Source organism: Hakea prostrata, chromosome 5, assembly GCF_041222555.1.
Source record: "Hakea prostrata isolate BN-2017 chromosome 5, UWA_Hpros_2, whole genome shotgun sequence".
In the NCBI taxonomy this organism is placed as follows: domain Eukaryota; kingdom Viridiplantae; phylum Streptophyta; class Magnoliopsida; order Proteales; family Proteaceae; genus Hakea; species Hakea prostrata.
The window spans coordinates 18,566,705-18,638,793 of NC_142604.1; the positions used below are offsets into that span (position 1 = coordinate 18,566,705).

A 72,089-nucleotide genomic window follows, 5' to 3' on the forward strand; every position below is an offset into this window, starting at 1 on the left:
GATCACACACTCGGGTATGCCAGATAGGGTATCGGCTGGGTGGATGTGACAGTTATTCTAGGGTTTATTTGCTAACTTTGGATTCATCCTCTTGTCCATCCGGAATATATTCGAATCTATTTAAGGTAAGGAAAGTTGTTACCATATTAACATAGATTGCATAGATTTAGTTTCTAATTTGGGAACTACTTAGATTTGCTACTGTTATGTTAGTTTCTATTATGATATGAATGTTGTAAGTACAATAGGATCTTATTTCCTTATTTAATTTATGTACTTGATCATGTATGAATATTTATTCATGTATGTTGCTCATTATTTCGATATTGTCTTATTATACTCTTTTATATGATGAGATATCTGTCATGGATGATATGATTGAATTATGATTGTGATTATCTAGGTATGATTTGAGATTGGGGAATGTCCTTTTGACATTTCTGTCCTTGGACATTATTGGGGATAGTATGAGATATTTCCAATGTTGCCCTTTGACACTTTCCCGGATTTTTGGTTGTCATACCTAGGACTTGTCTAGCAATGTTTGGCTAGGATATTCCCTGTTATATTAGACCCGATTCAGTAGGGTATTGAGACCGAACGACCCGTGGTAGCAATGTGGATTTATGGGCACTCAAGACCAGTAACCAACCCGTGAGGGGACATGAATCACATTGTGGGGGCCATTTATGGGTAGAGTTGCATATGGATAGACTTGGGCTCATGGGCGTTCAAGACCGGTAACCAACTCGTGAGAGGACATGAGAGCTTCCCGTTTACTATATGTGGATAACCTATAGGGTTGATGAGTCCGTATTTGAGAGAGTCGAATACGCTGACTCTAGTGTGAAGGATACCGGAAAGAATCCCAAGAGGGGAGGAATGGACGTATCTGGATTTGAGTTGATGTAACTAAGTAAATGACTTGCATTGGGCTAGGCTTTACCCTGACATGCGCCAGTACTTAGACCAAATGGTGATGTGAGAGAGAGGTGACTTAACCCCCAGCCATGGATTGTCCGAGAGGGATGAAGGACCCTTTGCCAACCGAGAATGAGTGAAATGAGACCTACCCAAAGAAGTATGGTGCTATGACTTAAAGCATGTCTACCTATAGAGACCATCATACATAGAGTTAGATTCATACATGCATTGTCTATCTCATATCATATCACATTATGCTTTGCTTATGTTATCATGTTATTTATGCTACTATGGAATTACTTGCCTTATCGGAGGTTTCTTTTGAAACTCACTCCTTTTGTACAACATCTTTTGTTAGACTATTCTACAGGCATTGATGACTATGAAGGCCAATATGAAGAAGCGCAAGATGAAGAAGCATACCATACGCAAGGTGTTGGCAACTATGAAGATTACGTTGAGGATTCCTCAAGTGGTCTTACTTGTTACCAAGATTAGCCCTAGTGTGGAGTGGGAGCATCTGAGCGTGATTGATGAAGTCTATGTCTATGAAGACGTTCTTTATAAAGTAGAATAGACTCTAGCTTAGTTAGATTATATCTTTCTTTCTTGTCTTTAGAACCAATTGTAATTTCCTTTGACTTTTGATCTACATTCCGTTGTACTCGTGGAGTGAGATTCCGCCTCACTCTACATTTTTGATTATATATATCTGTTGGTATCATTTCCACACTCTGATGATTATCTCGTTACTTTACTTTGATTCATTTGAATAATATTGTTAACCTTGATTTAGTCCTGTTCTTGATTATATTATTGTGAATGTGGGAGGTTGATTTACTCGATACTGGATCTTGTGGACTATGGATCACACACTCGGGAGTATGCCAGATAGGGTACCGGCTGGGTGGATGTGACACCTAGACCCAATCAAACTCGGAGGGATGATGATGATGACGATGATGGTCTTGATGGTGGTGGAGGAGTACATGAGTGATTACGTGTTCCATTATCAAAGACACAACATCCCCCTGAGAGATGCACTAGAGAGACTTAGCACAAGCATGCCAACCAGGATGACGATCATGGTGGTGAACTTCATTGTGGTTGTCTTATGAGCTACACTCGGCCAGGAAGGGGGGGGGGGAAGGGCCATGAAGGGAGCAACAACACATGCATGGCTATGGTTATAATGATGATACTTGATCGCATGGCTCATACGTCCATTTCGATTTGACAAACAACTTGTCAGGAGCGATGGGGTCCATGAGTATGGAGGAGTCCATAGGCTCCACATCTGCTTATGAGTATGGGGCTTATGATTATGGTGTCCCTCCCGCTCATGGACATACCCGTCATCTAGGAGTTCGCACTACTATGGGTACAATGATGGATCATCCATGAGCTTGGATGACTGTAGAGGCTCCTTATCAACTTATGGGGGTTATGATGGTTGGGGTCATTATCATCATAGTGTCCTAATTATCCCTCTCAGTGGCTTGGGGACAACTGGTATGTTGGAGGCAATATACCAATATGGTATGAAAGTAAACCTACCATCATATGAACCAACACCAACACCACCACATCCAGCAGGGTCTCTTGACTCTCTTCATATCTCTATTCACATTACCCTCCTAATATGATAATTATAGAGCTCTAGTTTCTCTATACCTCAATAACCATCAACATGAAATGTCTTGGAGTGATTTAAAAAAAAATAATGGAGGACAAGCTCAAAACTGTAGCATTTGGGCCTTGTAGCATGAGATCACAGGACTCACAACAGATGGATCCATCGAGGCATAATACTTGGTATTCACATGATATAGGTGGTGCTAGCACATGTATATACTTAGTTGTATTTGTATACTAGTATTTTATAATGATGTTTATTGTCCTTGTGCATATTTATTTTAGTTTAATTGTTTAAAATAATGTTATAGAATTTTAGTTTTGCTCGTATATAGTTTGGTATGTGTTGATCAAGAACACCAATTTATGAGGTTTTAGGCAAAATCAGAAATTTCATTGTGTTTTTCGTCATTAAATTAGGATAGACACCAAATTTGGATCCAAATAACAACAACAAAATAAGCCTTGTCCCAACTAAATGGGGTCGGCTACATAGATTCTTGCCCTCCAATCAATTCTGTTCGAGGCCATGCTAGATACAAGGCCTAAGCTATACATATCCTTTCTCACCACTTCTCCTAAGGTTATCTTAGGTCTACCCCTAGCTCTTCTAGTTCCTTCAATATGGATTATATCACTTCTCCGTACAGGGGCATTTATAGGTCTCCATTGAACGTGGTCGTGCCACCTCAATGACTTTCTCGAAGCTTATCACTTATGGGAGCAACTCCCAAACCAACTCTAATATGATCATTTCTTATCTTATCCAATTTAGTTTTGCCACTCATCCATCTCAGCATCCTCATTTCTGCTACACTGAGTTTAACTATATGATTCTTTTTAACAACCCAACACTCTATACCGTACATCATAGTTGGTCGAACAACGGTCCTATTAAATTTTCCTTTAATCTTTAATGGAATATGCCGATCGCATAAGACCTTGAATGCACCTCTCCACTTCATCCACCCTATTTTAATTCTTTAGGAAACCTCATCCTCTAAATCACCTCTTTTACTTATGATTGAACATATGTACCTAAAACAATCACTCTGAGGAATCTCTTTATCATCAAGTATCACCATCTCATCATCTGCCCGATCATGACTAAAGTTACAAACTAGATATTCTGTCTTCGATCTACTAAGTTTAAAGCCTTTTGATTCCAAAGCTACTCTCCATGATTCTAATTTGGTATTAATCCCCGCTTGGGTCTCATCAATCAACACAATATCATCCGTAAAAAGCATACATCGGGGGACCTTATCTTGAATGTCTTTGGTTAATTCATCCATTACCACTGCAAATAGATATGGGCTTAAATTGACCCTTGATGTAGCCCAATTGTAATTGGGAATTCATTACTTTGTCCCCTACTGTTCTAACACTAGTCACCGAACCATTATACATATCCTTAACTATATATGCATATTTACTTGCAACACTTATTTTCTCTAGTACTTGCCAAATTAACGCTCTAGGGACTCTATCATAAGCTTTTTCTAGGTCAATAAATACCATATGAAGGTCTTTCCTACAATCTCTATACCTTTCCATAAGTCTCCTAATTAGGTAAATAGCCTCCGTTGTAGATCTTCCCGGCACAAACTCAAATTGGCTCTCCATAATTGTAGTTAAGTGTCTCAAACGGGTTTCAATTATTCTCTCCCATAATTTCATCGTATGGCTCATCAATTTAATGCCCCTATAGTTATTACAACTTTGAATATCTCATTTATTTTTGTAAATTGGAACCACGACGCTTCTCCTCCATTCATCTGGCATTTTCCCTGTGCTCATGATCTTATTAAACAACTTAGTCAACTAAACTAGTCCATGGGTTCCTAAGCTCTTCCATACTTCAATTGGGATTTCATCAGGACCTTGTGTCTTGCCGAGTTTCATCATCCTTAAAGCTTCTTTTACTTCGGACATCGAAATTCTACGTATATAAGTTTGGACATTGGTGCCTTGGTGAAAGGTGTATCGTCCAAATCATAAGTGCTTGAAGAATGCTCATTTAGTAAACTAGAGAAATAGGTTTCCCATCTTTTCTTAATGTCCTCCTCACAAACTAATACTTTACCATCTCCATTTTTAATACATCTAACATGATCAAGATCTCTACTCTTCCTATCCCTCATCTTAGCTATCTTATAAATATATTTTCCCCCTTTCTTCGTGTCCAACTTATTGTATAACTCTTCGTATTTCTTTTCCCTTGGTTTTCCGGCAATTTTCTTAGCTTCATTTCTATCCAACCTATACCTTTGAAGATCCTCAACATCTTTAGTTCTTTGCCATGTCTTAAAACTAGCTTTTTTATTCCTAATGGCAGCTTGAACCTCAATATCCCACCACCACGTTTCTCTATAAGAATGGAGCTTTCCTTTTGATTCACCTAGGACATCTTTAGCCACCTTCTTAATACACATAGCCATCTCATTCCACATTGCATTGGTATCCCCTTTTAAAATCCAATTTTCCTTGTTTGACTACTTCATTAATGAAGGATTTTGAGCACTCTCCTTTCAAATTCCACCATCTTATTCTGGGATAATTTACCTTGGACCTTTTATGTGTTCTTGGGACTAAGCACATATCCAAGACAACAAGTCTATGTTGTGCAGTTACGCTTTCCTCCAATATCACCTTGCAATCCTTGCACAACAATCTATTAGTCCTTCTAGTTAGGAAGAAATCTATTTGGCTTTTATGCTGTCCACTTTTGAAGGTAATTAAATGCTCATATCTATTTTTTAAGTAAGTATTTATAATAGATAGATCAAAAGCAATAGAAAAATCTAAAATTGAAATCCCCTCCTCATTCCTTTCTCCAAAACCATATCCTCCATGTACACTCTCATATTCTCTTTGATATTTTTCAATATGTCCATTTAAATCACCTCCTATGATAATCTTTTCTCCTTGACGAATTTCTTGCATTAATCCATCCATATTTTCCCAAAATTCTAGCTTTAGACTTTCATCTAATCCTACTTGAGGTGCACATGCACAAATTATATTTATGAATTTTTTCTCCATTACAAGCTTGATAGCAATAATCCTATCACCCACTCTTTTAACATCCACCACATCATTTTTTATATCTTTATCCACTATTATATCCACTCCATTTTTATTTGTTTGATCCCGAGTATACCAAAGTTTAAAGTCATCCAATTCTATGACTTTTTTACCCTTTCATCTAGTCTCTTGAATGCAAGCTATATTAATCTTTCTTCTCCTCATAACATCTATCAATTCTAAGTTCCTACTAGTTAAAGATCCTATGTTCCAAGATGCCAATCTAATCCTACGTTTATGGACTAGCTTCTTTATTTGCACTTGTCCATGGTGCGGGAACCCTTGCTTACTTATCACCGCATCCGGGCACCGATGCGACGCGTCGCTTACAGGGGACACCCTAGTTAACCTTGCCCACTTGGCACTACACCGGGTCATAGTGTAGTGCGTTGCTCTTTTTGTCGTGGAATGCCCCTAGCATAAGCTTTTATCATATAAGATTGAATCCATGAAAAAAAGGTTTGGCCACATTTTTTCCGGTGCCGGTTGCCTACCTAACGCACCAGCCCTCCTCCTTTACCGGGCTTGGGACCGGCAGAAAATATTGGCGGAATTACCAAATTTGGATCCAAAATGACCTAAAATACCCTCGAATAAGAGTCAAAATCTGGCCGAAACATGACCGTTTATCGCTGAAATCGGGTTCGCTGGCGAACCCGCGAATTGAATAATATTGTATTTCCATATCAATTTCACTCAATTAGGATACTTTTATAGTTTTATATCTATTTAATTTAAATTTAAATGATATTATCAGGAATTCAGCACGGTGATAATGTATAATTGGATATCTCTGACACTCTGACACCGACTAAATTATCCTAAGGAAAGCAAGGGTAATTTTGTCATTTCAGAAGAATATAAATTTTCGACCCACTCCTTGTTACAGTAAACTCGGTTTCTCAATTGAGCGAGGATGCATCTCATGATCTCCGCCGATGCGTGTCTAAAACAAGCTCTGTTCTGTCATTTCTATACCCAATTTGTCAATTTCTCTGAGAAAATCTCAATTCCGCCATTAGCTCACTCTCTGCCGTCCTCGATCCGAGTCATCCGACCATTGAAATCTCGTTAATCAATCGATCTCACGAGTAAATCCCCTTAATTTCGCTCTGTTAGTTGTCCCTCAACTGCTGAGATCTTCTAAACCCTTCTTATCATCCTCTGTGCAGACCATTTAGCTCTAGGGTTTTCAGTCCTTTTTATTCTCTGATTCAGGTTATGAGCTGTGTATTGAATGTATTGATGAGTCGGCAGTGGCTTTTGGTTGACTTCATGTTCTAATCTGTGAATCGTGGTGAATTTTAATCGGTTCTGTGGTGTTTTAGAATGGCGGGGCAAAACGTGGATCTTTTCGATTTGTATTTCAGGAAAGCAGATTTGGATCAGGATGGAAGGATTAGTGGAACTGAAGCGGTTGCTTTCTTTCAAGGTTCAAATTTGACGAAACAAGTCCTTGCGCAGGTACTTATCCCCTGATTTCCTTCCTTCTTAACACTCTGTCTCTCTCGTCACTGCTTCTTGTTGATTAGGTATGCGGTCCTTCAAATGAGACTAATTCCTCTTAGTGCTCTTGGTTGTTGTTCTTGTTTAAATTCAAATTTGATGCATATTAGAATAAGTCTCTTGGCTGATGTAGTTTGGGTTATAAAAACCGACTTAGAATACATGCATGTTAGAAAATCAAAACCAAAGCTGTGAAGTGGAAGATATTACTTGGATTACTTCTTTCTTAGCTGATGTTGGATCATGAACTGGTGCCTTATATCCCGGGATCATTCCATAAAATTTATGTAATATGGTTTAGTTCTTCTTTCAACCCATCGGAATTACATTGCAACCTCCTCTTTAACGACATCAGTAAAAAAAGAGGGAGAAAATGGAAAACACATGTTTGGGTTTGAAATGATGTTAACAATCAATTATCACTTCTGTTTTCTACTGTTCTTGTTGATGATGTTATCAAAGTTATATTTCTTGATAACAAAGAGCTTCCCTGAACTGGCTCGCTGTGTCCCATTTTAATTCCTACATGCTAGTTGTCTATGGTACTGTAGGAACCAAGGTTTCTTTCAAGATCATAGTCTATGCTGCCTTTCACTTTGATAAAACACATTCTGTTGGCATACAATGTCATATGGCTAGAGAACATAGATTGGTGATGCCCTCCTCTAGGTTTTGGAAAACCACATATCATAATGATTGAAGAGTTGAGAACACCTGACTTAGAGAATGGCTTGTCTGAGTGCTTGGCAGCCAGATTGAAAGCTTTGGTCCATACAAGCATATACTGATATGGTAATCAATGACTGTTCTGGGTGGATTGGTTAGAAGACCCATATAAGTTCTTTATAGAAAATCTAGAGTATCAATTCAGTGACAGAGAATGGGATTCAATAGTCTTTTAATACATGTACATTACGTTTTCCTTCATTGGAGTCTTTTGATTCATTCTATCATTTTTGACTACTCTTAGGATCCTTTTGAATCGAAGGGTTTTGATTGGTGGGATTTAGGAGATGTTAAATGAAGTGTGAGTGTGTGACCACCTTATCGATAAATAGTTAATTAAGGTTATGTATGGGAATTGAGTTGGGAAAATGTAGACTTGTTGTGATAAGAACCTTCAATTCACTATGAAATTCAACAGCAAAATGGAAGAAATTTACAAGATTCACTGGTTTTAATAATGCTAGTCACCCCCAACACCTCACAATGCCCCTCAGCCTACGGCTGCCCAAACATAACACATATAGCCTCACTCTATTCCTAACATCTTTCCCCTATTTATAACCCCTAATCAACCCTAATCCCCTCTCTCTCTCCTCAATGTAGCTGAATACCGTGATCCCGGGGTCTTATCATTACCGGCCCCTTGAAAATCACCTTGTCCTCAAAAGTGATCGAAATTTTGAAGTTTAGTCTTCACATGTTTTCCGCACAACCAAGCCATCTCGGCAACATTCTCCAAGACCCAACAGCAGACCCATCTCCAAAGATGCAACTTCTGGCCAATGCCACGCTTACAATATGGATCTCCATCTTTGTGACCTGAAAGATTGGTGTCTTGCCATTGCCAGCAAGTTGTGTAAGCCCAAAAAAACGTCAAAATGAATTTTGTCGAATGGTAAATGCTGATAATCGTGGAACCATTGAAGAGTAACCCTTCCCAAAATCATCATTCTTCGCATTTGCTAGCATTACCAAGTTGGCCCCATGATTGCCTTTCTTTGCGATGGTTTGAAGAATATAATCTGAAGAGGACGATGAGAGAATAGCACGATCACTCTAGCATCAACAACAGTTCCAAAGTTTTCTAGATTAGACCCTTCGTGGGAGAGAAATTCCAAAGTTTTTGGTCCAAAAGCGCCTTTTGTGAATCTCATGGAAGTTGCTCGAGAATAGTCGAGGATTGCACTGTCGAGCGTCGCAGTCTTGGTATCCTGTCCCTTTGTGAACGAAATCAACCCTGTGAGAAACATTGGGTCCTTGCGCTTTCACCCGCGAGCAACCTCCTTGGTACTACCGCGCTAAACTTGCAATTAGTCCTCTGTGTGAGAGCCCCAAAACAAATTTGCGAAAAGACTGGGGAAATAGCATCAAAGCTTGGAGCAATACACTTGGTCTTGAAATTTCTATCGCTGGCAACCAAACCAACACCCATCGCAACGCTGCAAGTCCATTCTTGCTGCCTGCTTTCCATCTCGATTTTGCGAGGTTGAAGATGATGACTTCCCACTTTTGTGGCTTGGTTAGACCCTGGTTCGGTAAGTGCTTGGTTCGGACTGGTTTGTTGATTGTTTGAAATTATTTAGGCCCAAAATGGTAATGAGAGGAAATGGGTTTTGGTGTAACGAAATGGGCCAGGCACATGATAGATGTTTTTAATGGGTGGGGTCCAAATATTTAAACCCATGGGTTAAAAGAGATTGGCTGGGTATGGGGTAAAAGAAATGGGCTGGGCTTATGGTTAATAGAGTGGACCATGTCCATAGTGTTGCTTTTAAATTGGTGAAGCCTAACCACTTAAAACTATGGGCTAAGAAAAATGGATCGGAGATTGGGCTAATGAAATCGGATGGGCTTGGGATAATGGAATGGGTTGGGCACAAGGGGGTTTCTTAGGGAATTTGGCGATCTAGTCTTTGTATTTGGTTCACCTAGGTTTAAGTGGTCCTTGGTATTTAGAGCTCGAACCAAACCAGTGAACTGGTTGAGAGGCCAAAACCCTCTTGCAAACTCTCTTCGCCTTGTTCAACGAGCTGCAACCCTCACCGCCGCCTGGAACTTTTTGCTGATTGCTATTGACCTTCTTCTATGCCTCTTCTCTTCACCGCATCTCAATTTAACAGCAGGATACTGCACTTCCACTCTAGTCCAGTCGGTACCCTCACTCGAACCTCTCTTCTTCTTTCTCCTCCATGTTCGGTGAAGCGCAACTTCCGTCGCTGGCAGCACTCCTCCCTTTGATTGGTGCTTTCTTTTGGCCTTGTTTGTGGCTAATCCATGCCATTTTTCAACGTGCACTTTTGAATTGACTTAGGCTACGCTTGTCTCAACCACAACACTATGGTTGTCCAAAGCTGAGATGGATTTCTTGTCACTCCCATCTCCGAAATCAATTCTTAAGGCCTCTGTGAAGCTTGCCCAATCCAGTTTTGGCCAGCATCTCCGGTAGATTGAATCTAGCGCATCACCTTCCAAATGTTCGGAGAGCTACTACAAGGCAATGTTCTTGCTCAATCTGATGTTGCCAACAAAAGAGCTCGACTTCAATCAACCATTCATGTGCTCGTTCTTCACCGGAAAATAGTGACAATACCATTTCACCTATTTGAGATTGAGACTGCTCTGATACCAATTGATAGGAACCTTCTATTCACTATGAAATGCAACAGCAAAATGGAAGAAATTTACAAGATTCACTAGTTTTAATGATGCCAGTCACCCCCAACACCTCACAGTGCCCCTCAGCCTATGGCTGCCCAAACATAAGACATATAGCCTCCCTCTATTCCTAACATCTTTCCCTTATTTATAACCCCTAATTAACCCTAAAACCCTGTCTCTCTCCTTAGTGTAGCTTAATACCGTGATCCCGGGGTCCTATCATGTTGCATCATCAAGTTTTCTGGTTGGACATTTTCTCCCTCCCATCCATTTCTAAGTCTAATGTAGATCCAAAATTAATGTTCAGTTGGCCCCAAAATACCCAGAAAACTAAATTAGAAACTAAGAACAAATATTAGAAAGCATATATAATCAAACCTTAAAATTTATCAGGCAGTGTAAGTATGTTACCAGTAGGTAGGTAGAAGTACTGCTGCAAATTTGATTTAATTCCAATGGTTGGATTGCAAAGTTTATAACCAAGTACCAAGATAGTAACTAAGTTGCTCCAGATCATATTGGCCAATAGAATGATTCCAAATTAGGGTTGACTTGAGCCCTATTGACGTTGAATGGATGCTGCAAGTTTGGTTGAATTTTGGTGGTTGAGGTTCACGTTATGAAGGTGGACTGAAATTAGAAGGTATCTATTTATGGAGGAAATAAGTGAAGGATCGATTTAGGGTATTGATTGAATGAAGTGGAGGTGGGGTGGAATGGAAGTCTATCAGTCCAGCAGAGTTTGGTGAATGAAAGAAAAGAAAGGAAGGTGATGATGATGCAGCAGTCACCAAGCTTATGGCAGCAACAGACCTGCTCAAATGGAGGACCAGCAGCACCAACACGAATCAATCCAAAACTACTCTTCTTAAGACATCTTGCTCTCCCTACCATCTCCATTCAGGTCCTTGATAGTACTTCCACCTACTTTGGCTTGAATCCTTGGCATCCTTCAGGTGTCCTCTACAACCTTCTAGGCCCCCGTTAGGTGTATGTAACCTGAATCCTGAAATTGACCTTGCTTTCTGAATTCACCTGTAACAACTCTAGGGTTATTCCCTCCCTCTCCCTGTTGAGTCTCACTCAGGTCTGGTCCAACTTTCCCCCTCTGATCCCCATATATAATCACACTACCTGGCACCTTCTCCTCATCCTCTACTACAAACGTTGATTGAACACGCAATTAACCGTCACTTAGTACCCTCTAGTTTGGTTCAATGGCCAGGTTACTTGCCACACCTTCACTTTCTGGAGGTTTCAATCTATCTCTCCCTACCCAATCCTTCCTCATTCATAGACATCTCTCCATCAACCCCAACTGCATCCTTTGTTGGAATGGCCTTGAAGATGTTAACCACCTTTGCTTTGCTTGCCCTTCTCCCGTTCCTTATAGGGGAAAGCCATTGCTTCCATATGGCCCTACTTTAGATGCTCCTTCAAGAATTGTTCATGGCTTTTGAGATCCTACTTTGACACATCTATTTGTGATCTGGGTGGCAAGTTGGTGTGTTGGAAGAGTTAGGGAAATCCTGACTTGTGTCTGAAGGGGACAACATGAGCTTTATTTATACTTGAAACTTACCAAATACAGAACAAAGTAAATCTTCCCAGCATAGTTTTCAAAGCGTCCGCCTAGGTGGTAAGGCGGTTTTTCAACCGCCTTATTTGCCATTGCTTTGTTGACATGCAATTTTTCAGCTGTTTTTTCACCTAATTGCTACCGCTCTGTCACTTTATGCATCTTATTGCTGCTAGACGCCAAAGTGATCGTTTTTTTGATATTTTGTACATAGTAATATATTTTTTTTCAATCAAATTGTATTCTACAAAGCCATATACGAATTTAATAGTTAGTCATTTCGGAATCGGGAATTAATGAATCATTAAATGGACAATGCACTTATATAGCATCACACTATCATAGAGGTAAGTGAAAATGTAAATTACTACTTTCATTTTCATACTTATAATTTGATACAGTTTATAGTCATATTCGATGATGCTTTGCTGAGATGAACTTATGTTTGTATTGTTTTTGGATAATCTTTCATAACTATGATTCTTGAATGCTTGTTTTATTTTGAATAAATGTGATTTTTGAATGTTTGTTTAGCTTATAATGGAAAATTTATCAGTTTAAAAGTAGTTGCATTGAAAAAATTTGACTCAACCGCTTTGCTTGCCTTAATACTGCCTAAGCGTTGCTTTGTCGCTTGATCGCTTAGGCAGAGCCCAACCTTTTTGGTTGCCTTGACTACCATGCTTCTCAGTGTGGGAATCTTACAAGAACAAGATCGTAGTAAATCTAATCCCTATGAGGAAAGAACAATAAAGGAAAATAAACTAACTCAATCTACCCAAATAACTAAATCATCCAAATTGATCCTATCTTTCAATACTCCCACTCAAGTTGGAGCATAGATATTTACATGCCCAACTTGCCTATGATACATTGAACACCTTGGTACTTTGTACTCGAGCTCTTTGTAAACACATCAACCTACTGATTGTTTGAAGTAGCAAAAGTGATACGAATCAAGCCAGCCCCAATTTCTCTTTTGATGAAATGCCTATCAATCTCCACATGTTTGGTCCTGTCGTGTTGTATTGGATTGTGAGTTATGATGATTTCTGACTTACTGTTTGAGTACAAATGTATAGGAGCCTCTGATTTTGAACCAATTTCTTGAAGCAACCCTTTTAGCCATAGTACCACACAAATGCCCTGAGCAATTGCCCTAAACTCGGCCTCGACATTGGACATTGAAACCATAGCCTATTTCTTGCTCCTCCAAGTCACCAAGTTACCTCCCACATACATACAATATCTAGATGTAGACCTCCTGTTATTTGGACATCCTGCCCATTCTGCATTTGTATAGGCCTCAATCTTCAAGTGTCCATGAGCTAGGATCAAAATCCCTTTTTTTGGAGTGGACCTCAAAGGCCTTAAGTTAACGTCCAAGTGAGAGGAGTCGGGATCATGCATATACTGGTTTACAAGGTTGACTGCAAATATGATGCTTGGCCTGTTATGAGATAGATATATCAACTTTCCCACCAACTTTTGATACTTTATCTTGTCAACCGATGTCCTTTTGCCGTCAAGTGTAAGTTAGGCTCAATAAGTGTGTTAGCAAGCTTACACTCTAGCACCCTAGTTTTCTTGAGAAGATCCAATGTATACTTTCTTTGAGAGGGAGACATGCCACTGGTGGAATATGCCAACTCCTGCCCTTGGAAATATCTAAGCTTCCTCATATCTTTGATCTCAAATTCAGTCCCTAAAAAGGTGTTCAATGTTGAAATCTCTTCCTTGCTGTTGCCTGTGAGGTTGTGATCACAATATCATCTTCATATACTAGAAGTACAATATTGTGGGAACTTGTCTCTTTTTATGAACAAAGTGTGGTTTGCATTGCTATGCTTATAGCCATTAGAGATAATAGCCTTATAGAACCTCCTAAACCATGCTATTGGAGATTGCTTCAGTCCATACAACACCCTCTTCAAGTTGCACACTTTCCCATGAGTTTTGGTAGTAGAATACCTAGGTGACACATCCATGTACACTTCCTCTTAGAGTTATCCATGTAGAAAAACATCATTCACATCTATTTGTTGTGGACTCCACCCTTTATTCATTGCACATGAAAAAAAAAGTTCGAACTGTGTTTATCTTGGCAATAGGGGCAAACATCTCTTGGCAATCAATGCCATAAGTTTGAGTGAAGCTTTTGGCCACCAACCTTGCCTTGTACCTCTTAATAGTCCCATTTACCTTGTGCTTGATCACGAGCACCCATTTGCACCCAACAGTCTGCTTTCTTGCAGGCAACGTCACCAATTTCCAAATTTTTTCCCTTCTTCAGATCTTGCATTTTCTCATCCATGGCTTCCTCCAGTTTGAGTGAGATAATGCTTCTTGGCAAATGTTAGGAACATAAGTAGAGGACAAGGAGAAATTGAAACTTTGAAATTCTTGGGATAAGGACTGGTATAAAACATAATTGGAAATAGGATGTTTGGTGCAAGTTTGCGGCTGCCCCTTCACGCTTATGCCCCTTTTGACCTTTTGTATAGGAGGATAACCCAAGAAAATGCACCGTAACCTAGGAGGATCCAACTTACCCTGAACATGTTGGTTTTGGACAAAGTGATGGAACCAAAAACCTTATTTGGTACTATAAAGGCTGCTTTCCCTAAAAGAACCTCAACGGGGCAGCACAGGTCTAAGACTCGAGAAGGCATTCGGTTAATTAGATACGTTGCAGTAAGACCAAGGAGGCACATACATAGTAAACATAAGGTAATGTGTTAACCTCAACAAGAAGTCTATTCTTGCGACAGAAAAAAAAAAAATAAAATCAGCAAAGGGTTCAATAGTTCTGGTTTCACATTTTGGCGGAAGAAATAAGGAGTTACAGATGGCGATGGCAATGGCAGCAGGTTGTTTCTGATCAATGAAGGTTTTCCTTCTCCTTCTCTTTTTGTGGTATCAACTGAGAGAGTGGATGGGGAAGGGACAAAGATGATGATGGAACTCATTGATGGATTAGAGTTGGCTCTGATAGCATGTTGGAAGAGTTGGAGAAATCCTGACTTGTGTTTGAAGGACATAGCAGGAGCTTTATTTATACGTGAAACTTACCAAATACAGAACAAAGTAAATCATCCCAGTGTGGGAATCTTACAAGAAAAAAAGATCCTAGTGAATCTAATCCCAATAAGGAAAGAACAATAAAGGGAAGTAAACTTACTCAATCTACCCAAATAAACTAGATCACCCAGATTGATCTTGTCTTTCAGCATGGTGTTTGGCGCTATAATCTCTCACTAATGGTGGGAACAAAATCGTAGGAGATGGATATCCAATTCCAAATTCCTGTGCTTGATTTGAAAAGGAATTTGCTTTGATGCCTCTCCTAGGATTCCGACGCTTCCTAACCCCCTAGATCTGGATACTCCAAGGAATAGGCTGATTGTTGTTACTTGGGGTCTAGACTCCCCCTTATTGCTGCTTAGCTGGTTGGAGCCCTCTTGCCCTTCATCTACATTCCTTATTTCATCCCCTTCGAGTTTTGGTAGTGAATTTATCCATTCATAAAAAACAAAAGAGAGAGATCTTCAGCAGCAGCAGCAATTCTTGAGTCCCAGCACAAGGTAATTCGAACAGGAAATATTGAAAGAGAGTAAGCAGAATAGGAAGTATGGGGATAGATGGATTTAGCACTGAACAGCAAGGCTCCTTTGGCAATAGGAGTTCAGTTCTCACAGCAGGGCCCCAACCCTACTTATCACTCAACTTGGACAAGAGATCAGTAGCAACAAATCAAAGCTTCTTCATCTAACATTTTAGCTTCGTAAATCTTTGGGTGGATTCTATAGCCTTCACAATTTAATGCTTGCTCTCCAAGTTACTTGAAAAAAGAAATTACTCCTTTTAAGAATAAACCAGCTTTGCTGAGTAATTACATTGATTCTCTCTACACTAAAATAGAAACTTTTAGTTGCAAACCTTCTAAGCGACTAAGCCTCCATCAAAAAGATAAACTGAGTAAACTCCTAGTCCCCCCAGCATAGACAAAATTAAGCGTTTGAAAAAATCTTTATGATCTGTTGTTGGGCTTGGGCCCCACAAGATCTTCTATTATAATTCACAGTTCACACGAAGGAAAAGATAAAGTCTTCCCTGTTATGATGTTCATGTTAACAGTGATGTGAACAGTATTTTAGGCCTTTGGCCTCATTTCTTTATGTTTGACCTACATTTAAGTTCCTTCGAAGTTGCGTGAGTTGGCACACTTGTTACAGAAAAATTGTTGCAAATCGTAAGTCGTTCTTTTTTCATCTTCTTAATCTTGTCATCATTATTTGGCTAGTATCTCACATTCTCACCCTAATTCCGTAAAGCCTGAGAGGTAACTGAAATGCCTCTGGGCATGGAGGTTTCATTGTTTCTGGACAGAGTGACTGAAACACCCGTCTTCTTCATTCATCTCATCATTGTTGTTCTGGAGTCTCTAACTCTTTGGATTTGAAGGCCTTCAACAACTAAACATAGAAGATTAGGGTGAGAGTGCAGAATTCATAGTTGAGATCTGCTTCATTTCAACTGTCTCTGTTCTATGGCACCCACTGCTTCCTCTCTTCCTTTCCTGAACACCCCCCGCGGGTGGACTAGAAAAGTGAACCCAAGTTGACAAGTATCCGATCCCATTCTCCTCTTTCTAAACAGACTCATAGGGAATATGATGCTTATCTCAGTAAACATTTGCTATTCATATCCTGGGAAATCCTGGGGAAATCAGAACATTTGGGAGAAGAAAGGAACAAATTATAAGAGAGAAATTATGAATTGATCAACTGACATGATGAAAGTCTGAAGATTGCAAAAGTTTCCTATTGTTGAGCTTCCATGCTTATGCCACCACTGTTCTGATTGTTGTCTCACAGTTTCGGAGGCACGGGGGGATTTTCTGGAGTGTCTGAGATATTACTAGTTGATATAAGGACGGAGTTATCAAGTAAACTAATCCTAAAGTTCCCAAACTTGGACAATTGACCAACAATCAATAGAGCCTTTTGAACTGTGGCCATTGTCTGGAACAGAGGATTAATAACAGAGACTTGATAACCCCAAAGCTAACAGTTCCTGACTCCATTGGATTTGATATTCTTATGAAGTTAAGGTCTGATAGAATGGGTCATGGGTGTAACTTTAGGAATTTCAGCATGGTTAAAGTTAGAGATATAATCAGAACACTAAATTAGAAAGTAGAATTAGAATTAAAAGGTTGTAGGAACCAAATTAGCCAGCAGAACTTCACCAGATTGAGATCTAGTGAAGGAGGTCTAGATTAGATTGTGTGCTACAAATTTCACCCAATCCTAATGGCTGGTTGTTAAGTTATGATCTCTCCAAGTTACAGAAGGACCGAAACTGCTTGTCAAGGCAACCAGAATGGGGTGGTTTATGATATTTCTCAGACCTGCAGGCAGTGGGCCTTTTGAGGGCTTGAATTAATCCTCCAAATATTGCTACTTAAGGAGGCTCAAGTGCTGAGATCAAGTCTTTTAATTTTGGGAGCAAACAAAAGAAAGAAATGCAGCCACAGGTGTAGAGATGGGCTTCCATGTCTCTGATCAGCAACAGCAACTTCAGCAATTCGTTAGGTCTTCACAGATGTAGCAGCACCAGTCTATTGTATTCACAAAGCAACAGCTAAGGCAAGGGGTTGGGATTTGGGAGTGGAGGATACAATAAAAGAAGAAAGTAAAAGATTGGAGAGAGGCTAATGCAACCCAGGGTTTTGGGTTAGGTTTAGGATCTTCCAGAGATACGAACTAGCACAAAACTAGGTTTCTGGATGCTTTGGCTTGAGGTTTTAGGATCTCTAAACCTACTAGGTGTGGTAAATCAAATCTGAAATCTATTGGATTTCAAAATTCAGATTTGAAATTTGAATTCTAGGGCAGGTTGGGTTTCGGCTAGGGTTGGGAAGGGCTCAATCCTACTTGTTCTTTAATGGCAGAATTATGCCTTGTCTTATTCTGTCTATCAGAGTATGAACTGATGAAAGATCCTTGCAATTCAAAAATTCTGCAACTTCAAATTTTCTGCAACTTCTCAATGTTGAAGATCAAGTGCAGAATTTTTAAAGTCAATGAAAGAAAACAGATGTGCAGAAAAATAAGGTTACTAATTGACTCTAAGGCCTCCTCCAATTCTAAGGGAAGGGAAAGGGGTGGCAAAGGGGTTGGGAATCAAGGTTTCCTAAAGGGGTTGGGATTAGGCTGCCGTGGGAGGGAAAAAGGGGAAGGGAGGCTTGCAGGTGGTAGATGGGCTGCTGGTTTGGTGTGGCAGCTAGGATGTGGGCTGGGAATGGTTGCAATGGAGAGGTAAGAGGTGGGGGAAGGCCTGTACGTACTTGTATGTTGAGAAGGCTTGCTGGAACTGCTGCTTGAGTGCTTGAAGAGGGGAAAAAAAAACCTCGAACTCGCCTCTGTTAGTGACTAATTCTTCCGGTCAAACGCACAAGCGGGGGAACCTCCACTTTTCATCAAGAATTTTCGACCCTCGGGGGATTCGCTTCCGATTGAAGACCTTGGCTTGGCTCTGGCTCCCTATCCTCGCTCAATATCCATCATCTTAAATAGTGTGGTTATGTATGCGGCGGGCCCAATCTTCCTATCAAACTAATCATATATGCCAAGCTCCTCTTAGCCCTATTGTCTTTCTCCTTCCCAAATTTTGCCAAATGATTCAAGACCTGAACTGAAAGAGACTCTACAAACAAAGCTTTCCGACTCGGCCTTAAGATGTATCCTTTGGATTATTGGGACCTAATGAGCCAGAACAGCCTATACCGAAGGATCAAAATGCATACCCTGCCGATTTCTAGGGCTTGCTCGGATCTTGAAAGTTGCAGACACTAGCTGAAAAGCAGCCGAGATCACCCATAGGGCTCCCATGACTCTCACAGTCAATTCTTCAACCAATTTTCATTCATAAACTCAAGCTGAAAATTACAATGCAAGAAGAAGCTATTTATAGCCTAAACTAAGACTCTGACTAGGTTGGGGAATCCTTAATAGATGAGGATCCCTACACAAGACTTACTATCCCAAAAAAGGAATCAAATTACTACAAGTCCACTACCCTTAGATTGGAATCTCGTTAGGACACTTAAGTAAACAACTTCCAAATGAAAACAAACTCTAAAAGATAAAATCCTCTCTAGATAAGGAATCTTATCCACACTGAACTAAATTAATGCAACTTTAAAAGGACCATAACTCTCAAACCACCTCAAACAGAAAACCAAAAGTAGATCCATGACCCTTGGATCAAAGGAATTCAGTTAAGACCATATTGAGCCCCAAAAGGGGGCTTGAAAAATGACCAAAATTCCCCTGGGGTATTTGGCCAGCTTCTAAGTGCCTTCTATGGATCTGGTTTTTGGGCCCAATTTTAGGGGGCCCAACCTTGGTAGGGTTTTGCTCTTTCAGGCTCTGCCATTCATCCTCTCACTAGGATACAAGCTTGAATACACATTATTCTCATTCATCCATTTAAGATTATGGGGGAGTTCCTGCAGGCTTATATATATAGGCAGCAGTATGTTGCCTTTCATCAAGTTACAAAATTAGGAAATGTAACTTTGGTAAGAAGTGCAGCAGCATCTCTCTTTGTTAACCCCACTTTGGATACCTTATCAGGTATTGCAGCCTTGTAGTCCCACCTTATAATGTTAACCTGTCCATCCCATTGGCTGGTTTGAGATCTTAAAGAAGACCGCAAAAATAGACTAGCATATCCCCCATGTTTTTGGGTTCGAGAGGCCCAAAAAAGAAAATAGGAATAACCAAAATAGCCCCTATGATTTTGGGTTCATTAGACCCGACAAACTCCCAGCCATAGCCCAAATTTCGGTTTTCTTGCCTAGCTGAGATGAAATCAGGGAGTGAAATTTTTTCCCGGGTTTCGATTGAGTTCCACAAATCTTGTTTTAAAATCCAAAATCTCAGTCAAGTTTTGCAAATTTTGCAGAACTTGTAGGTGCCAGTGCCACATGTTGAAAATTTGAGGATTTCCCTCACTTTTTGCCTCTTTCACCCTCTTTTTCACTAAAAAAATCATTACTCCTTTATCTTCCTTCACCTTCTTTATTGCTTGCTCCATGGTTATAGTCCTTATAGAGTAGTATATGGTGGAGTTGCTGGGTATGTGGGGTTAGCTACTGATGCTAGTAGTATGTCTGCATATGGATATGGGGATGGATTAGGATCAAGTGCATCATTTATGGACTTTGACGTCTATCACACCCAGTCGGGCCAACTCAACCATAATCCGTTTATAGTCCATTCTCTGATGATACATTCCCTAGGTTAGGATATCTAGCTTATGCTAATGATGCCACCTATAGAGTCATAGTGTCGGACTTTCTGAACAAATATTCCAAAATAATGACATGGGAGTTTTTTGTCCAATATTCAGAGTAGTTGATCAGATCTTTCCGGTACTACATGTCTCGTGGGATGGTACCACCGAGAAACTCAACTTGGAATTGAGTGAAGATGTCAACAAAAGTTTTTTTTGGTTATTTACTTCGTGGGTAGCAGAGAAACAGAAGAACAGAACGCAACCACGAGCGACAGGAACCCAGGAAGGCACGAAGATAACCCAGGGTGGTGTATAAAAGCAAAAACGGCCAGAGCAAAAACAGGTAAAAAAAAAAAAAGAAACGGGCGAAACCACCAGAAAGGGAAACCCGGGCGAGACGGGAAAGGACCCACGGAAGCGCCGAACAAGAGACGCCAAGAACCAGGGACACCCGGGGAAAGAACAGCGCGGGGGAAGGGCAAAAGCCACACGAGGAGGGAAAGAAAGCAGGAACGGGACGGGAGGGGGGGCGCGGGGGGGAAAGGGCCAGGGCCGGGAAGAGACGACCAACGGCACGGAGGGCCACCAACGGCCCGGGGACAAGGCGGGAGGCGGGCGGGCGGGGGCGGCAAGAAGGGCGAACGGGGGGGCGGGAAGGGCAGCAGACAAAAGGCGGAATTGGGATTGGAAAGCGCCAGCCCATCCATGGAACAACACTCCAAAAGAGTGGGACACTATGGAAAGAGATTTGGAGCATACAAGCAGTGAACCTTTTACTTGGGGGGATGAAAGAAGATCTGAGCAGAATTTCCCCTAGTGGAATTTAGAGTTTTGAGGAAACATCAATTAAATCACTTTCAACCACAATATTGCCAAAGATCTTTACAATATAAAGACACTATGAAGCCTCCATCACTGAGATCTAGTCCACAAATCAAGGATTGTTTTTTTATTTTGGATGAATAAAATAATTATATTAAAGAAAAGGAAACAAGAGAACAAGGTCTTTAAGCAGAAGACCAGAAAGAGGAATTAAGACCTCAGGAGATAACAATAAGCCTGTTGTCTGGGGTATCATCAACAGGGGGTGGTGAGTAGCTACCAATCTAGAAGAAACATCAAAATAGATGGCATTCCAAATCCTGTCTATAGAGCAAGATTTGGAAGTCCATCTTTGAAGATTGCGCTCCCACCAAAGGTGATGGACCAAGGCAAAGAGCGACGGACGAGAAGGCAAGAATAATAAACAAACGAACCGAGGCCTAATGCTACGCGCCATAACAACCATATAACAAAAGATAAAACACCCAAACGGACAGCACGGCAAAAGATAAACTTCGATTATTTTGATTCAAAACAGCGAGAAACGGAGCTAGGAGTTGTAACAACTCACCCGCTCTCGACCCACTCCTCTAACGTCTGACCCATTTCTCCTACATTTTTGGTGCATCCTCAACACGACCAAGGCACAGAACACTAGCTTACCAATCTGATCGTAGATGGAAGAACTTGAAAAGTTCCTCAAAATCTAGGACCAATCTTGACCAAACCTGAAGGAATGCCTCAAATGGGGCCATATGGAGGTAAGAGCTTTTCCCTAGATGGATTTGGAGAAAGGGCAAGAAAAGAGAAGGTGCTTAAGGTTTTCCACGCCGGACCAATATAGGTTGCAGTTTGGGTTAACAGGGATGTGGCGGTCAGAAAGGAAAGATTGGGTGGGGAGGGCATGGTTTAGGGCTCTCCAAAGGGTAAGGGAGTGGCAAGGAATGTAGCCTTTGAACCAAACCAATGGGGGTCAGGGGGTTTTGGGGTTGTGGGATCTGAGGAGGTTCCAACCCGATGAGGTGGAGAAGGATTTGGTGGGGGAAGGGAGGCAAGTGGTGAGGTTGCAAGAGGAGCTAGAAAGAGGGGGGAGAGATTCCCAAACCTGTGTGAGAATGGGCAGGGGGGTTAGGATCCAGGATCCAGGATCTATTTGAGATGAAGGCCGACAAGGGGTGGATTTGGGGATACGGGTGTCATAGACAGTGCGGGGACCGAAGTGGTTAAAGAGAATGCCCATTGGATGCCACGGGTCAAGCCAAAAGGAGGTGGAGGAGCCAGTAGAGATGGAGATAGAGATGGCGGAGATGGCACGTGGACGGAGCAAAAGGATTTTCCTCCAGACTTATGAAGGGTTGGAAGGCATAGGAACTGTCCAGAAGGAATTCGATCGGGGAAAGGAAGAATAGACCCACCTAACCCAAATAGAGTCATGCTTTGAGGCAATTTTCCAGATAAGTTTAAGAAGACGGGTCAAGTTAACATCGGTGATCCGACAGATTCCCAGGCCACCTTCGGAGGTAGGGCGACAGATGGAATACCAACTAACTGGGTGGATGAAGCGTGAGGCTTCCTGCCCTTTCCAAAAGAAGGCACAAAATAAGGATTCCATCGTGTGGATGGTGGATTTGGGAATGGAGAAGATTCTGCACCAATAGGGATAGGTGGACTAGAGAACAGAGCGGATGAGAACGACTCGACTGGCAAAGGGCAAGAGCTTTCCCTTCCAAAGTTGCAATTTCTTACGAATATTGTCAAGCATCGGAAGGCAGTGGTGGCGAGTGAGCCTACCGGGGATGAGGGGAAGACCAATATATACCACTGGGAAGGAGCCAAGCAAGAAACCCGAGAGCTAGAGGAGAGAGGCCCGAAGCTGATAAGGGATACCGGAGAGGAAGATAGTTACTTGCCGAGATTGACCTGAAGGCTAGAGAGGGATTCAAATTGTGAGAGAGCTGAGAGTATGGAGGAGATGGAGAGGTGGTCCGCTTTAGAGAAGATCATAAGATCGTCAGCAAAAGCAACATGGGTAAGGTTTAGGGACTTACACTTGGGGATGGGGGATATGAGGAGCTAGTCGGTTTTGGATTGGAGGATGCAGGAGAGGACTTCTAAGGCTAGAGAGAAGAGGTAACGAGATAGTGGACAACCTTGGCAGATGCCAGCATGGGAGGGAAAGAATCCCCTGGGGATCCATTGGCAATGACGGAGAATTGGGGAGTGGAGATACATGTTTCGATCCAGTGGATGAAAGGGGGAGGGAAACCCATGGAAAAGAGGATGTCGTTAATGAAATCCCAGCGAATGGATTTAAAGGCTTTATGAAGATCAATCTTAAGGAGTGCAGCCGGAGAGTGGGAAGATCTATCGAAGCCGCGGACAATCTCCACACAAAGGAGAATGTTATCCACAATGCGATGACTCGAGATAAAAGCTGATTGATTCGGACTCACAAGGGAAGGGAGAGCCACTTTGAGCCTATTCGCAAGAATTTTAGAGATGAATTTGTAAATGAGGTTACAGAGGGAGATGGGGCGGAAATCAGAGAGGGAAGAGGCTCCTTGCTTCTTGGGGATGAGACAAAGGAAAGTTTGATTGATGGAAGAGAGCTGGGAGGGGTTAAAGAAGAAGCTACAGATGGCATGGATAAGATCATTCTCAATGAAATCCTAAGAGGCAAGGAAGAAATCCATACTAAAGCCAGCAGGCCTCGAGGCCTTATTGGGCTTGTGGGAGTGAATGGTAAGAAGGATTTCTTCCATGGAAGGGATCGCACTAAGAGAGGAGGCAATAAAAGGACCAATGACTTTATTAATGAGGTTGGGGAGAAGGGGGTTGCGGGGAGGAAGAGAGGGAGGAGAGAGAAGGTTGGAGAAGAAGGAGACGATCTCGACCTTGATGCTAGCGGGATCAGAAATGCAAGTACCATTATTTGTGATGAGGGAGGGGATGGACTTGAAATTATTTCGGGCTTTAAGAGGACGGTGAAAATAGGCTGAATTGGAGTCTCCGAGGTCGAGCCATTTGATTCTGGCTTTTTGATGGAGAAAACTTTCTTCGGAGGAGAGGAGGGAAGAAAGCTTAAAGGAAACGGATTTCTCATTCTCAGCAAGGGTGGGGTTGGTAGGGTCATTTTGGAGAAGGGATTGAGGGAGATGAAGGTTTGATCTGCAAGAGGTGACCTTAGAGGTGATATTACTAGAGGAGTTCCAAAAGCAAAGGGCTTCCTTAGTGTTATGAAGCTTGCGGGCAAAGGCAATAAGAGGGAGAGAGTGGCAGTGGACTGGCTTGGACCAGGCTTCTCTAATGGTGGGGAGCGAAGGAAGGTTCCGCTGTCCACATGTCAAAGAGTTTGAATGACTTTGGACCAAAGGAGGTGGGAGGCGAAAGCTGGACAAAGCAAGGAGAGTGATCGGAACTATTGGAGTTAGAGAAAAGAGGCATGGGAAGAAGGGAAGGAGGAAAGCCAAAAAGGATTTGCCAGGAAGCGATCTAGCTTTGAGGCAATTCTGGCCGGACTCAAGCGACAATTATGCCAGGTAAGGGGGTGGCTCAAACAACGGAGGTCGACAATACCCGAGTCATCAATGCAGGCATTGAAGTCATCCATTGCACCAGGATCCGAAGAGGAGCCACCGACGCGCTCATGGGAGAATCTAATGATGTTAAAATCCCCACCAATACCCCAGGGGAGATCAAGGGAGGAAGAAGAGATGGCTTTGATATCATCCTAAAGGGAGGTGCAATTGGCGGTACGATTGAAACCATAGATTACGGTGAGAAGGAAGGGAGGGGAGAGATTGCCAAGGATAGTAAAATGCATGAGTTGGGGAGAGGACCTAAGGAGGGAGATTTTGAATCTCAAGGGGTCCCAAAGAATCTAGATACGACCATTGATAGAAGGGGAGGAGTTAGAGATGAAAGACCAAGAGGGGGCAATAGATTGAGCATTCCGATGGGCATTATCCATTTGGACGTGAGTTTCAAGAAGGGCACAAAAGGAGACCTTAGCTGTTTTGATGATGCTTCTACCATCCGTTTGTTTTGCAAGGGAGTTTAGGCCCCTGGCATTCCAAATAAAGAAATCAGATATTATAAACAAGAGGGGGGGCATCATATTCGCTATTGGGGAAAGGGAATAGGGGAGAGGGGCAAAGTGAGGGAGTCTCACACGGGGGGAATTGAGAGGTGAAGGGGTTTCAAAGATATCTGGATGTTTGGATGAGTTGGAGGAAGGGGATAAGGGATTAAGGAGGGCAAAGTAGTTCAAGTTTGGAGGGGATACGGTGCCAGGAGAGGTGAGTTGGGTTGTTTTGAATGTAGAGATGTTGGCTAAAAGGGTGTCGGGTAAGGGTTTGATATTAGTAACATTGGTGGAGGGAATTGTCTTATGGATGTTGGTGGCGGGCTGGGCTTTGGAGTGGGAGATGTGGGTAGAGAGGGGAGAGGGTAGGGGGGGGTTTGGGGTTTCATATTCGTTGGTCGTGGGTTGCTCTTCAAGGCCACAGGTAGGGGCATGGGCTTTAGAGGAGGTTTTAAGTTGTTTAAGGTGTTTTGATGGTATTGAAGGCCCACGAGATGTGGTGGTGAGAGGCCCATAGTTGGTTTGAGGTTTTAGCCCCATTGGAGTTGGACTTGGGGTTGGTAATGAGGGTTGGTTTACAAGAAACGGGCTTGGGTTTTAGGAATGTTCTTTGGGTAAGGGGTTAGAGGATAAGTGGGGGGGGGTAAGGTGGTAATATTAGTAAAAAGGTGATGGGATAAATGGGGAGTCAGTGACGGTGGGTTTAGCAAGGTTTGACGATTGGGTTTCTAGGTTTTTGGTGGTCCTTGTAGAGGCATTTGACGAGAAATTGAAATCGAGATTGGTAGGGAGCTTGGTCACAGTTCCAATTTTTACCTTTTCCAACAATGGATCATAGGCTATGGTGTCATCAGAGACTTTGGGAGCAGCAGTCGCTATGTTGGAGCTTTTTGACTCGTCGACGGTAGTAGAGACAACTTTCTGAGATGTAGGCAGTAGGTATGAGCTAACAGTGTTGTAGGGGAAGCAGCTTTTGAGATACCTTTCGGGATTTGGGAGGTCACCGACGTCGGAAGAATAGGTCTTCTTCTACTTCTTCCGTAAGTGTTCACAAGGGTCTTCTTTTGAGCTTTAGTTTTACCGGAAGTGGTGGCATTAACGGCCGCAGCAAGAGGAGGGCTTTTGGGCACAATAATCTTTTCAAGGAAGTCAATTGTTCTTTGAGGGGGTATGTTTACCAAGGTCATCTTCTCGGTTGTGGAAGTAGCGATGCTTGATAGAATTGCAGAGAGGGACTGAATGATATTACTTTGTTTTTGAATGTCAGAGCTTGTAGGAGTTTGTAGGAGCTTGAGCATACATTGTAGCTTCTTCATGGCCAAATGTTGAGCAGAGGTTGCAGTGAAGCGGCATCGAGTCATAGGCTATGCCTTGTTTGTATTGCAAACCATAGTCTTTCCATTTTAAGGGTTTGCGAGTCAGTGCGTAGGGGAATGCCAAGAGTAGAGCCTATTCGGCTGAGGCAATCACAATTCTAGAATTTAAGAGGTAGTCTTGGGAGATTGATCCACAAGGGAAGGGAGTTGAAGTCGACCCTACAGAGAGGAGAAGAGGGGGACCAAGGCTTGATGAAGATTTGGGATTTGCCCACAGACCAGGGAGATCCATCTAGAGCACGAAATTGGCAATTTTGAGAAGAGAAGTTGAACAAGAAAATTCCAGACTCTAGCATGTAAGTATCCATGATTCATGTAGCTTTTCATTGCTTAGCTAGTGAAGATTTGATTATGTTGAGGGTGGGGGGATAGGGCTAAGGAATTGGCCTATGATGGCAGATTTCCATCGGTCAATACCAGAGGCAGTGGAGGCTGATGGGTAGTGAGCAACAGGGGAAGGGTTGTTGAAGAGGGAGGAACGAAGGAAAGGTTTAGGTTTTCAACTGAGGGATTTTTGTTGGTGAAAAGGGAATTACAAGGTTTTTGGGGAGGATTTGGGGGATCAGTGGAGGGGGGAGGGGGTGCAGGGGGCACCGGCGATTGGAAAATATGGTTCTCAGGTTGCCCGCGACATGGGAGCTTGGGGAGAAAGAGATGTTGGGTGTTAGAGCTTCTCTCTCCTGATTGTGGAGGTGAGAACTTCGGGGTAGGACACGTGAACTAGAAATCAAGGATTGGTGGTAATCAAGCACCAATAATATCAGAATACAAGCCCCATTCAGTGTGGCACCATCAGAGGATGAATACCTCTCATATAGAGGCAGTATCAGTTGCCTTACTGGAGATCAACATCATTTAATTCTCAAATCCAAATTCCTCTTTAGAATTAGAAAGACAGAAAACCAACAATCACGTGGATGCTTGGATGGAGAAGCTTGCTGAAAAGATGAACAAAAATTTTGTGCACGTACAAAGCCTCATAGAAAAGGCAGCTAAAAGTATCAAAGAAAATTGTGATGAGGGAAAAGAAATATGCTTGAAGCTTTAACAACAAAGGTTCCACAGGAAGAAGAAATCACTACAGGGGCCCACACTGGCAGTGCTAAAACAATAGAAGACAGAGTTGTTGCCTAAGAAGTTTGAAGCTACACTGGGAATGTTGTTTGTTCCTCCCCCTATTCAATGTTACACTCAGTGTACCCTTGATCTCAAAGAGCTTCTAAAAGGGATCTGTCTAAGATCAAAGCAAAACAAGGCTAACATGGTGGAAGATAAGGAAGTAATTATAGCACTTCCCTACAAGCCTTCACAAGTTGAAGATGTTCTTGAATCTTGAAGGAATAGAGTGTTTGCCTCATGTATTCAAAGAGAAGGAAAACAAGGGTACAGATTGTACTAAGGAAGTCCATGAAGATATGGTTAAGACAATAGTAGCAGCAGAAGTTGTGATTAAAGTAAGACTCCAAGGGCATGGCTGCTGATCTTGAACGAACTCAGACTGACTTTGTTTTGCCTCCATTGTTCTTTGCAGAGAAAGCTCCAAAGGTTGAAGACTTCATTCCTAATGTGCGTACTCTGCCAGAATTTTTCCTAGGAATGATCAAGGATGCCATACGCACGTTACTCCCTTCACTACCAAATCTGAAGACGAATTTTTTCAAGATAGGAGAGTTGATGCAAAGCCAGGACCAAATTGACCTATTTCTCTTTGAACAACCTATGGTTGATAGATATAGGTGTTGGGCTTTTGTTTAATATATGTTTATGTGGTCATGAGCCTATTCTATGGGCTTAGAACTTTAGCATCTTGGTCAAGTACGAGTATAGGTTAGTTTATTAGCTTAATTGGTTGATTTATGTAAATGCTGCCCAACTTAAGTTACAAGGGTAGAATTGTGTTTTTCTATGTTTTATTTTTTATTTTAAGAGTCTAATTTTATATTTTCCTAGTTCAGGTCAGTTTATAAGCCCTAATTCCAATAGGACTTCTTATGCAAAGCTATAAATCCCCCCCCCCCCCCCACCAACCAATTGATTAGAATAGACGAGAGCTGATTAATGAATCATTTTCTCTTCCGAGCCTTGAATGCTTTTTCTTTTCAACTTTGGTCAGAGAAGGTCCAAGAGTTGAGTATCTGTTTTGGTTCTTGGTTAAGTCAATCTAAAAATCCTTGCTATGGCTGAATAGATAGCCTTCAAGAAGCCATTCCGTTCATTTAAAAATCCGAAAAGGCTCCTCATCTGGCAGCCTACACTTCGTGCCCCTTCTAATATCATCCTTTTTTTTTTTTTTTTTTTAATTTCCTTGGATTTTCTGAATTTTCAAGAGATCCAAAATTTGAGGTCAGATCTACACCAATCTAGCTGTTAGTTCTGTCCTAAACTTTAGGTACATCATCCCCCCAATCCCACTTACCTTAGATAGTTAGATCCCAGTTTGACGCCATTCAGCCATTCAATTTTAAGATATAAATCTTTTCTTGAATATTTGTACTTCCTAAGATCCCCAAAAGAAGAACCCTCACATCTTTTGATTTAACCATCCAAACCCAACCAATCTTGGGGAATCATATCCCTTTCCTTGAAGTTTCAACCCATTCTGATGCTTATAAACCCCAGGTTCCCATCTTGAGGAATTTATACCATATCTCCCATGGGATGGTCTAAGTATCCTTAATGCCGTAAATATCATTTAAGAGCGTATGATTTTTAACCAAAAAGCCTAACTTAATCTTTTCTCCCCTAATACTCAACCTATTCACCTAGTATAAGTTGGTTCTCTTAAAGATCTTGGAAGAGTTGGCCCTCATTCAATCGAGGCTCTCACAATCAACCATTTTGTTTGTTATAGAGAGTTTTGGGCAGGTTATATTTTGAGATTTAAGGTAGTATTATTGTTTGTTGGATCTGGCACCTTTTACCTTGCCTCCTAGATAGGGGTGTAAATGGATTGGATTGGGGTCTGATATTGGCATCATGATATCCACATCCTATTAAATCCAGCCCTATCATCTTTCATAAGATCCTATTGGATTCGGTTAGTGTTCAGATTATAATTTCTTTACTACAGATGCTCCTAAATGGTTATGAATCCAAACTGAATACAAGTTTTTAACTACCCCACATCTTTACCATTTTATTTGTGAGGGTTAGGATTGAGACTTGAGAATCTAGAAACTTTCTTTTTCCTACTCTTATAAGTATTTGATTTTCTTACGTTTTTTACTATTTATTTTCCTTTTTGTTTATTTTAATTGAAAATCTAGGAAAATAATTTCATATCTTACGTTAAAATTTTATAAAATAAGAAAACATATCCCGCAAGGTAACTTAATCATATAATTAATCTTCGGGTAATAATCGGCCGGAAAGGGATATTACCATAAATGCATCTTATTAGTAATTGGACAGTTTTGGATTTCCCTAAACATATACGAATATGGATTTAGAAGTGGATTTGGGTTATCCATTTACATCCCTTCTCTGAGAGCATGCTTGTGGATTGTGGGGCCAATCCATAAAGCATCCATGTCCTAGTCAGTCTATGGCCAGCAGCTAACCAGGGTTAGTAGAATTTCAGTCACTATTTGCTTGTAAGCCTAGTCCTTTAGCTGGAAATGGATGGATGCTGTATCTTGTGGAAGAACCATAGCGTGTTTTTGTTTCCTGAACTGTGCTTGAAGGTAGGAGAGGTTCAAGCATAATTGCCAAACGAAGTCCCAGATATCTTGTTCTTTCATGCATTCTACTTTTAGAACACTTTGGAATCTCTGTCGTCATAATTTGCTGTCCCTTGTGCTAGTCAATTTTGGTGACACTATTGCAATGCGTTTAAGATGTAGTTTATGTAATTGTGTTGTTGTTGTAGGTCTGTCAAGTGATAATTTTCCTGAGTTGGTGTTGTAGGAACTTCTTCTTTATACCTATCTCTTGCCAATATTACTGATAAATTTGTATCCTGTATATATATTTCACTCTGAAATTGGGGGAAATAAATCTATAGCTTGCTTTTTTCAATGTTATTCGTTGTCTTTGCAGATATGGATGCATGTCGATCAGAGTCGGACTGGTTTCCTTGGCAGGGCTGAATTCTATAATGCTCTTAAATTGGTGACTGTAGCACAAACTAAGCGAGATCTCACCCCAGATATTGTCAAGGCGGCATTATATGGTCCAGCAGCAGCTAAAATCCCTGCACCTCAGATAAATCTTCCAGCTACACCTCCATCACAGCCTAGCGCTATGGCTTCTCTCACAGCAGCTTCTGCACCACTTATGGGTGCACTTGCTCCTACTGCATCTCAGAATCCTGGTTTTAGAGGGCCACAAGTATATCCAAATGCCACTATGAATCCACAGTTTCGCCCACCACAGGAAAATCAGTTCATGAGGCCTCCTCAAGCTGTGCCTGCTGGCGCTGCTTCACAACCTTCACCAGTCTTTTCTGGTACAGCACTTCCTGGGCCACGCCCACCGAACTCAAATATGTCGACTGATTGGATTGGTGGAAGGACTGGTGGATCTTCAGTAGGTGCAACCTCTCAAATCCCTAACAGAGGGTCTTCTCCCACTGCAGTTCAGGATGGGTTTGGTCTGGGATCTTCGGGAATAACATCTTCAATGCCACCTAGACCACCAACATCTTCTGGGATCACATCTTCAGTCACTTCCAAGCCGCAAGATCCTGTCTTATTGTCAGTCCAACCAACAGCAAAGGAATCTAAAGCATTAGTTACTTCTGCAAATGGATTTGCTTCTGATTCAATTTTTGGAGTAGACATGTTTTCGGCAACCGCTTCTCAACCAAAACAAGATACTGCAGCACCTTCATTTTCAGCAAGCAGTGTAGCTGTCTCATCTGCTGTGGTTCCAGTGTCTTCTGTACCCCAGCCTTCAGCCAAGCTGGATCCATTGGATTCATTGAGCTCATTACCAAGTCAATCTGTGGGTGGTTCGCTTCAGCGAGTACAAACAGTGGTCAAACCAAATCTACCAGTTTCAGGACAGAGTGCTACCGTATTTACTTCATCTGGCACTTCAGTTGTTGGGCCTGCTAATCCTGCCCCATCCCAGTTACAGCAGCCTCCATGGCCTAAGATGACTCTATCTGATATTCAGAAGTATACAAAAGTGTTTGTTGAGGTGGATGCTGACAGGGATGGTAAAATCACTGGTGAACAAGCTCGCAACCTTTTCTTGAGCTGGAAATTGCCAAGAGGTAAGCATTTGTCTGAGTTTGGGTTTACTTTCATTGTAATTCTTTGCAAGAATTGAAATCTGTTTGCTTACAGCCCTTTATCTTCATTGTGCATAATCTCAACATGACAGAAAGTAACATACAAGGGGTACTTGATAATGTGGTCCATCTTGGTACTGTAATTTTTCCTGTCCACCTGAGATATAACACGTTTGCAGGTAGATAGGTCAGTAAGTTGGTGGTCCAAATTTGGGCATTCCTGCTGAGCAGCCCAAAGTCAGATTACCCAATAAGACTTCACTAATAGGCTCATCCAGTTGGACTCGTACAGTATGTGCTTTGTGTAGTGTGATGGTAAATTTGGCAGGCATGCAAATTTCATGCTACAGTTTGTTTTTCCTGATCCATGATTGGTGACACATCAAATATGTTCTGGCAGTGTCATGGCATTGTGTGACTCAGACATGTACATGTCACTGATATACTTTCTGCATCTTCTGTTTATGGGTTGAGGTTTGTTTGAGCTTGTTCAGTCTCTTATTATGTTAATTATGCTATTTTCATTGATGCTTACCAGAGGTGTTAAAGCAAGTGTGGGACTTATCGGACCAAGATAATGATAGCATGCTATCGCTGAGAGAGTTTTGTACTGCTCTTTATTTGATGGAACGGTATAGAGAAGGTCGCCCACTTCCAGCTGTGATTCCAAGCAGTGTCATGCATGACGAGACACTAATGCGCACCACAGGGCCTGCTGCTGTATATGGAGGGCATGCATCATGGAGACCTCCTACTGGTATTTCTTTGCAGATGCACCTCTCTGTTCTTATTTGCTATATTTTTCTTGATTTTTATCTTTTCCCATGTGTGACCAGGTTTGCCACAACAGCCTGGAATGCCTGGTGCTAGGCCGATATCACCTGCAGTTAGTGGGAGGCCACCATTACCGGTACCTGTCTCTCCTCGAGCTGATGGGGTGATGCAGCCCAATCAACAGAAGTCAAGAGTGCCAGTCTTGGAGAAACACCTTGTAAACCAACTCAGTGAAGAGGAACAGAAGTCATTAAACTCAAGATTCCAGGAGGCAACAGAAGCAGACAAAAAGGTCCCCTTCTTCTTCTGTCTTTTTGTTCCACACATCTGGTTAACCTTGTTTGTTTGAATCATAGCTTGCTATGGTCTTTTTTATTTACATCTTCGTAAATACCACTGTAGTAGTGAGAGTTGAGGAAGTATCAACAAATAATTGGGGGCAGAATCAATTTATCAAGTATGATTAAATGCTTTAGTTTGTTGCATTGTCAGAGAACTAGTAAATTCATAACCAGCCCATTTCTTATGTGTCCTTCCCAGAAACACCCGTCTAAACTCCTTTCAGATGATTTAGTAAAGAAAAATAATGTCAAATGAAGTACTTCTTTATTTCTGAGAAATCAAATGATTGTTGATGGATTTGGAGCTTGTGGATATGGTAAAACAGCTTATGTAGCCTAAATTGGAAAGGATCCAACTGAAAGCCAATATCTCTTTGATCTGGGATGAACCAGTAAGCTTGGTAGGTCAAAGACTCAAAGGTAGGGTTAGCCGGATAGGGGTTGGTAGAAGCTAGGGTTTGATGATAGGATTATGTCGAGTGAGTGTAGGGGAGTTGATCAGTGAAAATTTGGGGTTTTACAGATGGTGGAATATTGTTGGATTTGAAGAAACAGCACGAGTAGGTTTTGTTTTCCGGGCTTAGGAAATAGAATCTTGGGAGAGCCTAGCCTTTTGGCTGGTCAGGATTCAACCATTATCAGATTGGTTTTGTTTGGAGGATATGGGGAGTATCGATCAATTTGCAGACAATTCTGCCAGTTGGTTTGAGCCGTAGAAATTTAGGGTTTCCCAAGAAGAATTGAGATGTTGGAAGTGGTTTTTCTGGTTGAATTAAGCTGCAAAAGGGAATGTTTTTTGTTTATTGTTAGTGTGGTCAAAGTTCGAAGGATTGTAATTACTGGATTAGAAGTAACTTAGGGTTTTGGAATTAGAAGTTTCAAGATGGAATGAGAAGTTGAAGGGAAGTTTGAAGGTGACATTAAATTAAGGGGATTTCAGCACATAGAATTGGACCTACTTCAGATTGAAGGTCAAGGGGACCGAGAGGGGATTTGAACCTGATTTAGGGATGTTTTGATGGTCAATTTGGTCTGTGAATCAGTGATGGCTTGGGAAAATGAAAATCAAAGGGGATTGTTGGGGATTGGGACGTAGAAGCTTAAACGTTGAGCTGGGGGCGGGGATTGATTTGACATATTGATGTTAGAATAGCAGAAACTGGAATGCTGGAAGATCCTTGAACTTGAAGGAAATTCCACCAACCATGAAGAATCTCCGGTGTATATCAAACTTGGCAGCTTAGGGAGATTGAGGAATCACTAAAGGGGGATGGAGAAGCTGAATAGCTCTCAAAAGGCTAATCAATTCTCATGAGTAAAACTTCATTAATCGTATATTGGATAAAACCAAGCAATTATATCTACCATTAATGAGCGCCACTTCTTCCAAGATCTTTGAAGAGAACCAACTCATGGGGGACCAAGAGAGGGTTTCTTGAAATTTTGGTGGGATATTGGAGGGTTCTTTTGACATGGGTTATGATGGTTTGATTTTTCTTGTAAGGGTGGATTTGGTTAGTGACATTTGAATTCCTATGTTGGGTTAGTTGGAATGAAGTAGTATGAAGGATAATGGGGTGTTAGTTTTGGAGAGATTTTTGTAATGGTAGAATGTATGGTAAGATGGGGCAAGTCCGTCAGAATTGAGACATGAGAAGTATTGGAATGGAGCAAAACTTGTGGGGGGATATAGGAGAAAGTGTAGCAAAATACCCTAGAAATATGCAGTGTAGGCCGCGGGGAGCTAGCTTTAGTGGGCTGCGATTCTAGCATAACACACACAACCAAAAACCTTTGGGGGAATAACAGATGAAGAGTCTCTCTAGAAAAACTCATTAGGACACTTAAAAACCAAGTTTTCTATTGGGCATCCTATTTATAAGGTAAGAGCAATGAGTATAGCATCATTCCAATATTGGTCAGGGACATTCATTGCGATCATAATATGATAGGCTATTTTTAATAGATGCTAGTTCTTTTTTTGGCAATCCCATTCTGGGCTGTTGTATTAACAAAACTGGTTTGGGGTATTATGCTAGAGTTAGGGATATCTCTGAAACTCACCATCAATATACTCGGTTCCATTGTCATTGCGAAAAATCTTCACAGTGGCATTGAATTGAGTTTTAATCATATTATGAAAGTCTCGAAAACATCGAAAAACTTCATTCTTTTGTTTTAAAAGATAAATAAAGTGAATGAGAATGACAATTAATGAATGTGACAAAACATCTATGACCAATAATTGACACACGTTGGTAAGGGCCCCACACATCTATATGAATCAACACAAAAGGAACAGATTTTATATTATGAAGAGAATGTAAATATTTGTATAATGAGTCTGCTTTGCAAAAATGTAGGCTTCACCAAAAAAAATTCTTTATTACTAGAGGAAACTAAATTAGGGAATACTTTCTTGAGGGTTTCCTTGGGGGGGGGGGTGACCAAGCCTACGATGCTGTTGAAGAAGGTTTGACAAAACCGAATGGATTTGATGAGGAGACATAGTCATAGCTGAAGGTGATCCTCTAGTCGGTTCTAGTAGGTATAGTCTATTATCCAGCTTACCACGTGCAATCTGCTTTCCCGTTACCAAATCCTGGAAAACACAGTAGAGATGAGAAAAAAAGTCACTTTACATTGCAAGTCATGTGTAAAATTATTGATAGAAAGCAGGTCCTATTGAGTAAGGGAACATAACTAGAGTTGGTAGAAAAGGAAGAAACATGCAAAACTTTAGATTGAGAAAGTGCAGGAGAATGCTGAATGGTCCCTTTTCCAGCAATGGAATAATAAGAACAATCAGCAATGAAAACTTTATCTTTCCTTGAGGCAAGAGAACAATGCAAGAAGGATGATGCAGAATCTGTCATATGATCTATAGCTCTTGTGTCAATAATTCAAGGAGAGCAGAAACATAAGAAATATGAAATCCTGTAAAAGTGTTACTTGATGTAGCAAGATAAGAATTGGTTTGGGCAGTGGAAGGAGCAATAGAAGACGCTGCATTAGCAGTAGAAGATTGCAGAGTACGTCGTAAAATAGCTAACTTCTCCCGGGAAAAACCAATGTCTACAGTAGGTGCTATGGGAACAAGCTTAGAAAGATTGGCCTTTGATTTGCCCTTCCTTTGTGCTTTCTTTTGCTCAAAATCAGCAGACTTCCTATGGAGCTTCCAGCTGTTGGCCTTTGTATGATATGGTTATGATAGTGCTCACACTTGACAATCTCTCCTTGGTTGAATTAGATTTGGTGCTAACAGACTGTTAAGGTTGACTTCTCTACAATAGGAGCACGAAGCATGGTTAAATGATGGTTTTCCTCACACTGAACAAAAGCATAAGATTGTTTTGGTGTAGGAAAAGGAGAACAACTCAACACTTGCTTCCTATTCTGATCATACTCCACATTAAGATCAGCCAAAAAATCATAAACCCGTATCTTATCAGCATGCTTTCTATAGGTAACAACATCATCATGATTCATGGGGTGGTAGTCCCCATAATGATCCAACTCCTGCTAAAGAGAGCGTAGTTAAGCATAATACTAAGCTACAGTCAGTTCCTTATGGGTAGTCTCATGAAACTTCTTCCGTAGCTTATAAACATGTGTTTCACTCTTCCAGGGCTGCAATATCAAGCAATAGATATCCATGGGCTGGAGTATCAAGCAATAAATATTCTCTTGGAATTCAAAAAGGAGCGACATGATGAAAGAGTCATTTAAGACCCATTTATCCTGAGAAGCACCTGTGGTTGTAGACTTGATAGTGGTGCCCGTAATATGTCGAACAGGTCCTCTTTCGGCATTAGTCAGGTAGGAAATCGAGACCAGATCAAATAATTTGTTCCATCCAATCTTATCGAGAGGGGAATAAGAGTGGGATACGGAGCTAGTGGGAGCAGTAGTACCATCGATGGTGGCATAGAAGAAAATTCGACTGAAGTTGTCGAAATTTCGGTAGAAATGTTCGCATTTTTCAATAACGAAACGAAATTCCAATTATTTCAGAAAAGTGTCAAATTTCGTCGAAATTTCAACCATTTCAACATTCCAACTTGTTTTTCCTTAGTTTTTGTTGATTTCTATATCATTTTCACCTTATTTCCATGACTCCTTTGCCTTTAAACACCTCTTTTGCTCATTTTTTGCTTCCACAACAGTTACAAAGGAAAGTCTGGCGACAATAGAATGTGAAGCATGAGCCATACCCAACAGTTCCAAACTTCCCCCTTTTTTTTGTTTTGTTCATGCCTTAAATGATCTTGTATTGCCTTGAAATTAATATATGTTTAGCCTAGGACTATGATCTATGATTGTGTTTTGTTAAACTTATCTTTTTATTATTTGTTACCTTTTTCATTTTCTGATTTTAATAATTATTTTCTAAAATTATGTATTTTTATTTGATGTATATATGATATATAGGCTTCAACTTAATATATGTGAGACACCATCATTTGATCTAGTGGGACTGATTTGACTGCTAGATTAGTGCAGATCTAACCTTGTCTTGGAAATTCTGAAAATTCAAGAAAAATCAAGCAAAATAGTAAGAAAGGGTGATAGGAGAAGGGGGATTGAGGTAGGCTGTTAGTTACTTGGATGGGGGTTCTAGTAGGTGTTTCAATCAAACAGAATGGCTTCTTGAAGGCTGTCTATTCAGCTGTAGCATGTACTTGGATTGACTTCGCCGAACACCTTGAGGGAATGCTCAACTCTTGAACCTTCTAGTTGGAGTTGACTTAAACCACTAGTTAAAACCTCTTGAGGCTTGAAGGAAGAACAATCTATTAATCAACTGTAGTCTATTGTAATCGATTGATGCCTATTTTATAGCCTTGCATGAGAAATACTAGTGAACTAACTTATTTCTAAATGAATAAGCAACCCTGGTAGTGGGTTGCATAACATGAATCAAGAGCTGTAACGAGTCTTGGTAAATACTAAATTACCTAAATGACCTTGCTGTTCCTGACTTAAAGTTGTGCTGAAAGCAAAATTGCCACTGAAATTACTAAAATCGAAAAGATCTATGGAAAAATAAAACGACTTGAAGTACTGCTGAGCAGCTAGACAAGGGTCTTCACTAGGGCTTCTAATGTCAAGGCAGCACGCCCGCCCAGTTAGGGCTGGATGTGCATCATCACCTGTTGAAAAAAACGAGATATCTTGCTAGATCTTTAAATTCTCAATCTGTGGGTATGAGAAGATGTTCTTCTCTTAAAGCTACTTGCATAGTGTGAAGGCTGACCATATTTACCCCATTTTTTTGCAAAATTAATTTCAAGGAAAAGATATAACTTGCACAGCTTTTGGTTAAATGTAGCAAATCTATTGATGCATTTTAGTAGTACCAAGATCTTGTCCACTAAGACTTGTAGTTGATTTGTCCAAAAATATGAAATCTGGTTCTTTTTGGGGATTTCCCCCCTCTTGTTGTAGAAATATGTGAAATTTGACCCTATTTCGATTGACTTCCTGCTAAGTACTGTTCAATCGGTTTGCTGAAACAATATAGACAAATTGAAGCATGACTGAAATTTTGGCCGGAACATTGTGTAATCAGAGGATCAACATGGCTCTGTTTCTATTCTTTACTGAACACAAAAGTACTGCAGGATTTTATTTTTTTTTAAATTAAAATTTTTTTTTAAATTTTTTAATTTCAATGAAATTGTCGATCCATGCCTGCAATTCCTTTTTAGAAAATCTACCCATCATGAAGATTAAGGTCGAGACAGATATCGGACTTACGAAGCTATTTGTGGTTATTCAATTTGTGATGGCGACTCTTTACTATGTTTGTCATTGTTCTATTTTTTTGCATCTTTTGTCTAGAAATATGACGTGTTTAGCACTTGGTAATCTTATGAATTTTCTCCATTTTGCTTGGGATACTTTCTTGTTGGTTCAGTAGGTTTCTTGTAGGCATAAAAATAAAATAATCAATTGATGTTGGAAACTTGGAAAAACCATCTTATCCAGTTCACCTGGCCCTTTTGTGATAGGTGGAGCAATTGGAGAAGGAGATAAAGGATTATCAAGAGAAGACTGAATTCTACCGCAATAAGATGCAGGAACTTGTGAGTAGTTTCACTTTTTATTCTCCAAATTTCATTATTTTCTTGAAGACATAATACATTCTCATTAAGTGAATGCTTCTCCTGTTTCATCTGGGGTTTAAATTTTGTTGTACTTGTTGGATGAATATTAAATGATTTAAGTTTGTCATACTTGTTTCCCCTTCTTTGGAAAGCTTTAATGTGGTAACACTCTTTCATTGTCATAGGGGACTAATTTATCTTATGATTTCTGAATAAATTATTCACTGTAGTGGATGGCCTAGCATGCAATGGATTGGGAAATTCTTAGTCATTGAATATCTGTTTTCTTGGTTTAATGTGAACCCCTTTTGCAAACGGTAAGGAGATTGAATACCCTATAGGTTTGGATAGTTGTGCTTCATTTTAGATACATGGAATGTTTACAAGAGAAGAAAAGGGAAAGTGAGAGCATGAACTGAGAAGTGTTTATTGTTTAGTCTCTGAAATATGGTTGTCAAGGTGACAAGGCGTGGCTAGGCGATAGAGGGCAACAAAAACCAAGGCAACACCAAGCAAACGATAAGGCGTCGCCTAGGCGACAAGGCGACACCTGGTTGCCTTAACCCAAAAATGGGCTTAGGCAAACGCTTTGACAACCATGCTTTGAAAGTAAATTATAGGGAAACGTGTAGGATAACTTTTTTGTATTTGGTTTAATGGAAAATGATGAAATATTTGTCGATAGCATAATCTTTGTCTGGTTAATGTCATAAATATAGTTCGAGGTCTCACCACAAGATCTCATGTTTTTGAGACCTAGAGAGAAGATCCAGAAAGATACAAGATCTCAGCCGAGATCTCATATCTCGCAAGGTCTCGGTTCAACCCAGTCTCTAAAAATACCATATCTCGGTTGAGACATATCAAGATACCTCGATCCAGACTCGATCTTGACCTATCTCGACACTGTTTCTGCCTTTCCTGGTTTTGGTGTTTTGGCCAGGTTTATTGTCGGAAAGTTGGTCAGCTCTCTACCTAAGCAGCGTCAATTAGCTATTTAGCTCATCTAGAATAAAAATATACAGATCTTGAAGCCAATTTTGAAGCGAGGTGAGTGTCTTTCCAAACATCATTTTTTATATATTTATTTATTATTTATTATTTTTTTTCTTTCAAAAACTGTGTTATACATTGATGGAGGTGGTGCTGCTGATGGTGAGCAGAAGTTGAGGAGTTCCTTAGTCATTGATTTTACTCTTGTACTATGCAGTGTAATTATAAGTACACTAATGTTAATGTGAAATTGTGAACAACTGAACATGTTTGATGTATTATTTGACTTAAAACTTTTATATTTTCATTTATATCAAGTAATGGTTGTTATTTCATTTTTTATAAGTCTACATAGTCACTCTTTTAGCGTATTGGTTTCAACATTAGGGTTGAGTTAGAACTTATATTTACACTTGTTTTCTGACTAATCTAAAGCTACAACTATGTTTATAAGGCCTAAAATAGATTAAATACGAAATTCTAGCCCAAACTGAGTCCTAATACCGATCGAGAGAGGTCCTCAAGTTGGTTCAATTTGATTGAGGATTTTTACCAGATCTTGGCCAAGATCTCGCAAAATCGAGATCTCAAACCATGGTCATAAAGCTGCCTAAGCATGGCATGGATTAAGTTTGCAGCAAGGTTTCTTTAAGTTGATGATCTATAGGGAAAAATAAATTCAAATAAATAGCTAATTGATACTGAAATAGATGTAGTCTACCATCTGTTACTATTTTAGTTGGATGCTAATTTCTACAGGGACATCTAGACCATACTGTTTAGCATTCAAAGAACACATGGAAGAAGAAGAAGAAAACGTATGAATGTATCATTGAAATTTGGACAGTCGGAAAATGCCACTAATGTAGAAAATAAGAGTGTAATATCTTGGCCGACTTGTGTTGAGAGAATTGAATTGAAGGGACAATACTAAATCAATTGTTTTCCCCCTGACCCCCGGGGGGGGGGTGTCAAGTATGCAGGCTGTGGCAAATCTTGGACATTGATCACGGTATGCTGTATGCCTTCTGAATATGTAGGCATCTTATGAGCTCAAGCATCATAATCTGCAAATCATTAATGATAATGTTTTCTCTTGATGTCTACTAATCTCTCTCTCTCTCTTTTTGGGGTGGGGTGGGGTGGGGAGGGCTATCTATTAATTTTGGTGACAGCATATGAATCCTGAAATTTATGATGGGGATTAGAAAATCATTGAAGAATCATTTCTAGAGACCATGTCTTGGGGGTAAAAATCTGATGAACCGAAACTTGAAAGGTAATTTACCTTAGGGGCCTTGAATTATGGAGCCATCGATAGCATTTCACCCTAGATCCAAGATTGTGTAGGGTCTCCTAAGGCTTTTGATGCTGCAAACTGCTTCAAGATGGTGACCATGATGAATAATCTGGAAAAGGCCAGCATGCTGTCCAGACAGTAGATTGCCTTTTCAAAAACCTAGTGACCACCTTCTCTCATTGGTTTTTGCATTCCAGGACTTTCCAACCCATTGTTGGACATATGTGTCCATCCTACATCACTTTGTGGTAGAATCATAGAACAAAATTCGGTCGAAACTTGCGAAATTTTGACCGAAATTTTCCATTTTGGGAATCTTGAAACAAAAAACTAGGGGACCGAAAAAATCCCAAGTTTTGATCAAAACCGTCGAAATTTGGTCGAAACTTGTCGAAACCTGGTTCAACCTAGCTGGTTCATGAGAAATTTTTTTCCCAAAGTTCGTGGAAACTTGGGAAAGTTTGTGGAAACCTGGGAAATTTTGTGGAAACCTGAGACTTTTTCTTGCAAGTTTCGTAGCTTTTTTATATTTTCAATTTTTTTTTGTTTCTTTCATGTTTCCCCAAATACCATGATAAATACCCCCTTAATCAGGACTTCCCTATCCAAATTGCGTATTCCCTTAGACTGGTTATCTTAGGCATGTTGATGACCAGACTTATAAAGTTATAGTTGTCGATTACCTTGACAACCATAGGCATAAAATTTCATGGGATGTCTATGTTCATTGGTTGGAGGAAAGGATTTTATAGGCATAGTACTACTCAGCTCACAAGATGGATCCACCGAGGCACTCCTCTTGGCATTGAGTTGTACTTTCCTTTTATTGTTAGTTACTTTGTATTTGATGTTTTGAAGTTAGAAATGGTAAATTGAATGTTATGTACTTAAGTAGTTAAGTTTATAGTGTACTTCTCGGACAACTCTACATTGATGTTATGTACATTAAATGACTTATCTACATTGACTTTTTTAGCAAATACAACAATTGTGTTCTTTATACTCTAATTAGCTTAAATGCCGAGTCCTACCCTAAAATATTCCCTAAAACTTGTCAAGACTTCATGTCGAAACTTGCACAAAAAGGTCCTAAGTTTCTTCGAATTTTTCTAGTTTCCCACCTAGGTTTTTCATTTTCACCTAGTCGAAACTTGAGTTTCCCTCAAATTTTTTAGAATACACTAATACAGGGCAAATGGTGATGTAACCAGCCCAAGGCAGCCCCCAAACTTGAAGAAGATCACTCAAAATACTCAATGGTGGCTCTCCAAAGAAGGCCACGATCCTTTCCCTCAAATCTCGGATTCTTTGTATTCAATTCAATCTTTAGTTTACATTGAGAGGAGTCAGCTATTTATAACCTTACACAAATAGGGAGAGACTTAGACGCTAACTGGGAAATAAAAACTGACTCGACTAGGTTTACTTTATAAACTAGGATCCCCTTTACAACTAAGTAAATAACAACCACACGAATTAAGGAATTTAACTTGCAATAAAAGACCTAATTATCCAATTCCCAATGGCACTGTAACTGACTTGACTGACTCAAACAGGGAACTAAAAACAGATTTGGACTCCAAAAATAAAAACAAAAATTCTGTGATAAAAATAATCAACCAAGACTGGAAAATGACCAAATTGCCCCTACGGGGGTTTGGCCAGCCCCTAGTTGCGCCATCTTGGTTGGGCCTTGTGGCCCAAATTAGGGTTTCAGCCTGGGGACATTTTGTGCTTACATCATTTGTTCGTTTTTCTATCATTGGTAGACTCTTGGCTGAAGTTGTTAAGCAGGGTGTCGATACCCAGGTACCTGCTGGTAATTGGTGGCATCTCAAAAGTTGATTCTCATAACAGCTACAAAATGCAATGAAGTTACATTGGATTCTAGCTTCTAATTTATAATTTGTTATTAATGAATTTATGCTGCAGTTTAGATTCTCTTAGTTGTAATTGACACTAAGTGGCCTACTTTCTGGCACCTACCTTCTAGTGCTTAAGTCCATTGTTTTGATTGGCAAAATGAATAGTGGATCAAGTTATCAACTATAGTTTGTCGTAGATATTTTGACTACATTGCTTTTTGGACAGAGTGCTTTAAGACTGCACGTCTACAACAACAGGAAGAACTTTATCCACTAATGTGGTCAGCTGCATGGATCCTTGCCTTCCAGTAAGCTAGAGATCTTTCTTGATACAAGACCTAAGCTATGTGTGTACTCTTAGGTTCATTTTAGATCTGCCCCTGGGGCTCTTATCACTCCTCTGTTCTAAAACTTTCAAAGGGTTGACATGGTCATGCAACCTCATAACCACTTTCTCGTAGCTTTTCATGTATCTGAGCTATTCCTTAATCTGCTCTTTGTGATTGCTAGTTACTGTATCCTGGCCATACATCATTCTCAACTTCCTCATCTCCATTATACTGAGTTTATCTACATGATGCTATTTAACTGTCAATTGTAATGAAAACAGAGAAGAAAACAAAGGAAGAGAGGAGAGCTCAATTTCACCAAGAATAACTATGCTAAAGCTTTCCTAATTGAACTCCACCTAAATAGGACTTGGAAGTCCTAATTTTTTTCAACTTCCAAGGCTAGCACCATCAAGAACAACATCCTTTCTTTCCTCTTTCACCCGTTAATCCTCCCCTTCAAGCCGGAGCATATATAAACTTGTTTTAGATGTAGTCAACCCTTGCACTCTGCAATGCCTTAGTGAACAGATTTGCTAGCTGCTCTCCTATATGGACATGGATAGGAGCAATGAATTCATATTGTAGTTTCTCACAAACAAAATGACAATTTACTTCAATGTGCTTTGTATGCTCATGGAAAACAGGGTTTGATGCCATGTTAATAGCTACCTGGTTATCACACTATAATGGCATAGGAGAATCATGAATGAAACCAAGTTCTTTTGAGTATTTGTCTGATCCATATGAACTCATTGCTAACATGTGCCGTTGCTCAATATTCTGACTCTGCGCATGATTGAGCAAGCATAATTTTCTTCTTGCTTTTCCTGTACACTAAGATTTACTCTAGTGAAGGTGCAGTATCCTGTGGTAGATCTTCTATCAACTGGACATGCTGCCTACTCAGCATCTGAAGAACCTTCCACATGTGTTTGACCCTGATCTGAGTATATACATCCACATCCAAGGTCACTCTCGGGACACCTCAAAATTCTCATAATAGCATCCTAATGAGATGTTCTTGGACATAAACTGGCCTATAACACTGACAAGGAAGGCAATATCAGATCTAATTACAGTCAGATAGCTTAGCTCGCGAACCAATCTATGATACTTCTTAGTCATCATGAAAATCTCCATCATCTGGCATAGGTTACAAATTTGGTTCCATAGGATTCTCTAGAGGATTAGACCCAGGAATCCCTGGTTCAGACGACAAATTTATGCCAACTCTCTTTGCGACCAGAAGATACCTTTCTTGGATTGAGAATTTATATTCCCAAGTAATGCTTGAGTCTCCCAACTCTTTAGTCTGAACTTTTTTTGCTGTACATGAGTTTTAAGTTGTTCAATACTCAAGCGTCGTCTCCATAAATAAAAATATCATCTCCATTAATAACAATATCATCAAAGTATACAACAACAAATAGTCTCCCAACTTTAAGATTGACAAAAAAAAAAGAAAGAAAAACAATGAGTGGTCACTCTCAGTCCTAGTCAGACCGAAACTAGTTACAACTGAAGTAGATTGACCAACCATGCCCTAGGTGATTGTTTCAGCCCATTCAGAGATGTCTTATGTTTATGCACCAAACCAAGCTCGCCCTGAGCAGCAAAAATTGGAGGTTGCGCCATATATAGTTATTCCAGGAGATCACTGTGAAGGAAAGCATTCTTCACATGTGATCATAGTTGTCATGTTGACGAGGCGATGCAAGGTGGCTTAGGCTAGTTGAGGCGGTGATGCGACAAAGCACCCATCGAGGCATTTCCAAGGCGGTCAAGGCGCTTCAAATGGCATTTTTAGTGTACATCCTCTAAACTCTAGCTCTATTTCATACATCATATAAGAAAAACGCTAAAGCAGTTCACAAGTGGAAAGCTCTACCCTCATGTGAGAACACTTGGGAAGACTTTAGGGAAATACAAAAAGAATTCCCAGATTTTCACCTTGAGGACAAGGTGAAACTTAAGGGGGGAAGTGTTGATAAGACCCTAATCACCAGAGTGTACAAGAGAAAGAAGAAGAGGTACTACATGATGCAAACTACAGCTGCTACAGCGGATACATCTGAGGAGAGAACAGCTGGCATCACTCCATTGGACAGCAGCCACTAACTTGCTGTCCTAACCTGCTACAGACAGAGGAGCACAGGGGTGCATCCAGTTGGCATCATGTGATTGGTTGAGAGTGGAAGAATCGGTGCTTCATTTGTATGAAGAAATAAGTAGTTGGGCACACTATAATATTAGACAAAATTGTGTTATGTTCAATCTGAAAATTGAAGAGTAGAGACATTTTTAACTATTCTAGTTTTATAATGCACAGTATCACTGTGATCAATTGTTATAACTGCTTCATGGTGTACTAGGTATTGTACAAAAGCAGATGTGATAATCGACTTAATGAGGTCACAGAAAGGGCTTCTGCTGATAAACGTGAGGTATTTTCTTTCGACACATGGAATGGGCATTGCTTGATTTGCTGCATATGCTTATTTGCCTAATTGGAACAAACTCTGGTCAGGTTGAGACACTAGCTAAAAAATATGAAGAGAAGTACAAGCAGGTTGGAGACGTAGCATCTAAATTGACCATTGAAGAAGCCACATTTCGTGATATTCAGGTAGGGTGCCCTCAATGAAAGAAATAAGAACCAACAATAGCTAGCCTTATGTCATTTACTCACATAGTATCTTAAAAAAAGGTCCCTCTTGTGGACTTGGTTTTGCTGTCTGCTAACGTGTTCTTGTCTTCTTATATTTCATCTGTAGGAGAGGAAGATGGAACTATACCGAGCAATTGTCAAAATGGAACAGGGGGATACGGCTGATGGTGTTCTTCAGGTGATTCCTAAATTTGACGAGTCAATGTTAACGGTACAGGCAGTTGTTTAACTACAATTTCCGCTGTTCTTTACAGGATCGTGCTGAACATATCCAGTCAAATCTTGAGGAGCTAGTGAAGGGTTTGAATGAACGGTGCAAGAAATATGGGTTACGTGTCAAGCCTACTACACTAGTTGAGCTTCCTTTTGGTACTATTACTCTTGCAGTAATCCTGTTTCCTGAATCTTCCAAATTGAATTTTGCTGATGATCATCGTCATTCTTCAAAATATGCTAAAATCTGTTGGGCTTCTAACTCTACTTATCTGCTGAAGGGAAGTCATGTGTGCTTCCCCTGCCCCTTACTATATATATTGATTTGCTTTGCAAGAAAGAGTATTTGCTGAAATTGTATCACACCTGTATATATCTCCATTTGCCTGAAGTGAGTTCACATTTGTTCATGTTTGGATGGGGTGGATGGGGTCCTTGTGGTGTTTGGACCCAGATTCTTGGTTATATCCATGGATAATCTTTCTTGAAAGCCTGCCGATAGGATTTTTTTTAATGACACAGGAATCATCCCTGTGCCTGGTTCCAGAATTAGATGATTCTTGAGTTGGTTCCAGAATCAGGGCAGTAGAATCCACCAAAATTAGATGATTCTTGGTATGGTACTGCCTTGTTCTGATTCTGGTCAGATCCTGAGCTGGAATCCCATCCAGTTTAGTGTTCAGTGCATTTTAACTCTTTTAATTTAATTTTGCCCCATCCATTTCCTTTCTCTCTCTCTCTTCTCTCCCCCCCCCCCCCCCATTGCACATAAATAATTTCAGCTCTCTTTGGCCTACTCCTTCCTAGACAGCCAACCTAGGTTTAGGATTAAGAATCAATCATCAATTAGCTGCTCCAGAAGCCCAGATCTGAGCTGTTTTCCTCATAATTAGGCTGAAAAGACTTTCTGGTTTCTGGAGGAAAGAGAAAAGATAGGGGCTCTTTTGGGACTGTGAACAGTAGTCATGAATACTAATGTGAACATCAACTTTATTGAAAAGGAGAGCGGAGAAAAGAGATAGGAGAGAATAGTTTTCACTACTCTCAGTTGTCGCAAAAAAAAATCATCCTAAATTATCAATTGGGTGGGTGTTACTGTGTTACATGTATTTAAAGAACACAAAATACTAAAAAATGAATCCTCCTTTGGTGTCTTGCTTCTTAAAATTGTTGAACATACTCAAAAAATTAGGATTTAGGACTTCTTGCTTACCAAACTATGAAACCTTCAAAACAAAACCTAGATCTTATGGGACTCTTTCAAACTTATTTACTGTAGTTGAGTAATGGATTCTGCAAGATCCTTATACCAACCACTGTTAAACAATGCTGAACTAATGTCTAATGCGTCTCATCACTAATTAAATCATATATCTTGTGCTACTGTATTGACCTCCTATTTTGGGCCTTATAATATGGTTTCAAATAAAATCTATCCAATTAATTAAAAGCCCATATTCGTAGGTATTAAATTAAGGCCACTATTTGGTCCAGTCTTGCATTATTCTCCCTTGGTTTAAAAAGTTTTTCTTGCTCAGGTTTTGAAGTAGAGGAGGATATTCAACATTTCAACCATCCTCCTTGACCAACTGAAGTTGTCGTTCAGACCATGATGCAATGGTCCAAAATTAACAGCAGAAGATTTTGTTGAAATGCAACTTTGAAACTAGATTTTGACTATTTTAAATCAAATGTCGAACAGTTTGTGGTCTCCATGGGTAGCTCTTCAATAAGGGTGCCACTAAGTCACCCTTCATCAGTGTGTCAACCTTTTACTTTCCCCCCATTATTCAATGAATGATACCTGCTTGTTAAAAGTTCTGATGTGGATCCAGTGCAGGCAAAGTCCCTAGGCTTGCTGCCCAGCAGCTTGAGCAAGTCATTGTTCATTGTACATGGTTTTCTTTTTCATTGTTAGTAATTTCACTGGTAGTTTAGTAACTCTTCTCCACTTCAAGTTATGGAGTGCTAGGTCATGTAATTGTAGGTTATCACTTATCAGTCTTTTATTTAAAGTCTGCTTTCTTTTCCAGCTTTTAATTCATGTAATGCAGCAGCCCATTATTAGGCTGCTTAGTAAAATATGGGCTAGCTGCTGTTGGTAGTTTGTCATTTTTTAAGTCCAATTTCACTATGACTTCTTATGTAAGGCTATAAATATCCCCCAGTCAATTAGAATAGATACACATCAAATTAGTTTCAAGTCCCATTTGGGAGTGTTGCTGCTGCAACTGTGTTTAATATGGATGGTCCAAGATTGATCAACAGTTTAGGTCTCTGGTGAAGTCAGACCTAGATTCTTGCTATGGCTGAAGGGACAGCCTTCTACAACTCCATCTGCATTTGATCCAAGCTTCTACAAGGCCCTTCATCTCGGTATCTAGCAGCCTATCTGAACCCCCTTCTCCTATCACCTTTGTTTCAGTTTTTCTTGATTTTCTAACTTCTCAAGATCCCCAAAATTCAAGACCAGATTTGCAACAATCCAACTGTCGGATCTATCCCACACTTTAGGTGCATCATCCTCCCAACCCTATGACATTATATCCTAGTTTGACCCCATTTTGACCATCCAATTCCAAGATATTAATATTTTCTCAGATTTTTGTACTCCCTAAAATCCCTCAAAACAAGAAGTTACATATCTTCCTTTTAGCCATTTAAACCCAACAAAACTGGAGGGATCATATACGTCCAAGTTTCTGGCTTGCTGCCCATTCTAACTCCTATAAACCCTGGTTTCCCATCCTCAAAGAATTTATCCTGCATCTCCCAGGGGGTGGGATAAGTATCCTTGATATCATAAATATCATTTACAGGCGCATTACTTTTAACCATGTGGCACCAACCTATCCCATTTCCTCTAAAACAAAACCTATCCACCCCATACAAGTTGATTTGTGGAAAAAATCTTGGAAGAAGTGGACCTCTTTCAGGTGAGGCTGCATCAAGTTGCTTTTGAAGGATCAAACATGAGTTGGAGCTGACTCTTTAGTTGCCAAGTCACTGGAACTCATGAAGATCATCTCTAATCATTTGCATGTTCTATTGTGGATGTTAAAATTTTCTTTAAATTATTATTTTTTTAGATAAGTGGCCCAGGGAGAAGTGAACAGGTGACCTCTGAGCTACACCCGTTTGAGGTTGCATTGCTTGAAGGTCTTTGAAGATACAAAGTTATCCTATGGGTTGATGGTTTCTACTGCCCATTTAAGATAAGATAGGTTCTTATACCAAAATTGACCCAGACAACCAACCTACATTTCCAGATCAGGAATCAATGATTGGATTGGTTGCTTCACATGCCCATCTGAACTTCTTCCTGAATTACTGTCTAGAAAAGTCGTGCTGATTCATTTGTTTCAGCACCCCCGCAGAATTTATTTATTATTATATATATATATATATATATATTTTTTTTTTTTGGGGGGGGGGGGGGGGGGACACGGTTATTTCAGGACTGTGAACAGTTCCTGTAAATACTAATTTGGAAGAGAAGAAGATATAAGAGAACAAAGGGGTAGGAGAGAAGAGTTCTCACATGTCACAAGTCTTAATTTGTACTGAAAACTTTCCTCTAAAACAATTGTTGTGCATAAGTCACATGTATTATTTTTTAGAAAAAAAATCCACCAATATCTTGTTTCAAATAAGTGAATTTTTTTACCCAAAGAAAAAATGAAGTGACTCGGAAAAAAAAATCCAATTTTAACTTGCCAAACTACTAAAGCTCTTGAAAGAAAACTGTCTAATTTGACTCTTTTGGACTTGTCTATGATAGCTTAGGAATTGGCCCCACAAAATCTCTATAACTACCACTATCAGATACATTAGGGGTGCAAGTTTGGCCCTAAATAGCTTTAACCTACTTTGACCTAGAATAGGGTTTGGGACTTATTACCCTGAGGGTGGGGTCATGGTGGCCTTGCATAGGTCAGGGTTGGGTTAAGGTTGGTGTTTGACCTAAGCTAGCCTAACCCTACCACATTGTAAAATATTTTTGGTAAAAGTAGGCAACAATATGGAACTATGCAGTGTTTTAATGTTTTATTGTCACAATCAAGTCAAGGCTGGGCCAGGATCAGTGTTAAGTGTCCAACCTGGCTCAACTTTTCCTTGCTCAACCCTGTAGGGTCAGGGTTAGGGTTTTGTTTTTGAAAACCCAGCCCAAACTGACTCTATTGCAGCCCTAGGATACATAGTTTCAAGGTGCCTAGGCGATCAAGGAATTCGAACACCTTGGTGTTGCCTAGAAGACTCCTTGATGACCAGCATGGTCAAAGATCTCGCGAGATCTTGCTTTTTTGGTCTGGCTAGACAAGATGCAGGTCGATACCAGAAAAGTAGTGCAACTCAACTGAGATCTCGGTCCAACCAAGGCCTTTTTTTACAAAACTCGATCGAGTTGAGGCTAGATCCGGTCTCCTCTTTACTCTCTCTCTCGCTTCTCTTACCTCATATCTTGACAACAAGCTTGTGAGGGTGATTTTGGCTGGATGTTCCCCCTAATTCTCGCTGGATCTTCACCTGCAACCCTCATAAGCAAGGTTTAGCACATCTACATCAATAAAACAAGATCAATCAACTGTATGAACCTGTGGAGCTGCTGGTGGAGCTGGGCCTTATGAGTTGTTTTCTTGAGAGTCAAGAATGATGATGTTGTATTGTACTTATATGAATGGAATTCTAAAAAATTTAAGTTTTGATGTATCTTATCACTTGGTTTTCATTTATACATCTTAATGATTCTATATTTCATGTTTTATAACCATGCAAGTTCATTCTTGCAGCATTTTGGTTTCAAACTTAGGGTCGAGCTAGAACTCATACATAAGGTTTTTTTTTCTTGTAGGTCTAAGGCCACCAGTGTGTTTAGAAGGCCTAAAATAGGTTAAATACCACTTTTGAGCCCAACGTGACCCTTAAAAAGCCCAAAGATGGGCCCTCAAGATTTACCAATCTCTCCCAAGATCTCGCCAACTTGAGCGAGATCTTGAAGCTTGATGACTAGTAACTAGGACAGTTTTAAAAGACTTGGAAGGCTCAATACGTGCTGTACGAGGAACTGTTGCACTAGAATCAGCACTAAACCATCCAGCTTTATACCAATGATCAAGTTGAGAATACCTTAACATACCAACGGACCCAATTTTAATTAGGGTGGTGTAAATATTTAATAATTGCTCAATTTCAGGTCTTGGACCTCCTTTTTGTTGAATTGAACAGTTTCTGTTTCATGTTCTATGTTTAAGTACATATTGTTTTTAGTTGATGAATAGCTCTTCTTTTAAGTGAAATTATCTGGTCACTCATCATACATTGAGCATGATGTTATTGTGAACACGAAACCGAAAAAGGGAAGCCCGCCGAGCCCCGAAACCAGGGGGGCCAGGGCCAAGGGATGGTTGGGCTTGGGAGAGAATGCATACCCAAGCCCTAAAAACGGTTATATTTAGAAGTGAATATTGATGTTGGTATGTTGCATAGATCATATTCAACCGAGAATTTAGGCATTTGGATAATCCTGACTAGAATTGAACCTTGGTCTCCTACAAGGCCACAGGTTCATGAAACCTGCCCAACCCGACTGGTCCTGCAGTATGGCTAGAACGACAAGGAAAGCCCAAGGTGGATGATGTTGGGGCCACCCTACATAAAGATATAGTATTCTGTTATCCCTAAAAATCATTGAAACAAGACCTAAATCCTGAAACAGTGTCATGATTAGGGATCAGTCCAAAATACAAAAACGTGCCCAATGCACCATGATGCACTGGCAAAGGGAATACATTGATGGACATTGGTATATCCATTTGATGACTGATAAAGGAGTAACATATGCCCATCCCACTGGGTAAAGTTTTAACCTGAACCGAGCATGGGAAGCCTGCATAATGTTATTTTTAAGGTTACAAAAAAAGGCACTATAATGGAACCTCATGTCACTCTGCCATCTCACACGAACTGCTCAGGGACCCCAAGCTCTTTGTGCTGAAACTTGACCATGAAGGGGGGATTGTGTCCTTTGGGCATAAAGGTCTGAAAATGAATATATCAAGAATGAATTAGTTAATACATGTAGAGCACACAAAACAAGAGAGTGTAAACACACACCTGACACTGCAATGTCCACCACAGCGGGCCATTTGGAGAAAATAGGAAACAAGAAAAAGAGAAACGAGGGAATCTGAAGCGGGCGATCCTGAGCACCCAAGACAAGACACAAGAAGGAAACGGTGAGGAATAGCCGGAAACCGGGAGTGGTGCCATTGTGTTCGAACCAGTGGCTGAACCCACCCCATGGATGACTCATCACAAAGTAACAGTACGCCATGTCCATAGGGACCCAGGGCCAAGCAAACCCACCACGGTCAGTAAGGGAAAAGAAAAGAAAATGAAACAAAACAAAAGCCAAAACCAAAACAAAGAAATATAAGCAACCAACCCACAACAAAACAAGCCAAACCCAAAAAACAAACACCAACCAAACCCAATAAAAATCATAACCAAGAAAAGATAAACACAGCAACACACAAGCAAAGGAGCAGGGGAGACTGAAGTGGTGCCGAAGAGGACGCCAGACCTCAAACCAAGACACAAACACACACAAACCACGCCATGTCTCCACAAACCAAACAAGCCACCCCCCAAAGACGGAGGAGAGCAAAAAACCCAAGGAGTTGATTCACTGGTTGACCTCTCGGTTTGTTATGGCCTTAAGTGTGCGTGCCCCCATAGCTCATCAGCGTGCCCAGTAAGATCACCCTCAGGATAGACTAAATAATCAGGTTGACTAACCATCCACTCACTGCTCCAGTCAAGCTCATAAAGGAGTCGGGATCATAATTTCTATTTGATCGTCTTTCATTGATGCTTTCTTAAAGACGGCGATTGTATTGAATAAAAGCTAGATCATTCAACCGCTCATGTTCCAGCCTATTCCTCTTCTTGTTGTGAATCTAAATTTATAATCAATTGAAGAGAATCCCAAGTTATTCTTCCAAAATTTAAACGTAATAAATATTTAAATCACTTAATACTTAAAAACTCAAATGTGCTTCAATTCCGTTTACAACCAGAGGAGGAACAACAAAGGCCTAGTATCCTCTTGTCCGATCCTTCTAAACTCAAAAGCATTTGCTCCATGTGTATCCCACCAAGTAACTATAATATAAAAAAAAAAAATAGATTAACATAAAAACTAGAGTTACAAACTAAATAAGTATAACTAAAAATAAAAAGCATACAAGTAAAAACTTACGAGGACTCATAGTTGTACGTTGTCTGATAGCCGTACTTGTGGAGAAAGGACCTCTAATTCACTTGCCTGGTGCAATACCTTATATTGTAGATTTACATCAGGCATTAGTCTTGCAACAACTTCATTGAAAGAAGTTTGGAGAGAACTAACCAACTCACAATCATCCACAACATTTAAATTTTAGAACTTCCTAGGATTCAAAAATAAGGCTGCACCATATAGAGGTCTCTCCATTTGACACTCCCATCGCCTATCAATTATTTGTAAGACTTTTTTCTAGAGTCGTTCTTTGCCTCCAAAATTGTCCTTTATTCTTCTTTTAGCCTCTTGCATGGCTACAAAGTCTTCAAGCAATGTGGGTCTTTCATTAGCATCTACAATCCTTAATACAATCATAAGAGGTTGTGATGCTCTAATGCAATCCTCCACACCATGCCAAAATGCCATAGCAAATGTTATTTTAGCTACTTTCTTCCCTACTTCTTTCTTGGACAAATTAGATAATGTCCACTCTTCAAAAAATGAATAAGTGCTTTAACTCATCCATTTGTTTCAATAACCTTTGGAGTGTCAAAAATGAAGTGTCAAATCTAGTAATTGCAACCCTCATAAGATCCTTGCTATTTGTCTTCGGTCTCAATTCTCTAGCAATCTTGTGTGCCTATAAATGAAAGTGGTTATTCTCTTTGCCTGAATTATTATCCTCTTATATTGTTCCAAATCCCAATATCTTCTAGCATCAGATCAAGATAATAGATTGCAGAGGGGGTCTAGTATAATGTAGTCCTCTTCTCCATTAATAATGCCCCTGTCGCTTTGTAGTTCGAGGCATTATCAGTCAACACTTGAACTACATGCTCTTCCCCAATTTCTTCAACTTTACTATCTAGTAATTCAAAGAGCATTTTTGCATCTTGCACATGGCTAGATGCATCCACAAAACCAAGGAAGAATGTTCCCTTTGGACAATTCACAAGAAAATTGATGAGGCACCTACCCTTTTTATCAATCCACCCATCAGACATGAATGTGCATCCATATATCTTCCAATACCTTTCGTAACCTTTCCTCATCTCCATCATTCTTTCTTTTGTATTCTTCAATAAAGGCACCCCGACTTCATGGGAAGTTGGGGGCTTATACCTAGAACCATATTGTGCAATAGACTCCACTATCACCTCAAAGCTTTTAGCTTTAACTGCATTGAATGGAATACAACACTGATACACCCAATCAGTGATGTGCTTATCCACTTGCTTCTTCTCTTCTACTGATCTCATTCTATTCAAGATTGTTGTTTTAGTAGTACCCTATGCCCTCTTGTCATCAACAACTTCTTCAAGGGTGTGTCTAACTTGCATATAGAAATCCTTACTAGAGCTTGGTTTCTTGAAGGACACTGCAAGCCCAACACTAGGAAACATCCCTCCTTTAGTAGAGGCAAGAGTAGGATGTTCTTCTCTAGTAACTTGTTGAACATCATCATACTCATTATCCAAATCAGTAACAAGTGCCCTCTTCTTATTTTTCAACAACGCTGCATTCATCTCTTGAGCAATTGTTGCAGTGGTCTTGGTGCACTTTACAACATTCCCATATCCACCCACTGGATGTAGCTTCAATCTTCTAATTCCTCCTTTAAGTTCTTTGTTGCACAAAGTGCACCTATTGTATTCCTATCAACCACATTTGGTCAATATCCATACTTCCACCATGGGTCATTTGACTTGGCCTTTCTCTTTGGGTCTTTCGAGGGATCATAACTAGCTTTGCCCCTTCCCCACCCCAGCAAGAGCCACCAAATTATCAGTTGAAAAAAGAAAAGGAACAAAAATAAAAAAAGAAAGAAAACCACTTACCACCGGCAATTGGAACTTTGTCAACTCTGTTTTTCGGAAATTTAAGGGGAGGGTGGTGATCAAGGTAAGGAATCTAAGATTTACTGTATGTTAGTGGATTACATTGGAAGTTATTACGACGGATTTGGTGAACTTGCTAACAATCTACAATGGCCACAATTCTTTCGTGAATGGTCTGTACAAGTTCGGCAATGAAAAAAAGAGTTCCATTAGCATCAATGAGGAAGGAAAAAAAGAAAGGAAAGGAACACTCACCGCCGGCGATTGCAGAAGATTTTGAGAAGGAACAAGAGCCGAGAGGATGACAATGGCCACAATTCTTTCGTGAATGGTCTGTACAAGTTCCGCGATGAAAAAAGGAGTCCGTTAGCGTCAATGAGGAAGAAAGAAGGGGGGAAAAATATACACTTACCGCCAGCGATTGGAGAGAGGGATGATTGCCGGTGATTGCAGAGAGGGATGATCACCAGTGATTGCGGAAGATTTTGAGAGAGCAAGAGCCAAGAGGATGAAGAACTCCGTCCGTTAGGGCGCTAGCTTCTTTCAATTTTGGGTTTTCGGGCTCTTCTATTCTTTTAAGTCTACATTCCTTTTTTTTCCCCCACCCAAATTGCAATGGATATGATTCCATGTATAACAATGTACAATATCTCTTAATTGATGTGTAATCTAACCAATGAAGACCTTTAGATTAGAATCAGATGCATGTATATTATATGCCATTGATTTGGTATCTTTTTTTATAGAAAGATTAAAAAAAAAAAAAAAAAAACTAAAAGCCAATAAGTAGTCGCCTTGGGATCCAAGGTGCCAGAGGTGACCGCCTTATGGGACAACAATGAAGTGACTGTCACCTTACAGCCTCCAAGGGTGCCCGGACACCTAGGCAATGCCTTCACAACTATGGTGTAATCTTGAAAATATTGTGCTATTTAAGTTCAAAACTGGAAGCCACCGTATGCTGTCCTATATATCATGGACCTGTACATATGTGTGACATGATAAGTGTTGGGAGTTTAGCCACAATTTAGACTTTGCTGCATACTTAGTTGTCACTAACCTTTGAAATTAAGTATTAATTGATGGGATTGACAAATCCATCTCAGGATTACTGGCTTTTAATTCGGTATTCAATACTTGGATTGATAGTAGAGTCAGTAGACTAGTAGTATTATTGGGCTGACTGCCTGGTCAATGATGGGTCTTGTGCTTCTGATGTCAAAATGTTGATCACAAATACACCTATCTTCTTGGTTATTCTTTTTATTGGTTTACTTCAAGTGTTTTCTGTATCTTAGTAGTTTCTGACTCCAGTGTCTTGTTGCCACCACCCCAAACCCCCCCCCCCCTCTTTTCTTCTTATGTGAAGGCTGGCAACCTGGCATTCAAGAGGGAGCTGCTGATTGGAGTGAAGATTGGGATAAGTTTGAAGATGAAGGTATGTAGATTTAAATTAGTTGGAATTTTAATTGAATAATCTCCCTTAGGTTCTTTTGTTGCAGCAATCTAATTGTCCCACATCTGTTAATATACCTCATTCTTCCTTTCATTGTATTTTAGCTGATGAAATCTCCTGTTAGTTGAAGATTTGATTTGACGTGCAATCTGTATGCTAATTCTGAGGCGTCATTTCATTTTCAGGTTTCTCATTTGTTAAGGAACTCACTCTTGATGTTCAGAATGTTGTGGCCCCGCCGAAAACAAAACCTGCCTCAGTTAGGAAGGAAAAGGATTCCTCAGATGAAGGTCAGACAACCGCCTCATACCCAGATGCTGACACTAAAACGGAGAAGCCTATGAACACAGTTGACCAGAATACCGAGAATGGATCAGCGTATGCACATAGTGAAGATGGCTCAGCAAGAAGTGTGCCTGCCAGTCCCACAGGAAGGAGTACAGTGGAGAGCCCATCTCAAGATTTTAGGGACAACCATTCCGTAAAGAGTACTGGTGCTGATGAATCACCCCATGCTAAAGAAACAGAGAGGTATGAATCTTAAGGCTTTCTCATTTCTTCTTTACCTCTTTTTGTTAGATGAACAACCTGTAAATGGAAATGCCCTTGTAATCCATCTTGAGAAACTGAGGTTACTATTTATCCTGATCATTAGCTTTTCTCTGCCCTTACTACTACTAGATATAATTGAATGCATCTTCCTACTTTTGCAGTGACCATGGTGGTGCTGAGTCCATAATTTCAGGGGATAAAAGTTTTGATGAACCAACGTGGGGTACTTTTGACAACAATGATGATACAGACTCAGTGTGGGGCTTTAGCACATCTCATTCAAAAGTAAGTTGGCATTCTTAGATGTATACTTGCCCATTCATTTACACTTTGATCATCATCCATTGGTCATAGATTTTCTGGACATAACTCGTATGATTATATGATCATGGTTAGTCAGTTAAATTGGTTTCCCCAATTAGACTTGGGCTTATTTTTTTCATCTACTATCTTCTCTTCTACTTGGACATCATAAAATCAGCCAACAGGGCATTTCCATGTTACAAGTTTTAGTGCCAGGTGGTTTGCCTTTTGGGCCTGCTGACACTGTGGGTGTCTCTGCGATCCATTCGTGAACCCATGTCTCACAGATTAGCAGTCTGGTAACTCCTAGTGCTCGATTTGAGATTCTCTGTGCCTATCAATCTTGGGCTTAACTTGTATGGGAGGCCGAGGGTAGGAAAAACTGAACCCAATCTCTTGTAATCATTGGTCAGGATGTTATTTGATATGTCATTTGGCAAGGGAGGACTAAACCTCTTGACTCAATGGGCCCTCACTGAAACACGTTAAGCAAGTTCATTTACCAGTTACTTATAGCATAAGAAGTTCTGCTTGTACCTTGAATCTGCTGATTGTATGTAGTAATGGTAAGTTGCTTGAATGACTGCCAATAACTGATCTCTTGGCACAATGAAAAAACTTAATGAGACTTGCTTGAATTTGTAATTGCTTAGTTTGCTCACCACAGAACTATAGATGTTGCATGCAAATATTCCTTTATATTTAGTATCAACCTGGATTGTGTATCTGCTAACCAGCTATTGAAATTCTTAGTCCTTTCCCTATTCTGATGTCTTGTAGGACCTGGATAATGAAAGCCACAAAGAGCACTCATTTTTTTCTGATGACTTCGGTCTGAATCCAATAAGAACAGGATTTCCACAGGCAGATAGCATGTCCCAGAAGAAAAGCCCTTCTAATTTTGCGGACTCTGTTCCAAGCTCTCCTCTTTTCAACTCTGGCTTTTCCCCAAGGTATAATGATGGATCAGAGGGCCACTCCTTCGACAGCTTCTCAAGATTTGACTCCTTTAGCAGCAACATGCATGATGGGGGATTATTTGCTCCGCGTGATACTCTTACAAGGTTTGATTCTATGCGCAGTACCTCAGATTTTGACCACAGCCGAGGTTTCCCATCTGCTTCAGGTGCGAGTTTTACGAGGTTTGATTCCATCCGCAGTACTGCAGATTCTGACCACAACCAAGGTTTCCCATCTGCTTCAGGTGCGAGTTTTACAAGGTTCGATTCCATGCGGAGTACCGCAGATTTTGACCATAGCAAAGGTTTCCCATCTTTTGATGATGCCGATCCTTTTGGGTCATCTGAACCATTTAAAAGTTCATCCGAGGCTCAAACCCCTAGGAGAGATTCAGATCATTGGGGCTTCTAGCTTGGTAATTCACGTTGTGTGCCCTCATCTCAGTTTTGAGCCTTTTTGTAAGGTCTTGTTCATGTGGGTAAAGGTAGCATTGTTCTCATTTACCCATCTTTTTTCTTGGTGTGCTATATAATTTACAGTGATGGTTGGACGCAATGCCTCCTGGGTTTCACGTCTTTTTGTATGTCCGCAAGTCCAATATTTTTTCTTCTTCTTCTTCGGGTTTTATTCCTTTTTCTTTTTTGGGTTCTGGGGAAGAGAAGGGGTTAGTTTGGTGGTTGTCAGGAAAGATATTTTCGCTTTCTTCTTGTAACTTCTTAAATAATCATTTCATATATTCCTTATTATTTGTGTATGCAAGTTGAGTTTATAGAATTCTGTAGTTGGGGTTCGGCTTTCTTTTGTATTCTGACCGCTGTGTGGGGATTAAGAAGACTATGATTTGTACACGCATTGCTTGGAGTTGCTGGTTTGAAATTGATTTTTTGCATTACATGACTGGTTCCTGTTTTACTTTCATTTAGTTATAATTTTATTGCCCAGGAACCGGCAAAGTGGCAATCCATTATGGAGATATCTTCAAGGAAGATTGAGGAAATTAGGTAATCCAGTGGAATAAAACCTTCAGGTACTAAACGTATAATTAGTAAATTGATGGTGACTTCCTCCAGTGTGTAGCCTACATGAATTTGAATTTTTTGCCCAGACATGTTTTGTATTTTGCTTTTTGGTAGGGAATTTATTCAACCCTAGCAACCACTTAGACGAGCACAGCTATTCTTTTGGGTTCGATATTGGGAGGGCCATTCTGGCTGGGCTGGCAACAACAATACTGGATTTCCTTTGTACGTTTCTGGGAATGAAAACCCAAAAGTTTTCAAGCTAAGAAGTTGGTGTCTTTCACAATTGGAATTTGAAGCTAAGAACTTGATATCGCCCACAGTTGGAAGGATGGAAATTGGGGTTGGGGAGGAATCACCAATGAACTTAATAATATGTTGTACTCCCATTCAATTTCAATGAATTCAAAGCAATTAGCAAGTACCTCATGCAGCATTGTCCTCAGCGCTGTGATTTTCCCCTCAAGCAGTGAATGAAAGCTTCTTGATCCAGACATGGCGAACTGCAGAGTACCAAAATGATCCTGATAGCCATTACCATCCCTCTTGCTTTCTCATTCTCTTTCTCTTTCCACATTGCATCTGCATTAACTGTCACATAGGAATGAATAGGACGGTGCGATCTACTCCCAGCTGAGGTGTCCTCCCTTCTCTTGGGGCTTTTCCTGTTATTCTAGAACTCCTCGTGTACCATTGTTGCTGCCATTGTTGCTGGATTGAGGGCCTACTGAGGCTTCCAAATCCTGTTGCCAGCGACTCATTTCTTGCCCTCCACAATTTCGTGCGACAAAGGATATCAGGCTCTACCTTTTCTAACTCTTCTCCTCTATGTTATTCAGTTGTTTCTACAGGTCAAGCCGTCAAGCCATGCTGCTATGGATGACATTCAGCTTCCCCATTCTTCCATGCGAGTGGCATCCACCATACCTGCTGAGCAAGACTACAGTGGGAGGATGAGAGTGACTGTTCCTGCAGTCCACATTCTCACTCATAGGATCCACTTTGACATCTCTCAGTGTGAAGATCTTTCGTTGTCGTGGGGTTATCCTTAGCCGCCCTCCAAGCCCAAGATGGACCATTTCCTTGACTTCTTAAGACACTTTTAGGCTGCTTGCAACGGTGGGGGTGGGGAAGAAAAAGGTAGAAAAATAAATAAATGTGGGTCCCATATGTAATTGGGTGAGGGAGAAAAAAATTAAAGAAAGGGATCTTGTGGAGAAATAATAAACGTGGGTCTCACTTTTCACATATTTTCACAAAATTTCACTTATTTTGTGAGGTTTTGAAAAGACAAGGCATGGGAAAGTTAGTGTTTCACCTTAACAAACAAGCTTCCTTAAATTAAGGAAGTTTGTCTGCCAACTTTTCTACCCCAGTGAATAAAACAAGTCACACTTTGGTTGCGTTTGCAAAGGTGGGGTGGGAAAGAAGAAAAAAAAGACATGTGGGGCCCCATATGTAATGGGGGTGAGGGAAGATGAAAAGAAATAAATGGATTTTGTGGAAAAATATTAATTGTGAGTTTCATTTTTTGATTTTCTACACTTTTCCACAAAGTTCTACGTATTTTGTGGAGTTTTGAAAATGCATGGGGTGGGAAAGTTAAGCTTGCAACATCATCAGACAAATTTCTTTAATTTAAGGAAGCTTGTCTCTAACTTTTCCACCCCACCTATTTCATGGAAAATTTTATTTTTTCAAACATTTTCTCACCCCACATTTATTCCAGCAAATAAAATGTGCTTTAGAGAAAGAATTTCAGCCCACTTAGGCTCTTTTTGGTATCAATTATCATTCTCAATTATGATAATTTTTCATTAATTTAAATTGTTTGGCATCTATTATCAATTTTGTTTTTATTTAAAATAATAGATAAACCTTCAAGATTCATAATAGACTTTTTGTCTATTATGGATTATGGTGAGAATTTCATTATTTTCATTTATGCAAGGGTTTACTTAAAATTTTATAATTAAGATGAGGATAATAAAATAGTCAATACACATTCTTTTATACAAAATATATTTTTTTCCTCTTTTTTCTTTTCTCACTTGCTCACCATCATTTTCTAATAATTTTTTATTTTGACATACCAAACTTATTTTTCATTCTATAATTTATTTTTGGAAAACTCACCAACCCATTTTTCATTCTTGACCAATAATGAATTATTGTACTTATTTTTTATAAATAGACATAATAGATAATGAGAATTGATACCAAAAAGAGCCTCATCTTGTGAAAACAATTTCCATGCTTGCATCAATGGATCCTTAAACTTGTTTCATCCTTTTTTCTTAGGTTTGTTCACTTGCTACGAAGACATCCATTGGATTGTTTCTTTACTGTCCACCCCCCCCCCCCTCAAAAAAAAAAAAAAAAAACCCTTGTTGTGAATGGTTTTGGGGAATTTGAATTGAGTGATTCAGCGATTTTCTAGTACAAGCTTGAAATTTCTTGTTCATGTTGACACGTAACGAGTAAAAGCCACTCCGCGTAGCCCTAGACATTTAGTTGGTCCTTCTCCATATTGCACTTTGAAAACCTTTGAGAAAACTACCTCTTAACTCGTGGGAAAGTGTTCAACTGAAACTATTAAGAAACAATCTCACTTGGAAAAATAGTTGAATGATTTCATACGAGAGAACCTCAAATATATAGGCAGCATACATCCCATGCTGTTAAGTAACTATGAACAATAAAAGAAAGATATAAAACATAGAAACACAATACATGGAAATGTTTGTATGTAAATATAATACATGAAATGTTTTTATAGAAATGATTTAATAGAGAAACCTAATCAAGCCAAAGCCAAATTAGAATATTAATGAAATGGAAGGATGAGATGGTATGGAAATAATTCAAATGTAAAGAATGATGAATGGAAGGAATCCAAATGAGAGGAGTGATGAATGAAAAGAATTCAAATGAGAAGATGAAATGATATGGAAAGAATTCAAATGAGAAGATGAAATGATATAGAAAGAATTCAAATGAGAGGATCAAAAGATATGGAGAGAACTCAAATTAGAGACAATTAGGGAAATGATGGAAAATCATCCTATTAACGCCTAATACTCCCCCTCAAGTTGGAGAGTGAATGTCAAGAACTCCCAACTTGCTTCTATGACTAAGAAATAAATCTTTTCCAAGGGCCTTGGTGAAAATGAGCAACAACTTGAACAACACTAGTGAAAAGTGGAGGTGGGTTAAATAAGAGCAAGGTGGATGATATCCCCAAATTGATCATGAACCACAGGGACAATCAATCTCAATGTGCATTGGTACACTTGTGACAATGACTTTCCACCATTTATGATCAACCCGCAATATGTAAAGCCTCCAATCCTAAAGCTTGTCCACAAAAGTGTAGAAAAGGGTATTGGTCGAGGGACCATGACACCAAGATCTTTTAGTAATGTAATTAACCACATGAGTTCACAAGTAATGACAACCATAGCACGATATTCAGCTTTAGCAGATGAGCGGGTCAAGAGCTCTAATACCATATTAAGAAACAATCTCAATGGGAAAAATAGTTGAATGATTTCATATGAGAGAACCTCACATATATTGGCAGAATACATCCCATTCTGTTAGGTAATAACTATGAACAATAAAATAAAGATATAAAACATAGAAATACGATACATGGAAATGTTTGTATGTAAATATAATACATGGAAATGTTTGTATGGAAATGATTTAATAGAGAAACCTAATCAAGCCAAAGCCAAATTAGGATATTAATGAAATGGAAGGATGAGATGGTATGGAAAGAATTCAAATTTAAAGAATGATGAATGGAAAGAATTCAAATGAGAGGATCAAAAGATATGGAAAGAATTCAAATTAGAGACAATTAGGGAAATGATGAAAAATCATCCTTATCACGCCTAATAGAAACCTCTTGAGAGTTCATGTTCTATTCAACTTTACTTTGGAGTAGAGGACACAATCATCTGTAAACATTAAATTTGATAGTGGCTCGATCCTACTTTTGATCTTGATGCCTTTTACCTCACTTGCAACCTCCTTCCTAGATATTAAGTTGGTGAGGCCTTGAGAATAGATTACAAACAAAGCCAAGTAGAGGGGATCTCGCTGCCTGATACCCTCTTAGAGATGACCATAAATGATAACTGAGTACCTAAGGAGAGCACATTTAATATTAGATCAACAAATTTCGCTGCAAACCAAGCTGGGATAAAATGGCTACAATAAATCTCCACTCTAATAGATCGTAGGCCCATTCCATATCCAACTCTGAAGTCAATAGAGCTTTCCTTCCTTTCCTTTTCCTATTCAAATAGTGAAAAGCTACATGAACTTTGAATATATTGTTCGAACTTTGAATATATTGTTCAAAATCACGTTGCCTTGTACAAAGGCTGATTGAGAAGGAGGGACATGCTAGGTAACAAAGAATAGAGCCTTGTTGCTATTATTTTTATTGCAACTTTAATTACAACTCCAAACAAACCTATAGGAGAGAAGTCCTCCACTTGTCCCAATGAGTTCTTCTTTGGTAAGGCATACCAACATGTCATTGCATCCTATGAGAAGGAATCTTGTGGAAAAGAAACTTAAAGCAAAGTTAAGTGTCCCAAAATCTTTGAGAAGCACTGGGAGGGGGGGAAGCCATCCACACTTAAAACTTTTGAGGGGGCTCGTGTTAAACAATGCTTGTTTGGCTTCTTTGAGAGTAGACTTGTAAACGGGTTAGATTCAGCTCGGATCCAAATTTGAATCCGATTAGCAAAATCATTATCCGAATCCGGATCGGGCAGAATTTAGAGAAGGCATCCGAATTCGAATCCAGAACTCTATCAGATATCCGATAATAATCCAATCCGATAAACTATCCGATTATTGATTGGTGATTGTCATTTTTAAAATTTTTTAATTTCAATTTCCAATTTTCAATTACTGATTATCGAATTCAAATTTTTGATTATCCGGTGACTGATTACCGGTTTCCAAATCCAATTATCATCCCTTTTTAAAAAAAAATGTTGAATACATTATTCTATCCGGATATTATCCGATCAAATAAGCAATTATCATAATTCGAATCCGGTATCCGAATATTATTCGATCAGATAAGCAAGTATCCTAATCCGAATCTAGTTGCCCAACGGACAGATACAAATATTTTTTGGTAAGAAAAAATATGGATACAAATGTGCATTCAAAGGCAGATTTTGGCTATCTATTTTCACATCTATTTAAGAGTAGGATGAAGCCTTTAGTCTTAATATACACTCAACTACATCGCTCTAATAGTCTCCTCCAAGTCTTGATCCTCTATATCCTTCGAGCTGAATAAATATGACTAGTTTGCTTTGAAGAGCTCATATTTCTCAGCTTCTTTAGTACCCCATGCTCCTTTTTGAGTTTTTCAACTTGAGTAACTGAGTATGTCATCTCCTCAAGATTGTATTGGCATTAAAAAAAAAAGTGATGTTTCTCTCCACCTCTTGCAATCATTGGATTCTAGATTTTTTTCCCTCCACTAAGTTTCTTCACAACTCAATACATTTTCCAACTCAATAAATTTTCCAACTCATTTGAAATTTCACTCTCCCTCCCTTATGATCCTTCTTGGCTTGGTAAGACTTGAAAACTTTGTTAAAACAACCTAGAGGGGTGAATAGGTTGCAATTAGTAGATTTGCCTAATTTGTTGGTTTAATTGCAAATACAAGATTAATTGTAAATTCAAATGAAATTAAGATATTACAATCAACCAAAACAAAAGGATTTGATACTGGTTCGACTTTACACATCCACTCCTCCCTTGGCCTAAAGAGAGTATTCCACTAATGATTCTCTTTTAATACGGTGGGTAGAAATCAAACCTTTACAATCTAAGTTCAATAGGGCAAAAACATCTTTTACAATCTTTGTTCTAGATAAGGCAAGAACACCCTTTACAATTTTTGTTTATCCTAAAGCAATAGCACCCCTAACCAATTCTAATCAGCCAAAACTAAAATTGAACAAACATAATACAAGAGGTGAAGGATATTACCTAACAAGGGGTTTGACACTTTACCCCCTTGGGTGAGTGTGATGCAATGAGAATGGATACTCAAATGAAAATGGATGCACTACCAATGAGACACCAAAAACCTTCAATGACCTCAAGCTTGGCTCCAATGAGCTTGCTTAGACACCTTAGTATGTTCTTCAAGGTTGAGTGAGGATGGAAGGCAATGATAGCACAATCTTTGACAATATTTTTGAGAGCTTGAGAATGATTAGAGAATAACTCAATAGGCAAGGTAGAGGCTCTCAAATGGGTTGGTTGGGCTTATAAAGATGGCATTTAATTGCTTGGCCCAACCTCCCAACGGAAAAAAATTTATGTAAAATTTTTATCTAGACGGATCGTCGTCTAAAGAAGTAGTTGTTACGCTTATTTTAACTAGATGGAATTTCCGTCTAGGCCACTACAAACAAATGGATTGCCGTCTTGTCCAGAAGGAAATCTGTGACCAGACGGACGTCCATCTGGAGCTAGACGATCGTCCATCTGCAACACAAAAAGGGTAAAGAGGGAATGAAGGGGTTTTTTTCCTTGGGGGGCGGGGGGCGGGTGAGGATTTCTAGCCAACCCTAAGTCCTCATACACCCTAGCATGTCCTAGTTCAGTGTAATTACATGATATATGTGATTTTGATGCAATTGAGTGCAATTACATATGAGTGTGCATTGAAGTGTCCTAAGTCCTAAATTTTCTAAGTCTTCTTGCTTGAGCTTAGCTTGATATTCTTGAATCTTCTTGTGCTTCAATCTTCATACTCATCTTGACTTAGACTTCCTCACTTGACTTGGCCGGTGAGTTGGATTAGGTCCACTTTCTTCCATACTAAACTGGACAAATATGACTCATTATAGACATTAGTACTTCATATTTGTTATCATCAAAACTAATGGAGCCTTGATGTGGCAATGCTAACAAGGCATTTCCTAACAATCTCTCCCTTTTTGATGATAACAAACACAAGAGTGATGAAACATGTGAATAATCATTAAAGATAATAAGATCATCACTCATGCATTTTTTTTTATATTTCTTCATAAATTACAATGTGATAATGAAGTACTAAACATTACTAAACATACAATATCACTTTTCTCCCCCTTTTCTCATCAACAAATGTGATCCCATGCTCCCCCTTAATGTAAGCTTTACCTCTCAACTTAAGCATGGTAAAAAGAATGCAATAGGAGACAAGGGAATAATAAAGGAAAATGATTTTCAATTGATCAAGTAGTCATTACATTATAGAGAAAATCAAATAAGAAGCATGTGCATACATATTCTTTTAAATGACCATTACAAATACCTAGTCATCACATCAAAGTTCAAAAGAAAAAATAAAACACCTAGTCTTTACAAAATAAAACAACAACCTAGATGATCAAGACTCATCATCATCATCATCACTCCGTCATCATCCTCATCGCCATCATCAACATGAGTAGGTTGTGGCATAGAAGGGATTTTGAGGTGACACATCATGTGGTGTACGAGATCCTCAAGTGATCCTATGCGAGTGTTCAGTGCATCAAACCAACGATCAAAGTGTTGCCAAAGACTAGAGATGTGGGTATCGAACTCCTGGAATTGTAGTGCCATTGCTGGAGGAATGACTAGCTATTGTTGCCCTACCTATGCACCTTCAACTTCCATGTCCTGTGGTGTTGCTGCTATTGCTTGACGACGTGCTGTTGTAGTTGCTCGCCGTTTAAAGGGAGGGGCCCCAAATTTTGTCAAGAGATGGGGGTGGAGGAAAAGAGACATCATTCCTAAAGTTGACTACAAACTGCCTAAAGATTTAGGAAAGGAGGCTGCCATAGGATAAGCTCATGTTTCCAATGGTAGCAGTACAAACCATGTAGGAGAGGATGATATAAGGAAGACATAAGGGTTGAAAAAATTGACAAAGAAGGTTATATTGACCTGGAGAGGGTTAAGTTCAGATCTATGTCTCTTTCTCGACAAAATATTCAGCTATGTGATGTGGTTGATGACTTTAGCTTGATCATGAAACATGGTTTGTTGAATATCTCTATGGTTTTGAGGCCAATTACCTAGTTTCACAAGACAACTATAAATATCATCCATATTTAGGTCTTGAGGTGGGGCTTCTTTATAGGTCCAAAATCGGAGTATAGGGTGGGCCAATGGTAAAGGTGTGAGGGTTGGGCATTGGGCTTGAGTATGGGGTAGTGCTTTAGAGTGGGGGATGTTGATGGGTTGATGTTGGGGCTAGGTTATTTAGGTTTAAGGTGTGTGAATGAGATGGTTGGGTTGGGACAACTAGGTTGTGTGTTATTGGTTCTTAGTGGATGGAATTGGTGGGCCTAAAGGACTTGATGGGCCTAGTATTTGTGTGAGTTGCAAGTGGCTTTGGTTGGCTAAGGTGGTTGGGTCTTTAGGGTTGGTAAAAGAAAGCTGCCAGATTTGGGAGTAATGACAAAAAGAATGTTTTGTAACTATGGGTTGTGATGGGTGTTAGGAAGGTGGGAATTGTAAGTAAAGCTATCAAGTGCCTTTCGAGATCTCCACCGTCCGTTTCAAAAGTGTGAGAACAAACTTTTGAAAATGGACAATCTCGATCTCGACTATTCACTTCAGGTGTAGCGCACTAATTGTGCGGAGCACCCAACCAATTTCCTTAAGGATTGGGCATGTGGCGATCAAATTTCCTCATAACCCAAGATACCACAGTAATAGCAAAACATCACAACTTCTCCATTTTAACAATAATCTTGGCATGAGCTCCAGATTTTCTTCAAGCTAGGATTATGCTAGGATTATTTGGTGAAGTGATCATCTCCGGCCAATTGTGATTCTAAATCTGAAATAGAAAACACTATAATAAAAATGAGAATTGTGGATTATCATCCATCTACCTAGTTTGCCAAGTTTAGTGGCTAATGTTTATAAGGGGTAATGCTAATGAAGACAATGTTATGGGCGACACCACTGAAGGTAGCACTATTTTAGGTGATGTCACTGAAGATACTGACGGGAATCTACATGGTATCCAGAGAATGTTCAATAGATTGTTGCCGAGGTGTTTGCGGATATCTAAATAAGAGAGATATGTGCCAGGAGAACAAGAAAGGTTTTGATTGATTGGTCAAAGATACGATTCTAAATCTAGAATTGTGAAATTTATTTTATTTATTTATTTTTCTTTCTTTTTTTTCTTTTCTTTCTTGTGCCTTGTTATATTGGATCAAAAAATGAAGAAAAATCAAAATGATCTAGCTTTAGATCGTTGAAGGGAAAAAAAAAACAAAAAAAACAAAAAACAAAAAACAAAAACGGAAAGAGGAGACGGAGACGAACATTAGTGTGAAGTTTTTTTGAAATTTTTTTTTCTAAAGGGTTTGTAATGATTACCTTTCAAGTGATGATGATTACTTTTTTAGTAATTGGTATTTATTTTTTGTGAGTAGAAGGAACATGAGAAGAACCCAAAAAAATAATATAGAATCAATGGAGGAAAAGACCAAAAAAAAAAAGGAAAAATTTTCTTTTTACCAAATTGGTTTCCGTGCAAGTTGTTTCCACCGGAGTTTATGTGAAAGGTGTTTTGTTTTTGGGCGTTCTAGATTCAGTGGAAGTAACGGATCGAGGAGATTCTGCTCCGTTGGTAATTAATATTGTGGGTTCGTACGGAGATCTTCCTATAACAAGTTTTTTAGCAATACAACACTCTCTTGAAAAATTTATATCATTACTGCAGAACTTCATTCAGTCTCATGGTACTACTCTTGTTCTCTCTACTTTTCAGAATTCATTTATAGTAGATTCGGGTGCAATCAACAATATGTGTCGATCTACCACTCTTTTATCTGATTTGAGCACTGATTAGTTACAATCTTATCCTTCTATTACTATTGCTAATGGTACTACTGTCCCAATCCAAGGTCAAGGGACATTGAACCTATTTTCAACCAAGATTGATGCATTATTTGTGCCATCATTATCTGTGAATTTGTTATCAGTTAGTAAAATTACTCAGAGTTTAATTTGTAATGTGATCTTTTCAAAGGACAATGTAGTGTTCCAAGACAGTTTAACAGGGACAACGATTGGTGAAGGTAGATTATAGAATGGACTCTATATGTTGGATCCTACAAATAGTGCATTGACTTCTATGAGTAGTCATGAGAAATCTCTACTCTAGCATTGGCATATGGGTCACCCTTCTGATAGGATTTTACGATCTTTAAATCCTGGTTTATCTTTTGATTCTACTGGTTGTGATGCCTGCCATTTTTCCAAGCAACATAGATTACCGTTTCCACATAGTACTCATGTTTAAGTGCATTATTTGATCTAGTGCATTATGATGTTTGGCATTCTCTTATAGACACTAGAGATGGATTCATATATTTTGTTTCATTTTTTAATGATAAGTCTAAGGCTACATGGTTGTATTTATTGTCTTCCAAAAATGAAGTGCTACACATGTTTTAGGAATTTTGCCAAATGGTTTTGACTCAGAATCAAACTCGCATTAAAGTTTTGCGAACAAATAATGGGACAAAATATACCAATAGGCCCTTTCAATCATATCTCAAAAGTTTAGGAATCTTACATCAAACTTTATTTGTAGGCACTCCTCAACAAAATGGGATTGTTGAGCGCAAAAACGGGCATATACTTGAGGTGACCCGATCTTTATTATTTCATAGAAATCTTTCCAAGACTTATTGGTCAAATGCTGTCATCACGAGTTGTTATTTAATCAACCGTCTCCACAGGACAGTTTTGAACTTTAAGATACCTTTAGAGGTTCTATATGATCGTTCCCATCGTGATGTCTCACCTTCGAGTTTTTGGTTGCATTGTTTATGTTCATACCCAGGGTGGTGATAAAGTTGATCTCGTACTAGCAAATGTGTGTTTTTTGGATACTCCTCTACTAAAAAGGGTTAGAAATGCTTTGATCCATCTACTAGTAAACTTTTTATTCAACGGGATGTGTCTTTTGATGAAACTCATATGTTATTCTCTAGCAGGAATCAAACTCAAGGGGACTTAGATTACAATGAACTTGTTTATATCCCGTTACCAAGTATACCAGACAACATGTCTATAAGGGGTGATGCTAATGAAGACAATGTTATTGACAACACCATTGAAAGTAGCACTGTTATAGGTGATGTCATTGAAGATATTGACGGGAATCTATACGGTGAAGCAACTACAAATGTACCTATTGCAATAAATGATACAGTTAAAACTATAGCACAATTTTCAATTCGCAGAGCTACTCGGATCTCTTAGCCTTCAGTGAGATTATGCGAGTTTACCATTTATCATATAGCTAAGTTCCCAATCCAATTTTCATATAAGTTATGATAATATTTCCCCTCAATATTTTGCATATCTTTCGGCCATTGAAGACCACGAGGAGTCGGCCAATTTTATTGAAGCTAAGAATTCACCTAAATGGGTGAAGTTTATGAATGAGGAACTAGAAGCTCTTCATAAAAATAAAACATGGGATATAGTGCAACTCCCAAGTGGCAAACATCCAGTTGGATGTTGTTGGGTCTACAAGACCAAATTCAAGAGTGATAGGACTCTAGAGAAGTATAAGGCAATGCTTGTTGCCAAATGATATACTCAAACATATGGAATTGATTATAAAGAGACATTTGCTCATGTAGTTAAAATGAATACTATAAGAGTGTTGATGTCAGTTGCCATTGATTATGGATGGCCACTTTTGCACATGGATGTAAAAAATGTCTTTTTATAGGGAGACTTACAAGAAGAAGTTTATATGGAAATTCCTCCAAACCACCCATTAGAAAAACAAGATGGACTTGCTTGAAAATTGAAGAAAGCAATATACGACCTAAAGCAATCACCACAAGCATGGTATGAAAAGTTAAGTACAACTCTTATTAGATTTGGATTCACAAGAAGTGGATCAGATTCCTTCCATGTTTGTGAAGAAAGCCTCCACTAGCACAATAGTAATTTTGGTATACGTGGATGACATTGTAATTACTGGAGATGATCATCAAGGAATCAATACCTTCAAAGAATATTTGAAGAAAACTTTTGACATCAAGGACTTAGGACAACTTCGATACTTT

The 72,089-nt window shown here is 39.7% G+C and overlaps 1 protein-coding gene across 1 annotated transcript; it reads left to right on the plus strand.

Moving 5' to 3' along the window:
• Positions 1–6,552: 6,552 nt before the first annotated feature.
• On the plus strand, positions 6,553–59,832 carry LOC149015593 (uncharacterized). Its single transcript, XM_089156849.1, has 13 exons — positions 6,553–7,110; positions 30,743–31,922; positions 32,479–32,697; positions 32,777–33,006; positions 39,070–39,144; positions 46,028–46,099; positions 46,183–46,281; positions 46,430–46,501; positions 46,578–46,692; positions 57,026–57,094; positions 57,298–57,643; positions 57,826–57,949; positions 58,748–59,832. Exons 1-13 carry the CDS (start codon positions 6,976–6,978, stop codon positions 59,336–59,338), a joined length of 3,327 nt encoding a protein of 1,108 aa, XP_089012975.1. The 5' UTR covers positions 6,553–6,975; the 3' UTR covers positions 59,339–59,832.
• The last annotated feature ends 12,257 nt before the right edge of the window (positions 59,833–72,089 follow it).

Coding starts and splice junctions, on each gene's coding strand:
- LOC149015593 (XM_089156849.1), top strand. CDS start 6,976: ATGGCGGGGCAAAACGTGGATCTTTTCGATTTGTATTTCAGGAAAGCA. Junction 32,698..32,776: donor ATCATGGAGACCTCCTACTG/GTATTTCTTTGC, acceptor ATGTGTGACCAG/GTTTGCCACAACAGCCTGGA. Junction 39,145..46,027: donor GCAATAAGATGCAGGAACTT/GTGAGTAGTTTC, acceptor ATGGTGTACTAG/GTATTGTACAAAAGCAGATG.